General features: G+C 52.1%; 1 protein-coding gene across 1 annotated transcript; it reads left to right on the forward strand.

Moving 5' to 3' along the window:
• Positions 1–12,135: 12,135 nt before the first annotated feature.
• LOC101522927 (NACHT, LRR and PYD domains-containing protein 2-like) lies at positions 12,136–39,939 on the forward strand. The gene is given in 3 exon segments (XM_058656442.1): positions 12,136–12,263; positions 38,527–39,779; positions 39,782–39,939. Coding segments are annotated over 3 exon segments (1,539 nt in total).
• The last annotated feature ends 31,220 nt before the right edge of the window (positions 39,940–71,159 follow it).

The raw sequence follows: 71,159 nt of genomic DNA on the forward strand, positions 1-71,159 counted from the left end.
TCATTCATTCACTCACTCATTCACTCATTAAATCACTCATCCTCTCATTAACTCACTTATCCACTCAGCAAGTGCCTACTGAACACCCTTGGCTCAGACCCTGTGTGGCCCTGAGGACACGACATCCTCAGGAGGCCCCTGCTCCCCAGGGGCTCTTGTTGAAGACTGCAGACCCCCAACAGAACGTCCTGGCACCAGGTGCCGGGGCTGTGAGGAGGAAAGCCCAGGAGGGATGCCTGGTCCTGGGAGAGGGAGGAGGAAGCAGCACCTTGCTGAGATCTGCAGGACAGTAGGTTGCCAGCAGGTGGGGGAGGGGAGGATGGCCACACTGAGGCCTGGCAGCAGGGATACAGGGCAGGGCCACCAAACAGAAGGCTGGGGAAGCCAGTGCACGAGCATGGGGGTGGGAGGGAGAGGAAGGGGACAGAGAGAAGAGGAGGAGGAGAGAGAAGTGGGAAGAGAAAGAAGGGGAAAAAAGGAGAGGAAAGGAGAAGGCAGAGAGGGAGGGAGAAGCAGAGTCTGGGGAATACTCCCCATGGGGGATGCTCCCCATAGCCCAGCTGAGGCCTCCACTTTCCATGCCATGGGGAGGGTGGCAGCTGCCTTGCCTTGCAGGGCTGTTGTGAAGGCCTTGGCATGGCTGCCGCAGGGTTGGGCTCCCCAAGTGTTAGGTCTGGTGACTGAGATGACCTTGAACTTGGCCCCCTTGAAGGGCTTCTGCAGAAGGGTGGACATGGGATCAGGGTTTCTGGACCCCCTGTAAGGAACCTGCACAGGCCCACGTGGACGAGGCTGATGGTTTAGGGTTGGGGTGGCCACATGATTCCCATGGGAACAAAAGTGCTGTGGGAATGAGAGGGGTGGGGATCGTGGGTTGGGTGTTGGCAGATTGGGAGGGTTAGGGGCCACCGGAGAGACAGGCAAACATGGCCGGACCTCTCACACCATGTCCCTGCCTCCACGCGGGCCAAGCCTGGCTGCAGGTGCGGAACCACAGTAGGGGTCTCTTGGGTCAGGCCCCTAAGCAGACACAGGGTCCTGGCCAGGGCTTGGGGCCATTTCCAGGGCTTTGCACTGCCTGGTGGATTCCCTCCCAGGCTGTCCCCAACAGAAGTGACCTGTTGCTCTGATCCTTTGGGAACAGTCCTTCCTGCGCTTTGATCTCCCCATGAGAGGCTCCCTGTGCAGGCCCCAGCCCAGGGAGTGTGTGCGGTGGGCGAGGGGCAGGGGACCAGCAGAGGCCCATCGGCTTGCAGGGAGCTGCTCCAAGAGGGTTAATCTGTGGGCGCCTGAACTTTGGGCTTGCAGGTTGAGAGGGTGGGAGGAGTCCCAGAAGGTGGTTTTCTGGTACCAGCCATAGCTGAGTACTTGCTGAGTTTATAGGGCCTGCCTGGGAAGGAGACATGGGAGTGAGCAGACCTGGGTGCCCACTTCCTGTGTGAAATATCACGTTTGACACTGTGACTTTGGCTCCTATGCCTCCGCATCCTCATGTGTAAGATCCCGGAAGCAGCCTCCTGTCCTCAAGATGGGATCAGGACCCAGCGTGTCAGTGACGACTCTGGATACGGGTCATTTATCTGAAAGGCAGAGAGATGGCGAGAGCAAGCAATCCTCTGTGCTCACATGGCCACAACAGCCGCAGTTGGGAACTTCAGCTCATTCTCCCATATTGGTGGCAAGAGCCCAAGCACTTGAACCATCTTCTGTTGCCTTCCAGAGCTGGACGGGAAGTGGAAGAGCGGGACTCGAACTAGCGCTCTGATATGAACTGCTAGGGTTGCAGTAATTGTTTCACCGGCTTCACCACAATGCTGGGCCCTGGGAATGACTCCTTCATTTTTTAAAAATTGCTTCTAGAGATTTATTTTATTTGTTTGAAAGTCAGAGTTAGAGAGAGAGGGAGAGCTATGTCACCTTTGGCTCACCCCTCCAAATGGTGAAGCGACCATGATGCAGCCAAACCAAAGCCAAGAACCGGAAGCTCCTTTCAGGCCTCCCACACGGATGCAGGGCCCCAAGCACTTGGGCCATCCTCTGCTGCCCTCCCAGGCACCTCAGCAGGGAGCTGAATTAGAAGTGCCCCTAGGGAATGCCAGCATCACAGACAGCAGCTTCACCCACTGCACCCCAATCCTGGCATTGCACCCCAGTCCTGGCCCACTGGGCATAATTCTTAACCCATCAGTGTTCGCTAACCTTATCTGTGAAGCACAGTTAGTTACATGCATAAGCCCCTGATCCACTGTGACTTCTGTGTTTTAAGTTACCCACGGGCCACCTGCATGCAACTATCCAGTTCCAGGGACGTATGGTGGCTGAGGTGTAGCTGTGCACTGTCTTAAGCCATGTGAAGAAGGCTCTGCTCGGGATGTGACACAGCCCTCTGTCCAGTGTGTTCACTCTGTGGACAGTACCCGCCTGTGAGTCAGTGCTGGCTCAGTTACTAGGCAGTATGACACAGCTTGCATTCAAGTTACTCTTCTTTTCATTGAGCAAGATCCATTTTGTAAACAGCCATGCTATTTCTGCCCTGAGTGGGGCAGGTCCCAGCAGGGGTCTGTGCTCAAGAGAGTTAAGTCTGTGCTGAAGGCAGAGGGGAGGTGGTGATGGTAGTGGTGGTGTTGGTGATGATGGTGATGGTAGTGGTGCTGGTGGTATGTTGGTGTTGGTAGTGGTGTTGGTGGTATTGGTGATGGTGGTGTTGGTGACGGTGGTGGTGATGGCATGTTGATGATACTGGTGGTTGTAATCATGGTGAAAGTATCAACACAAATTATGGTATTTGTGTCAGTGATGCTAATGGTGCTAATAGTTAAATGCTGGTTGTGGTGGTGGTGGTGTTGGTACTCATACTGATGGTGCTGATGGCTGTGGTGGTGGTGGTAGTGGTGGTGTTGATGTTGATAATGGTGGTGGTGATGGTGGTGATGTTGGTACTCATATTGCTGGTGCTGGTAGCTGTGGTGGTAACAGTGGTGGTGGTAACAGTGGTGTTGATGGTAGTGATGTTGGTACTTGTTCATATTGCTGGTTGCGGTGGTGGTGGCGTTGACAGGAGGTAGATTCAGGTGATAAAGGCACTGAGAAGGTCAGTCTGACCCCTTACTCTCTGGCTGGGTAGCTTCCTTTCGGTTTGATTTGAGACCAAAGATCAGTTTTGGTTTTTCCTGCATCAGTCAGATGTAAACTTGGTTCTTTGTCAGATCTGGGCAATTAAAGATCCATGCAGATCTGGCTGGGGTCGGGGCAGCCCGTGGGATGGAGGGGTATGGGACCGAGTATAGAGGCCAAAACCTCCTTTGAAGCCCCTTACCACCACCCACTCTGGAAAAGAGGGCGGTCCTGGCCTGGGCTTGGACTGCAAGTGCTGAGCTCTGGTCCCACTCCCTGTGAGGCTGCAGCGTCTGCCATGGCCCCTCCACCTGCCTAGGGAGGCCTTGGGCCACTTCTCTCAGTAACATGAAGACAGCTCTGGGGGTGAGAGTAAATTCGACAGTGATTCCAGGCTGCGTGCATGGCTTCCAAACCCCAGCCCCATGTCCCTCCCGTCCTGGATGCTGGGAGTCAGGCTAGGGAGCTGGTGTGTGGCTGGGATCTGGGGAGAGTCCCTCTCCTTGGACGCAAAGTGTAGACTTCCTTCTGGTCCCTCATGTGGAAGGAAGAGGGAACAAGAGATGTCTGAGCCCCTCTGCAGGGTGCTCTCTGCTTGCATCCTCATTCCCTACCAAGGGTTCCACCTCCCGATACCATCAGGTGGAGCCAGGGCTTCAACCTGGCTGTATGTGGGTATTGGGGTGGGGACACAGACATTCAGCCCACAGCCTGAGAGCCATGGCCGTGAACCCTGCAGTCCCTGGAAGTTGAGGACAGAGGTGATAGAGTGAGGTGGTGTGTGCTTGGCTGGGCTTGGACTTAAGAACCTTCTAGAAACCATCTTGTCCCCAAGCCTTGGTACCCCCAGACTCTTTGGATTCTCCGGTCTTGGGGGAAGGTTCCTCTTGCTGGAAGGGAGGCGCTGTGAACCTCTGTGAGGAAGAGGCTTGTGGCAGGCAGGCAGAGCTCTGACCCAGGGCACCTGGGTCCACTATGGCTCCTTGTGCCTGGTTCCTGGCTCCTCCTTTCTGGGTCTCAGTCTCCTCATCTCTAAAATGGGCCAGGGCATCCTATACCCAGGCTGCTTCCACTCCACGTTCAGCCTAACCGGGCCCATGCCCCTTATCGTCCTCTGGATCTCTCTGTCCTCCACAACCCCTGGGCAGGGGTGCACCTGTGATGTTGAGGTTTCTGGGACCCACCCCCCTGCTGGGACTATCATGAGGCATCCCCAAATCATTCCGTGGACATAGGTGATCCTGGTATGGAGAGGTGGAACCTGGTGAGGACTTGGACAAGGGCACTGGTGCAGCCTGAGGATCTTGTCCCCTGGTTCTGGCTTGGGAACAGCTCTTCCCGGAGATCCTGAGGGCCACCTCTCTCCTCCCTGAAGCTCTGGCTTTAGCTCAGGTTGGGGGCGTGGGGGTGTGGGGCTTCGGAAAAGGCAAAGTCCAGCCAGAGGACCAAAGGGGGCGCTCTCTGAAGGGCAGTCCCCGTTCCTGGCAAAGGGGCTGCCTGGCAAACCACTGGGCTCCAGGCAGGCTGTGCCTGGATCTGGAGTGTAGAACCAGGTCAAGGGGGCGGTGGAGAGTCCGAACTCAACTGAGGACAGTGTCGGGCGTACAGGTGCCCACATCTGGGCCCTGGGTCTGTATGCAGGGGCATGTGTGAGCACACACAGTGTGCAAGTGGGGTTGGGCAGCCACACCAGTGAGTGCCTGAGCAGCATGTTTAGCTGTGTGGGGGCAGATGTGTGTCTACAGTGGCCCATGCATGTGCACGTGCTGGTGCCCAATCAAGAACCAAGGGGTGGAGAATGAAGATGGTGGAATAGGGTAAGGACACGTTTTTGCAGATGGAAAAACATTTAAACAGGATGAAGCAGAGAGGACATATTTCAGGAAATAGGAAGGGACAGAACAACAGCAGAGGGGTACCTGGAGACTGACCGACACAGCAAACCAGGGGACACAGATGTGTGGTGTTGCAGAGACTGATACTCCAGCATGGCGATCTAAACTCCAACAGCATCCGGAAAGCTACCAGCAACCAGGTGGGAATGGACTTTCACTGGGAGCTCAGGTAGTGAACCCAGACAAAGAACTGTCCGTTCTGCTGGTCCGTTTGATTTGAGCAGAGACAGAGCAGCAGATCTCAGACGGGCAGTGCGAGAACAGAGTGGATTTCACAGCCCAGTCAGCTGAATTGGGCTGAATTGGGCTTCATTTTGCCTAAGGAGGAAAAGGCAAGGGAAAGGACTGAGCATATGCTGAGCTGGGAGTGAGCTCATTTCTGTCTCAGTGAACTGCAGCGACGTGACATTCTACGGATTCCACCCAGGACAGGTCTGGGTAGCCCTCGGATCTGGCGGCCAGCAGATCAAGAACTGTAGTGGTTGTATATCAGGCGCCATTTTTGGCACTGTGGCAATAGCTTTGGGACTGCAGGGGACAATAGTGAACTGCGTATGTGCTGAGCTCAGGAGAACTTGCTGAGGTCCGTGATAGCACAGGTCGCACAGGAAATTAATACTGGCTGTGGCAGTGTACCGGTCAAAATAGGTTCGTGTGGCACCCAGACCTAAAGTCCAACAGGTTCCGACAAGTTCAGCACCACCAACAACCTAATTATATAGGACACCTGGTGTCTCTCTAATCCTGGGACCAATGGAAGTGGGAGGAAGGTTGCAGTGACAACAGTGCAGCCTCAGCACGGTATCACAGGAGGTGGAGAGTGGTGAGCCAAGAGCTGGGGCTGTGGAGACCACGGTGGAAATCTGACATAAGAACCCAGACCTGGAACTCCCTGGAGGTTGTGGCACAAGTGGCTGCAAGGAAAAAGTTGTGTATAAACCACAATAAGTAAAATCACATTGTAGACCTGTGGGTGACAAAGCTTAGAAACCTGCCCCAAGGAATTCAAGACTCTGCTAACCAGAAGTACAATGATCAAGAGCAGAAGAAGAGACAAAGGCACAATGAATATTACCGAAGACTCCCCTGCAAAGGAGCAAAATCCTATGCCAACCTCAGAGTTAACTGAGGAAGACATCAAGAAAATGGGGCACACAGAATCCATAAGACTCATTTTAAATATTCTGATCTGGGGCCCGGCGGCATGGCCTAGCGGCTGAAGTCCTTGCCTTGAGGGTCCCGGGATCCCATGTGGGCACCAGTTCTGGTCCCGGCGGCTCCACTTCCCATCCAGCTCCCTGCTTGTGGCCTGGGAGGGCAGGAGAGGACGGCCCGGGGCTTTGGGATCCTGCATCCGCGTGGGAGACCCAGAGGAGGTTCCTGGTCCCAGCATCAGATTGGCACGTACCGGCCCGTTGCGGCTCACTTGGGGAGTGAAACATCGGATGGAGGATCTTCCTCTCTGTCTCTCCTCCTCTGTGTATATCTGGCTTTCCAATAATAATAAAATCTTTAAAAAAAAAAAAAAAGATTCTGATCAACACTGAGAAGCTCATGCAAGAATTCAAAGAATTCAAAGAATTTAAGGAAGCAATAAAGCAAATCAAGACTGGTATATCAGAAATTAAGAACACAGTAGAGCAAATTAAGAGTACAATGGAGAGTCTCCAAAATAGAATGAAGAGAGCAGAAGAAAGAATCTCAGAATTGGAAGGTATTTCCTGTCACCAGGGGGAAGCAAACAAAAAGCTGGAAGCAGAGCTGGATCAGGCCAAGAAAAGTATTCAAGAATTGAAAGGCACTATTAACAGGCCAAATCTAAGAGTTATGGGAGTCCCAGAAGGTGCAGAAAGAGAAACTGAGTTTGCAAATGTATTTAATGAGATAATAAAGGAAAATTTCCCTAATCTGGAGAAAGAATTGGGAAACAAGTTCCAAGAGGGGCACAGAACTCCCAACAGGCTTGATCAAAAGTGATCTTCACCACGACATATGATCATCAAGCTCTCTTCAATTAAACATAAGGAAAAGATCCTTAAATGTGCACGTGAAAAAAATCAATTGACATATAAAGGAATGCCAATTAAGCTCACAGGAGACCTGTCACAGGAAACTCTACAGGCAAGAAGAGAATGGAGTGACATATTCCAGATTCTAAAAGAAAAAAATTGTCGGCCTAGGATAACATATCCAGCAAAGCTTTCTTTTGTCTTTGAAAATGAAATAAAATTCTTCCACAGTAAAGAAAAGCTAAAAGAATTTGCCTCTACCAAACCTGTCCTACAAATGATACTTCAAGAAGTTCTCTTGACAGAAAAGAGGACTAGTACCTACCAAAACCAAAGGCAAATGTGAAGAACATCCCAGTAAAATGACAACAGAAGACTAAACCAATGAACAACCCATTCCTAAAATGAGAGGACCAAAGTAACACCCATGTATATTAAACTCTGAATGTAAATGGCTTAAGCTCAATCAAACGTCATAGATTAGTAGACCGGATTAAAAAACAAAACCCATCTGCTTATTGTCTGAAGGAGATACACTTCAACAAAGATCAGCAGAAACTATATCACATGGGTTTTGTTGTTTTCTGTTGTTTTCATCTCTTCAGAACACTTCCTTCTGATTAAATCATTCAGTGACTCGTAGATCATGCAGTGGCATCATTTTCTTCAAGAAGGTTCTTGATTTTCATTTCTTCAGCTACACATTAGTCAATAGCATGTTATTCAACTTCTTGATGTTGTTAACTTTTTTCTTCCAGATGTTGATTTTGTTTTGTGACTCTTCATTTAAGGGGATGTATAGTAGCCGTGTAATGGAGACTGTCATATCTAGTAACATGTCATTTACTTCAGGCATTGTAAATTTCTATTTTTCTTTCTATTGTTGATTTTGTATCATGACCTTTCATTTATAGGGTGTTTAGTAGCTGTGTAATGGAAACTGCCATATCTAGTAACATGTCATTTAGCTTCATGGCATTGTAAATCTCTTCTTTCTATTGTTGATTTTGAATCATGACTTTTCATTTAAGGAGATGTACAGTAGCTTTCAGATGTGAGCATGCAGTGTGGTATGCATTTCTATTTCCAGACAAAGATGGACTTACAATGAAACTGTTTACTATATCTTGGCAATAGGATTCTGGACTCTCTGCCAGTGTCTATGCCCACAATGACAGACATATGACTGAGTATGAAGAACTATATGTTAGTAATGATATAGAGGAACTGGGAGGGAGGGAACTGGGGAGGGGATAAGGGAATATGAAACTGTATTATAAAATAATAACAATAATAATTAAATGTATTAAAAAAAAAGAACCAAGGGGTGGGGTGGTGGTGGAACAGATCAGAATTCCTCTGTTCCTTGCTCAGTGAATGGGGACCGAGGCAGGTGGGTCTAGCTCCCCGAGACCCCCAGCCCAGCCCTGGCAGGGGCTCAGCAAGATGGTGAACTGGAGGGTAGGTTAAACAGGTGAACATTCTATGCTCTTACTGTCCAGTCAGCACTACCAACATGCCCCCAACATGATCATTTTTAATTTTACTTTTTTTCATATTTATTTATTTTTATTGGAAAGGAAGATTTACTGGGAGAAAGAGAGACAGAGATAAAGATTTTCTGTCCACTGGTTCGCTTTCTAAGTGGCCACAATGGCCGAAGTTGAGCCAATCCAAAACCAGGAGCTTGGAGCATCTTCCAGATCTCCCATGTGGGTGCAGGGTACTAAGGATTTGGGTGTTCCCGACTGCTTTCTCAGGCCACAAGTAGGGAGCTGGATGGGAAGTGGAACAGCTGGGGCACAAATCGGTGCCCATATGGGATCCAGGTGCCCACAGGCAAGGACTTAGCCATTAAGCTACCATGCTGGGCCCCATTTTAAAGATGAGCCAACGGGAGGCAGAGGATAGGCCAGATGCAGGGAAGCGGGCTGAGCTTGATTCTGAATGTAGTTTCGTCCCAAAGCACAGTCACTACGTGGCCTCTGCCCCTAATAAGCCTGGTGCATGTCAGGCAGAGTCTGGGATAGGGGTCAAGGACTGGCGCAGGCAAGGCCACTGCAGCTGTGGCACGGAGGCAGCTCAGGCTGGGGTTGCAGGAGTATCCTCATTTACCGGCAGTATCCCCAGCTATAGACAAGGGCAGCTGCCCAGGACAGGCTGCTGTGATGCCTGGCTCAGCAGCAACAGCCCATGGTGGCTGAATACCCTGGTGAAGCCTAAACTGCAGTGCATGCAGGTGAGGGCGGGGCTCCTGGGGTGCCCGGAAGGTGAGTGACAACAGTGCTGGCAGTGTTGCACAGGGCGGCCAGGGATGCCCCCTAAGGAGTGGCTACGCAGCTGAGTCTCGGGGATAAGGAGGGTAAGACAGGGGTCCTGGGAGAGACTGTCGGGGCAAGGGGGAGGCCAGCAGGGGCTGCTGGAGCTTCGGGAAGTCATGAGAAGGCTTGGCTGGGAGAGATCCTTGGCTTGACCTGATCTGGTGCAAAGGGGAGGGTATCCTGGGAACAGGCCTGGCATGCAGTGGGTTTTCCATGAAAAGCCATGCTGGGCAGCTGGGCAGGCACAGGGGGCCTGGGCAGCAAGGCCTATATGTGAATCTGGGCATAGCCTCCTGGCATCCTCTTCCTTCTCAGTTGTGCCCAAGGCCTGGCTCCTCCCAAGCTTCCCTTCCTGTACCTGGGGTGTCTGTGGGAGGTGGGAGGGAAGTCGCTAGGTGAAGACCCGACCTTCCTCTATCACATTACAGATCTGAGAAAGCTGTCAGCCTCAGTTTCCTCATCTGTCAAGTGGGTATTCTCAAGACCTACTCCCTAGGGTGCAGTAGCAGGAGGTGACGGATATACCTGTGTGGAATGTCCCTCTATGTTCACAGCCTCATGGTGATGGCCTCAGGGTCATTGCTGAGGGTGACTCAGGGTTATGTTTGGGATGGAGGTGAAGCTGGAGATGGTGACCTTGGCGTCTTCCCAGCTTCAGGAGTAGGTGAGGGTGGTGAAGTGATGGTGGTGACATTAACGACCTTGGGGGTGACACAGCCTGGTCATTAAGCAATAAGTAGGTGTCTTGAGCTAGAACATTTGGGGCAGGGAAAACACACAGACTGTTTGATTTTTAGGAATGATGAATAAAGATGGCTACTTCGCACACAGTGCCTGCACAAACACGGACTAGGTTAAGATGGCACGTGCCCAGGTATCAGGTGATGTTTACTCCAGAGAGAGTACAGGGGTTGAGGGGGTGGTCAGGGAAGGGGCTGCGAGGCTGTGGTCCTGGAACTGGGCATTCCAGGGGCAGGCAGGGGTGGGCACAGACATGCTCTTGCAGGCGCAGGAAAGAGGGAGCTGGCAGGACCCTCCCTTTGGAGAGCAGGTGCCTGGCAGAAGACAGCAGGCTCAAGTGGCAGCCAAAAGGAGACTCACGTCTGGGGCATCACCCTGGGATGCTGGTGTCCAGACCTGCAGGCTGCCACTCTCCATCCAGCTGCGGCTAACGCACCTGGGAAAGCAGCAGAAGTTGGCCCAAATGCTGAGCCCCTGCTCCCGTATTGGGAGACCCAGATAGAATTCCTGGCTCCTGGCTTTGGCTGGCCCAGCCCAGGCCCAACTGCCACAGCTATGGGAGGAACGGATCAGCAGATGCAAGCTGTTTCTGTGTTCCCCATTCTGTAACTCTGCCTTTCAAATAATTCGTTTTTCTTTTTTTTTAAATATTTATTTATTTATTTATTTTGACAATCTTGACATAATTAGGGCAAAAAGGTTCAAGCACTACAGGAATTAGTTCCATATTGTTTCCTTAATAATTCGTTTTTCTAAAGAGGCACCTGCAGATTGCGGACCCTCGCTGCACCTGCTGCCGGCACCCCGGAAGCCCAGCCGTCTGCATACGGAGGAGCCCAGGCAGGTACAGGCATCACTGCCCTGCATTGCTACCGTCTTCTGCTCTGATGTCAGCATTCAGCTGTGGGTCCCGGCCACAGGGCAGCGGTTTGCCCAGGGACCACACAGCCATGGAATCAGGGTGTGACCACCATCTTGCCCAATGCCCTCCCCACACTTTGGGACTTGGGGGCAGGTGCAGGCAAAGGTGGGAAAAAGGGGGAAGAGGAATCCAGCAGACAGTATTAGTGCAATTAAGCCTGGAGCATTGGGGGCCAGCAAGACTGTGTGACCTTGGGGCTTCCGGTACCTTCTCTGTGTCACTGCTTCCTGGTTTGCAAAATGGGGATTATCAGACCCAGTGTGATAGCCTAGTGGTTAAATCCTCACCTTACATACGCTGGATCCCATATGGGTGCTGGTTTGTGTCCCAGCTGCTTCACTTCCCATCCACCTCCCTGCTTGTGGCCTGGGAGAGCAGTAGAGCTAGCCCAAGTCCTTGGAACCCTGCACCCACATGGGAGACAGGGAAGAAACTCCTGGCTCCTGGCTTTGGGTTGGCTCAGCTTTCTCTCTGTTTTTCTCTCTGTAAATCTGTGTTTCCCATAAAAATAAATTCTGATCGGGACAGGACCTCCCTGCTTCTGAGGACTCTCTCTTGAGGCCTGGCCTGCCCTCCTGCCTCCCTCGCTCCTCTGCCTCCTGGGAGCAGCAATCACTCCCACTTGGCAAGGGAGAACACTGAGGCAGGAGATGAAGCTTGTCTGGGTGGGATGTATGCGAGGGAGGCTGGCAAGGGGAGTGGGAAGCCGTCAACCTGACATCAGGCCCTCAAGAATGTGATGACTTCCTCCTGCGCCCCTGGGAGCCTGGAACCCTGGATGTGGGGAGACAGCTGTGCTGCCCCCCACCCCCAACTCCCCACACTGTTCCTGCAGGACCAATTAACCCTGCCAGGGCCAAAGCCAGGAGGTGAGAAGACAGGCAGAGACAGCTCTGGGTGGGCAGGGGTGGGTGCTGAAGGGGTTGGAAGCAGCCCTGAGGTTGAGCCCCTAGCCCCTGCGTGGCCGACCCCAGGTGTGGCCAGCTGGGAGGCACTCAGGAACTGAGCCTGAGGAAGAAGGAGGCGGAGAGATGAACTTTTAACAGTTTAAGTTAGGAGGGCCACCTTACAGAATGGGACGTTGAGGCCCAGAGAGGACCAGCAACCAGTTGGAGGTCACACAGGAGCCAACGATGTGCTTAGGAACACCTCCAGACTCGGGCCCTTCCCTGCTACCTGAGGTGGACCCCACGCTCCTGCTGGAAGAGGAATGCAAGCACCCAGTGCACACCAACTGGCCGTCCACCTTAGCCTCCCACAAGTGAGTCACATGCCCAGCCAGCGGCTGCGACCAGCGACCCTGAAGACGCCATCACGGCAGTGCTGACAACAGCCTCTGGCCCGGTGACTTTGTCAATCACCCCTGGGTTGTTGGATTTTACGGTCACCATGCCCTTCACATCCATGTGGGAAGGGCTTTATCCTGTTCCTTCCCATTTCATAGACAGGCACACTGGGCCTCAGGACACCCCGATGCGGGGCAGAACCACTCCATGTGTAACAGCTGGAGCAGGGCCTCCCAAACCATGGCTGTGCGCAGTCACCCCTGGTTCCTTCCTTTCCCACATTGTCCCATCCACCAACAGCAAGTTCCCAATGTCTCCCAGTCTGAGTGTTGTGTTGGATCCAGCCACCGGCTCTTCCACCTGCACACATACAGCTTCCATTCTTGATGCCCTCAGTGCTGCTGCCTTGCGGAAGCCAGGATCCGATTCTCAGCATGGGAGTCACCTTACAGCCCTTCATGCCTCTCAACACGCGTAAAAGAACCCCCACACTTCCGATCACCCATGCTGGTCCCCTACCATTCCACCTTCTCAAGCCCATCGCTCAGACATGGGGTCCTTCTTCACTCTGCCAGCTGGCTCCCACCCCAGGGCCTTTGCACTTGGGCTATGTCCAGTGTCTGCCAATGGCTGCTGTCCCCGTCAGTTCAAGTTGGCCGAGCCTTTGTCCTCCACATGGCCGATGCTGGTCTCCAGCCTTCTTGGCAGGTAATGGCATCTCTCCAGGTTCTGTTGTGTTTGAGTTCATGTTGTCTCCCCCCTAAATGTGACAGCTTTGAGAACGGGGTTGTCACCTGTCATGCTCAGTGCTATAACCGTCGTTCCCAGGAATGAGGCCATCATGTGGCAAATGAGTAGTGAGTGAGTGAGGAATGCCATCATGTGACCAGGATCATGGGGGAACTCCAGGGTAACACATTTCCTCCTCTGCCTGACTGGGACCTCCCCCTCCCCCAACCGGGAGCTAAGGGCCCCGAGGACCCCAGACCTGGAATACAGCCCCTCCTACTTTTCCACTTAGTGTTCAGAGCACAGATTCCTCATGATGGTGCCAGGTGAACCACCAGACCTGGGGCAAAGGGGTGCACAAGAGGCTGGCATCGGGCCACATCCTGCACTGCAGCACCAGATGGAGTTATGGCTGCTCCACTTCTGACCCATCTCCCTGGGAGAGCAGCAGAGGATGGTCTGGGTGCTTGGGTCCCTGCCACCCATGTGTGAGACCAGGACAGACTTTCAGGTTCCCAGCTTCAACCTGATCCAGCTCTGGCTGCTTTGAGATAGTCTATCAGCAGATGGAAAATTTAGCTTTCTCTCTGTCTTTCCCTCTCATCTCTGTCACTCTGCCTTTCAAACAAATAAATGCTTTAAGAAAAGTCGAGCAAAATAAAATCTCTCTTTCAGGCAGTTTAAAATATAGGGCAGAAAAAGATGGAAGCAGCAGGTGCCAGCACAGGCAGGGTGACACTTTCTGGGTATGGCAGGTGTCCTGCCTGTGTTAGGACCTCAAAGCCCCATTGGTCAGCAGGTGGCGGTGCAGTCAGGGATGAACTGTCCCAGCTCCCCATTTCACAGGTAGAAAAAGTGGAGTGTGCAGGGACACAGCTGCTACGGGTCTGTCTGACTCCAAAATCAAAGTCTGAGAGGCAGAGGGAAGTTATCTGCTACCGGTACAATCTGGACTGTGGCCGTGGCCTGACAGGGCCCCTTGTGGGTCTGGGTGCTCCCATGAAGGGGTGGGGCTTCCCTCCACCTTGACCTTGAGGACACAGTGTCATTTAAAAAAAAAAGATTTATTCATTTTATTACAGCCAGATATACACAGAGGAGGAGAGACAGAGAGGAAGATCTTCCGTCCGATGATTCACTCCCCAAGTGAGCCGCAATGGGCCGATGCGTGCCGATCCGAAGCCGGGAACCTGGAACCTCTTCCGGGTCTCCCACGTGAGTGCAGTGTCCCAACGCATTGGGCCGTCCTCAACTGCTTTCCCAGGCCACAAGCAGGGAGCTGGATGGGAAGTGAGCTGCAGGGATTAGAACTTGCGCCCATATGGGATCCCGGGGCTTTCAAGGTGAGGACTTTAGCCGCTAGGCCACGCTGCCGGGACCGAGGACACAGGGTCTTAATAGATGGGGCTCCTGGATCCATGGGGACCCAGATTTTAAATGCTCTGTGGGACCCTGGTGGGAGGGAACAAGGGCACCTGTTTATTTTAAGGGAAGCAGAGATCCTGACCTTAACAAGAAAGCTCCCACAATTACAACTGTAAGACCAGTCCTCTCACCTCCCCTACACATGCTCCAAATAAAATACCTGCAGCCTGCCAGTTTGGAACCCCTTGGGCATCTTTTTTTTTTTTAAGATTTGTTTATTTTTATTACAAAGTTAGATATACAGAGAGGAGGATCTTCCATCTAATAATTCACCCCCCAAGTGACCACAACAGCCAGTGCTGTGCCGATCCAAAGCCGGGGACCTCTTCCAGGTGTCCCATACGGGTGCAGGGTCCCAAAGCTTTGGGCTGTCCTTGACTGCCTTCCCAGGCCACAAGCAGGGAGCTGGATGGGAAGCAGGGCCGCTGGGATTAGAACCGGTGACCATATGGGATCCCGGCGCGTTTAAAGCGAGGACTTTTAGCCACTAGGCCACTACACCGGAGTGGACATCTGCTACCCCATTGGTCACATGATGGCATTCCTCACTCACTCACTACTCATTTGCCCCATTGGACATCTGCTAAACAGGATGCGGTTGGGGAGGATGGGTCGGTGCTGGGCAGTGTGCACTGTTAGCTGAGATCGGTCAAGGTCAGGGTCACGGTGCAGGGATCTGAACCAGGGCTGTTGTGTGATTCTGTGCAAGTCCTTCAGCCTCTCCAAGTCTCTGGGACAAGCGGACGAGCTTTGTCAACAGCCCTGGCTTTCCAGGCTCTGGGCAGCAGGAGGGCTCTGGGGTAGAGAGAGCCCCCACCCATGTGCTTGTCTCAGATCCTGGGAATCCTGGGAACGGCGAGGGCCTAATCTGCTGTTGACATTGCGCAGGCTCAGGCTCTGGAGGCCACAGCCAGGGCTTGGGTTTCCTCTGGCTCTTGTGATGCTCAGGCCACACAGCAGGCGGGCGCTGGGTTGTAGCACTTGCTTCTTGTCACTCCTGGGTGGATTAAGGACCCCAGGGGCCAGGGGATGGGGTGGTGAGAAGAGGGGAGATGAGGGCAGGACCTAGGGCCAGCTGCCGGGTGGGCCTCTTCTTCCCTGGCTACTCAGGCTGGGGAGCAGGGTTCACCCGGGCAGCAGGCAGCTGCTCACTGAGGCCACATGGCAGGCGGTGGGGAGGGGGTGCAGGGAAGTAGACAGAGACAGTGCCACCCCCAGTGAACAGAAGGAGCCTGAGCTCGGGGGAGGGGGCAGCGAGGGGCCTGGCCCAAGGTCATGTGCTCATTGGGGTTGGAGACATTTGAGTCCAGGCAGCTAGCTCTCAGGCTCACCCTTCATGCACCTGCTACCATATGACCCAACGTGCAAGGATGTTGGGGACCCCAAAAATGTGGTTTCTCTGGTCATGTGGGCATGTGGTGGGGGCACTCAGTGTGGCCTGGGAGGGGTTTCCAGGGAGGCTGGGTGTGGTGTCCTGCTGAGCTTGGGTGAGGCGCAGGGGGTGCCATGGTCTCAATGGTGCTGGGAGCAGCGCCCCCAGCGTGACTCCTGACAAGCTGGACCTCAGACCCTGGTTATCCTGATGGCCCAAACAGGTTCTCAAGGCTGTCTCACTTTTGCAGGGGCTGTCTCCCAGGCTGCGGTGCCAGGTACTCCGAGCTGCCCGGCGGCCGAGAGGGGACCCTGGAGAAGCCTTGGCAGCTGACCTCTTTTTAAGGTGCACCTGGAGCAAGGCCTGGGGCCAGCTGGGACCCCTACCCACGTCTTCTCCCTGCTGTTTCTCCTTCCATCTACTTCCTTCCTCTCTCTTCAAGCCTGCTGTATGCTTGGAGCTGAGTGGGCGAGAGTCCTCCAAGACAGGCCCTGAGATACTTGCGATTGATTGCCTGGGAGGGCCAAGGTGAGGGCTTCAGTCGTTCAGAGCCAACACTGCCACCAAGGTCAGGGCCAGGAGAAGAAGGGACACATACCGAGACTCAGTTTCCCCAATGGCACACCAGTGACCCAGATATCATGTAGAAAGCATCTAACGCAAGAGCCAGCATTGTGGCATGCTAGGCAAAGCCACTTCCAGCCACGTGGGCATCCCACATGGGGGCAGGTTCATGTCCTGGCTGCTCCACTTCCCATCCAGCTCTTTTCTCGTGGCCTGAGAAAAACAACAGAAGATAATCCACTTGCTTGGACCCCTGCAACCCCTGTGGGAGACCAGGACGAGGCTTCAGCCTGGCCAGGAACTAGAGGTTGAAGTTTTCTGGGGGAATGTACCAGCAATGGATGCTTTCTCTCCTCTCTGAAACTCTAATATATAAATCTTAAAAGAAGAAAAAAATCACCTAATACAGCCTAACATACTAGCTTGATTCATTCATTCATTCTTTCTCTCGTTCATTGATTCATTCATTCTCTGACAGAGGGTCAGAATCCAAAGTCAAAGCAGCTGACGTTAATTACTTAATTACTCAGGGCCAGGTGCCACACCAAGAGCCCCGTAGTCACTGCTGCCTTGGCTGTACTCCACAACTCAAGAGGGAGGCCCCGTCATCCCACCCACTTCACAGGTGAGACCTGAAGGTTGGACAGGACGTCCATGGCCAGAATCCAGATCAGCCCAAGTACTGGACTTAACCCTCCTGGCTCTCTGGCCTTCAGTCCTGCAGGCTGTGGGTGGGAATGGACCCTTGAGTTAGTCTCTCCTGGGCCAGCTGGACGGCAAGCTCTGTGAGACCAGAACCCGTGTCTGTCTCCATGTCCACCTCTACAGCTCCTTCACTGGGCACACGTCAGGTCGTTAGGGGAGGGATGTCCTTAGGGACAGGTGGCTGAGTGGCTGTTGGACCAGGTCTCCTGAGACATCAGGAGGGGACATGCCCACGGCATCCTGTGCCTTGTGGCTTGGTTTTGGTGACCCATGTGGCTTGTCCACTGCACAGCCTCTCCCACAGCCCCTCCAGGCTTTTTGGAGATAGCCCACAGAGGGTTCCAGAAGGCCCTGAATAGAATATCAGTGGCTGAGCCCTTGAAAATCTGATCTCCCCCAGCCCATCTCCCCAAGGTCTCCCCCAGCCCATCAATCAGCAGCGAGACACGATCGTATTTTATAGCCAGGCTGGGCTGGGGGTGGCATGAAACCCAAACCCCACACTGTCTGGGGTCCTGCGGGCAGAGGGGATCAAGGCAGACCCCAGAGGGACCTAACCCTTTGTGATCCTGTCCCCACCAGAGCCTGTCCCCCCCCCAGCCCTGCTCCAACAGGTCTCTCAGCAATGACGATGGGTGAGGATCCACAGGGAAGTGAGTGGCTCCCCTGAGGGTCCTGCTTGTCCTTGGGAACCTTCAAGGAGGCCAGAGGATCAGAGACTGATTCTTGTCCAACCTGTGCCAGATCAGCTTCTTTGTGGCTGTGTGACCTCAGGCAGGTGGCTTTCCCTCTCTGGATCACGCCTCATTCAAATCTGGAAATCTTGTGTCTCTGACCATGGTTGTCCTACTATGTTGTTTGAGTCTTGGCTGGGGGTGCCAGTGACTGGTAAATGCATATGAAGAGATGCCAGTGTTTTTCAGGCAGTGCTGACTCCATTCCGGAACCTGGAGCCCGGATGGGAACCTCCACTGCTCAAGGTCACAGCCCAGGGTAGACGCTTGGCACAGCAGGGAAGCTGCTGCTCTGAAAGCCTGCATCCCCTGCTGGGGTGCCTGGTTCAAGTCCTGGTTCCTCCACTTCTCATCCAGCTTCCTGCTGATTAGTTTCTGAGAGGTGCAGGGATATCTAGGCTTCTGCCACTCACATGGGCGACCAAGATGGCGTTCCCTACTCCTGGCTTTGGCACAACCCAGGCTTTAAAGATGTCTGGGAAGTGAATCAGCAGGTGCAATATCTCTTTCACTTAAACAAATTGATAAATAAAAAATCAAAGTGAGGATGGCATAGGAAATGGCGAGGAATTAACCAGGAGAGTGAGTTTCCCGCTGCTACCCTGGGGCTGCCCAGCTCCCACTCGCCTCTGGCTCTGCCACTAGAGATGGCTTTGTGGGCCACCCTGGCCTAGGTAAGCCACCTGTTGATCCATGCCCTGCCAACAGAGCCTGGGCAACTCCCAGCGGCCTTGGACTCCCAGTTCTGTACCAGGCAGGGGCATCCTGGGGGAGGGGCAACGTGGTCCTCAGACAACCCAGACTGCAGGTAGAAGTTGGGGTGTGGGGGCAGGACATGTTAACTGCCTCCAGAGGGGTCACACCCTACTTTGGAGTGAGCCAGCCTTCAGGTACAACTTGTCCTTAGAGCCCAAACTAATTGTCCCTGGAATGGGAAGGAAAACAATAGTTGGCCAGATGGTCTGGCAGCTTTGACATTAAATGGGAACTCCGTGGCAAGGCCTAAGTTTTCATTGTTGTGGGAGTGGGAGAACGGGGTAGGGTCAAAGCACCCGTTCCTGGGGGACACCTGTGCAGGCCCAAGGTTGTGAGGCTGGGGACAACCTCGAGGGAGGGGTAAAGAGGAGGAGCAGTGTGCTGGGGGAATGCTTTCTTGGAGCTGTGCCCCTACCCTCGTCCCAGAGTGGCAGAGGTCACTTTGGGGTTGAGGATGGCAACCCCAGGAGCAGCTTCCTCAGATGGCTAGGACCGCTAGGGACATGCCAACAGCTAGAGGTGTCAGGTTGATGGATGACTGTTAGCATATTGATTGTCTAAAGGCCAGACTTGAGGGGCAGAAGGTGGTGGTGCAGGCAGCCCTTGGGGAGCCTCAGGCTGCCGTGGAAGGGGCTCTGTGCCGCTTCTCCTCCTGTCTGTGCGCTGGGCTGGGCCTCACTCAGACTCCAAAACCCGCCAGGAGGAGAGGCCAAGCTTCCCACTGGGTGATAGCCCTGGGCCTCAGTTTTCCCATCTGTAAGGAGAAGGCTTTAGTTCAAACCCCCTCCCGGTGACAGAAAGCGCCAGCTCAGGTGCCCCTAGAAACCTCCCCGAGTAGCCATCCCTTGTCCCTGCCAGTCTGCCCATGGCTTTCTGCGCACCACTCTCCCCCAACACACACACACACACACACACACACACACACACACACACTCCTCCTCTCCTCAGGGACTTTGCCTGCAGGGAGGTCCCACGCTGACCCAACAGCTGAGCTGCCCACCTAGTCGGCGTCTTTCCTCCTCCATTCTCCCCAACCCCCTGCTGTGGGTGAAGCCTGCCCCTGCTCTCCACTGCCCAGGCTTGAGAAGACACAGCCAGAGGGACCTGCGCCAAAGGTTTGCTGCCCATTGCTCCAGCTGGACCATTGAGGCTCAGAGAGCCACAGCAAGCCAGTGACCTCGCAGGCCCTGCTCAGGGACCTGGGGTCAAGGGCTCCTGCTAACTTCCTTCCTTACACACACACACACACACACACACACACGCACACGCGTGCACATACAGAGCAATGGCTCTCCCGCAAGTTGGGGTGGAATGCCTCCATGGTCCCTTCGGGCAGGGATATGAAGCCTGGGGTATGAGCCGAGTCCCGGTGCTGGCCAGGGAGGACCCATCCATCTCCACCAGCTGGCGGCTGATGTGGGAAAAGCACGCTGGCAGGACCAGCACCTGTTGCTCTCGCTCTCCCTAAGCTCACACTGAAGGCTTGCGGAGGCAGGGTGTGTGTGTGTGTGTGTGTGTGTGTGTGTGTGTTGTCAGAGAGAGAGAGAGAGACCGAGACCTGGGGGTAGGGCAGCCTTGGTCACAGTTCTGCGTTGAGGACTCTGACACTGCCCAGGGTGGCGAGGCTGCCCTGAGCACTTTCCTGCTACAAGGCTACATGGTATCCCCGCTTCCTGAACAGGCGACGGGCCCTGAAGTTGGGGAGCAAGGAGAGAGGGGCCATCCTGGCTCTGCAGGGTGCTAGATCCCTAAAAGCAAGGCAGAGTCAGTGGGCAGTCCTTGTGCGGAGAGCAGTACAGGCGGTGAGGGGAAGGGCAAGTGGGACTGAGGGAACAGCATGTGTGCAAGCTGAAACCCCGAGGGGATGGGATGCAAGGTGAGGGCTGGCTGGCTGCAGGACAGGGACATGGGCAGCAAACAGCCTGTGTGCTCTGGGACAGGGTGGGGGCTTGGGAGGGTGGTAGATGGCTGGGTAGGGACCCCTGAGCGCAGCCACTGGTGCAGTGGGTGCAGAGAGGGCCTGAAGAGTTGGAACCTCACAGGCTCATGGTCAGCCCTGGCAGGCCTAGCAGCATCCTTTGTGAAGGCCCCATTACAGGCCTCAGTTTCCCCTGCTTTGCAGCAAGGGAGTTGGACAGGCCAGGGGTAGTAACCTCAACGCCTGGCTCTGGCTTGTATCTGTGATGGGAGCCTCTCCAAGCTTCTGCTTCCCACGTTGCGCGATGCCAGTGTGATGCTTGGCTCACCATCTGAAAGGGGCCCAGCCCAGTGGTCAGTGACTGACTTACTGCCCTAACTAGGGGGTGCTCACTGGGAGCTTGGGAAGGCTTGCCAGGTCTCAGTGCCCTCCCTGGGGCGAGGGGCACTCAGGTTTCAGGGTCCCCAGGGACCTGCTGAGCTGGGAGGAGTTTTCCCAGGCTGGGGCCGCGGCAGCTGGAAGCCATCCGGCCCAGGCCCAGGCCAGGAGGAGGCAACAAGGGGGGCTGCCCAGGCCTGTGGCTGGGAATGAGCCCTTGGGGTAGGGACAGAATTCTCCCATCCAGCCTGGAAAGATGAAGTCCTCCTGCCAGGCAGCTGCTTGTTGGGAGGCCAAGTACCAGCCAGCCTGGCCCTGGGCTCCCCCTGTACTGGGACGATTTGCAGGGGGAGCCTCAACAGGCCTGGGAAGCTGGCATTAGCCACCCGCTATACCCAGACTCGGCTCAGACCTACCCTGGGTGGACCTTCTGCTGGATGCTGAGGCCTCTCCCAGGTCCCCAGGGAGCTGCATCCCACAAGACAGGAAGGTAGGGGGACCCTGTGGCATGCTGAGGGCCACACCTTAGTCCTTAACAGACTCCAAGTTCATCTCAGGCCAACACTGTCCATCACAAACCAGGTTTTCAGCTGTATCAGAGACTTTGCTGGAGAAGACATAGACTAATTCTTGGCTTCAGTGACCCGTTGGCCGCTGCCTGGCATGGACCTCGGTTCTTTGAGGGCCACTTTTCGAGTGTGGCTGACAGGTTGTGAGTCCTCAGTGGGCATTGTCTGATCTTGTTACGATCTTTGCTACTAGTGTCATGTTAGCGACCACTTTCAAAATGAGAAACTGTTTTTTTTAGAGACAAGTTTTGTTTATTTATTTGAAAGACAGAGTGACAGAGGGAGCGAGAGAGAAAGAGTGAAAGATCCTTCATCTGTTGGCTTACCCCCTAATGGCCAGGGATGGGCCAGTCCAAAGCCAGAAGCAAGAAACTCTGGGTCTTCTGTGTGGATGGTAGAGGCTTAAGTACCTGGGTCAGCATGTGTTGCCTTCCCAGGAATGGGAAGTAGCGGCTTAACCCACTACCCTACACCACCAGTTCTACTCATCTCTTTTCCATGTCAACCCTGGTAGCAACAAGAGCTGCCCGTGCTGCCAGGCCCTCTGTGCTCAGTGTTCCCCCTGTGACATGCAGGTGCTGCCTCAGGGGCCTGCCTGCTTCTCTAGACCATAGGCATAGAGTGACCCCATTTTCCAGGCAAGAAGGGAAAGGCCTGGCATTTGTAGAACTCAGTGAGGGCCTTGCAGCTGCTGAGCGCCAGAGAGTGGGGACTTCAGGTCAAACCCCCAGAGCAGGCAGGCAGTGGAAACAATGCCCAGCATTGGACAAACATGGTGGCTGCCTTGCAAGCCTCGGTGGCCTCCTGTGTCAGGTGGTGGCTGTAACTGTAGGGGCCACACGAAGGGGCGTTGGGAGGAGCCTGTGAGGAAGTGCTAGCAGGGCTCTGAGTCCAAAGTGAACGCCAGGTGAAAGTCGCCATGGGCGTGACCATTACTGCTTTGGTGGTGGTGGGTAGCGGGAGCTGGCAGTGTTGTCATCAAGGATGTGCTGGCCATTGGTGGAGACATGGGTGGCAGTGCTGAGGTTTTCAGTGGTGGTGGGAGAGCTGACCAATGGCATTAATGTTGGTGGGAGTGCTGGCACACATGGCACTCCTGGTGCTGCTGGTAATGCTAGTTTGGGGGTGTGGTGCTGTTCCCTGGATCCAGCACACATCTGTCCACACTTGCTGAGGCCCAGGACCCTCCAGCTGTTGCAGCTATGTCTCCCTAAGGAAGCAGAGCCTTCCCAACCTGCCCACGTGCTTGGATATCTTGTTTACTTTGCCTTTCCTTGTTTTCCTTTTAGAAAATTCCAACCTGGACTAAAAAAGCATATGGCCACAGTCCGGTTGGATCAAGGTGTGTGGCTGGGGGATGGGGTCTGGCCTGGGGAAGGGCAGGAGGGGTGGGTGGGTAAATGAAGCAGTGGAATAGAACATGCAGAAATGCCATCCCTTTGTCAGGATGCCTGCCGTCTGGCACCATGACACATGTAGAGAGAGTGGCATTCAGCGCCCTGGAGGAAGGAAAGATGCGGCCCAGCAAGTCCAAGGAAAGCTTCCTAAAGAGATGACAAAATGCCCGGCGCAGTGGCCTAGCAGCTAAAGTCCTCACCTTGAACGCGCCGGGTGCTGGTTCTAATCCCAGTGACCCCACTTCCCATCCAGCTCCCTGCTTGTGGCCTGGGAAAGCAGTAGAGGATGGCCCAAAGCCTTGGGACCCTGCACCCATGTGGGAGACCTAGAGAAAATTCCTGGCTTCTGGCTTCGGATCGGCGCAGCACCGGCCGTTGCAGTCACTTGGGGAGTGAACCATCAGACGGAAGAGCTTCCTCTCTGTCTCTCCTCTTCTCTGTATATCTGACTTTCCAATAAAAATAAATAAATCTTAAAAAAAAAAGAGGTGACAAATGGGGATGGGTCAGTGTTATGGCATTGCAAAGAAAGTCACTGCCTGTGATGCTGGCATCTCATGTGGGCGCTGGTTTGAGTCTCAGCTGTTCTACTTCTGATTTAGCTCCCTGCCAATGGCCTGAGGAAAGTAGTTGAAGATTGTTTAATTAAGTGTTTGGACCCTGGCACGCATGTGCAAAACCTAGAGAAGTTCCCGGCTCTTCACACAGCCTGGCCCAGTGCTGGCTCTTATGTCCATTTGGGGAGTGAATCAGCAAATGGAAGATCTCTTCTCTCTCTCTCTCTCTCTCTCTCTCTCTCTCTCTCTCTCTCTCTCTTTCTCTCCCTTTTGCTCTACAACTATTTCAAAACAAACGTTTTGAAATAGGAAGACCTGAGCAGTGATTTGGGCCCCAGGGCAGCGTCCCAGGAGGATGGAGGATGGAGGTAGGAAGGGCCCCAGGGCTGAAGGAGCAGCCTTCTTCCAGGACCCGTCTCCACACCCTCCTCCTTCCTGGCGGGGATGTGCTTAGCAGGGGATGTGCTGGGACTCTGCCACAGCCTTCTGTGTGGGCCAGAGACTGCCTGGGCACATCCTAGAATCCTCCCAGAGATCATCCCACCTGGCACTCATTGGGGGCCTGGGGGTCCCACTGAGGCCTCTCGGGGAAGGAGAAAGAGACAGAGAGGTTCCTGCTCCAGGCACAGCCACCGCCCCCCACCCCCCCCCCCCCGTGCTAGTGCCTTCTCTGCCCAGGAAGAACGCTTCCAAAGACAGTCCTTGGCTCTCTCCTGGTTGCCCTGATTGCAATCAAGATCAGCCTCCTTCCTGTCGCTTCCAGGGGGGTGATGTGGCCAGCCCCTGCCAGCCCCTGCCAGCCCCCTGAGCCTTGGGCTGCCACCACAGGCTCCCTCCCTGCCCCTGAGTCGGACACATCAGGCACATTCTTGCACATCTGTATCTAGGAGATCTTGCCTCAGAATTCAAGATCATGGTACCTGCACCCTGCCTGGTCCTCACTGGGCCTGAGAAGGCCTGTCCCCCTGTTGCTGTGTCCCTAGAGGTCCAACATATGGCAGATGCTCCACGATCCATCTCACTCAACTCTTGGGGTCTGAACTGAGGAGCCAAGCCCCCGAGAGGGCTGCGGCCACCCAAGGGCCCACAGAGGGTCTGTGCCTGAGGTCACTCATGTGTCCCTTTGCCCAGAAACTTCTCCCATCTTCTCCAAGTAGATTACTCTCACTCCTGCATCCAGGCCTCACTCCCTGCCCTAATCCTTGCCCTTCCTCTGAACATTACCGGGGACATCTGCGAGTTGGGGTGGGCATGGGAAGCTGGCAGCGGCCCCACTTCTCCCTGAGGTTGGAGGCGGGGAGAGCAGAGAGTTCCCCCTCCCCCAGCTCTGGTCACTTGGCCTGAGTCCCTGTCCTCTTAGCCCCAGCCTGGGAAAGGCCCCCTGGCCCCAGCGTGGCATTCCTGGCCTGGCTTTGCCAAAAGGCCTTAGCTGGGATCAGGAGGGACAAGAGGTGTTGGCACGGGAACTTTGGGGAGGCAGCAGAGGAGGGTGGGCACAGGAGCTGCTTTCTGCACCCCTAATGACCCCTCTCTTCATCTCAGTCACAACAGAGGCTATGGAGAGAAGAGGGTCCAGCTGGAAGGTGGCCCCCAGCCAGGGAGGGGTGAATCATGCATGGCACAGCAGGGACCAGGCCAGACCACTTCTGGGAAACACCCTTGAAAACCGATTCCTCCTGTGCAGAGCCCATGGGCGAGGTCCCTTGGGGTCTTCCTGAACTTATGGACTCTGCCTGTTGGGACTGCTGTTCCCAGGGAGGCTGGGCTCCCCAGGTCCCCCCAGGTTCCAAGGCAGTGCCGCCCCTCTGGACGCGCAGGGCCTCAGCCAGCTAGACAGACGCGGCCACAGCTGTGACCTTGTTTACCTCACTGCTTCTCTGCCCTGGATTCTGGGCGGGAGTTGAAGACGCCCACCCTGCACACTTGAATTCCACTTCGTGCTCTCACGCAGTAGGTGTGCCGCAAATAGGGAAACGTGGCTCACTGCCGGTTTGCAGACAAGGAAACCGAGGCTGCTGCGTTAGCATCTCGTCCAAAGGCTCCTGGCTGGCATGGTGTGGGCACGGAGCATTGAAGGCAGACTCCACTGTCTGCCGTGGCGAGGCGGGGGGCACACAGGGCAGACTGCCCTGAGGGAGGGGCCCCTGGAGCCAGCAACCGGGAGAGACAGTCACGGAGCTTGACAAAGTACAGGCTGGCAGGGCCAGCGGCTCCAGAATAAACAGGCAAAGCACCGAGGAACACTGTCTAGTGTTTTGCTTGGTTTTCCTTCTGATGATTGCAGTCAGGCCTGCTCCGCACAGGAACTTCAGGCAGGGGGACCAGAAGCAAGTAAACAGCCCCCTCCTGACGGCAGAACCCCCCCCCCCCCCCAGCCCTGCCCTTCCCTGCTGCTCACATTCTCTGCACCCCCAGCTTCCTGCTTTACAAGATAGGGAGCGTGCTAACCTCCATGGGCATCCCGGAGAGGGTGGCGCCGTGGGGCAGGCGCCTTCTGTGGAGCCTGTGGTCACAGCCAAAGACTTCATTGCGGTGGGATTTTAGGAAGACTTCTTTTTCTTTTTTGGAAATAAAAAGATGTGCAGCAAGTTGTAAGGGCGAGATAGGCAGGTTCCCTATGCCTCTGTGCAGGCGAAGATTGCCTCTCCACAGCTCCAAGTTCAACAGCAAAGACAGCCCATTGACCTTGGACCCATGTGTGGTGCCTTTGTTCCCCTGTGAGACTTCCACGTGCCATTGCCACAGCCAACTCACGGAACAGGCACAGACCCCAGCTCGTGCCTGCTTTTCTTCCTATCCCTGGGGACCACGGAGCTCTTCTCGATCTTGGTGATTTCTTGGTTATGAAGCACATAACATCTTTTTTTTTTTTTTAAAGAAGTGCCTTTAAATGAAAAATATTGTCTCTGAAGAATTTACTTGAAAGTCAGAGCTACAGAGCGAGGGAGAGAGAGAGAGAGCGAGATCTTCCAACCACTGGCTCACCTCCCAAACGGGTACAACAGTCAGAGATGGATGGATCCAAAGCCAGGAGCCAGGAACTTCTCCTTAGTCTCCCAGGAGACTTTCCCAGGGCATCAGCAGGAACTGGATCAGAAGTAGAGCAGCTAGGATTCCAAGTGGGCCCATATAGGATGCTGGTGCCTCAAGCAGAGGCTTAGCTCGCTATGTCACCACGCCGACCCCTAGTGAAAATACTTTTTTAAAATGTTTATTGATTTAATTGTTTCTTTGAGAGAGTTTGAGGCAGAGAGAGCCAAAGAGAGATCCCATCTGCTGTTTCATCCCCAAATGGTTGTAACAGCCAGGGCTGGACCAGGCCAAAGTCGGAATCCAGGAACTCCTTGTGGGTCTCCCATGTGGGTGGTGAGGACGTGACGACTTGAACCCCGAGTACGCATCAACAGGAATTACAGAGGGAGTTATTCCTCCAGTAACTACTCCTGTAAGACTCCTGGAGCCAGACAGGGAACTCAGACGAGGCACTCTGAATGGCATGGGGGCAGCAGCCTCAGCAGCAGCTTAACTGCTGTGCCAAACGCCCACCCTGGCATGTGACCTCTGTGTGCCCTTTGGCTTGCCCACACTGTGGCTCCTGGGGGCCACCCCATCTGGGCAGTTAGAAAGCTAGCAGCTCTGAGCACTCATGTCTGGGGCTTTGTGTCGCGGTCAGAGTGGGCTTTAAATTTTTTTTGGTGTCAAAAATTTGAGGGAAAAGAGATGAGGCAGCAGAAAAGGAGGCTAAGGAACAGGGCACAGAGTTATTCTTGTTATAAAGATCACTGTTGAGGCCAATGCGGTGGCAAAGCTGGCTAATCCTCTACTTGTGGGGCTGGCATCCCATATGGACACTGATTCAAGTTTCACCTGCTTCACTTCCAGCCTAACTTCCTGCTTGCAGCCTGGGAAAGCAGTGGAGGACAGCCCAAAGTCTTGTGCCCCTTCATCCTCGTGGGAGACCCAGAAGAAGCTCCTGGCACCTGGCTTCAGATCAGCCCAGCTCTGGCCATTGTGGCTATTTGGGGAGTGAGCCAGCAGATGGAAGACCTCTCTTTCTCTCTGTCTATCTGTAATTCTGACTTTCAAGCAAAAGTAAAAATCTCAAAGAAAGAATGATTATTATTTTAACAATAAAGAAAGATCACTCCAGCCAGAGGAGGAGGGAAAAGACACAGAGGAACAGCTGTGACCCCAACAGGCCAGGCCACGGGCCACCACAGGCAGCTGGAATCTTGCGGCCCTCAACCGTGAGAGCCCAACAAGGCAACTGACAGAGTGGAGATGGCAGATCTAGAGTGTAGATGAAGAAGGGAGTTGTGGAACCAGCTTCTGCCCCTGCTCCCCACACAGGGGCCCCTTTCCCAGAAGTGCCTGCCTTCTGTTATCACACACACACACACACACACACACACACACACTGAGTGGTGTTCTGGGACCTTTCCAGAACACTCCAACAGTCACCTACCTGCCCCAGACTGGCCCAAGCGTCTCCAGAGCTTCCCCCGCCTCAGGCCCCTCAGAGGCCACCTTGTTGGCCATCAGCCAGACTTGCCCACTAAAATCAGATGCGATTAAATGCAAGCTGATGGCCAAAAGGCCTCTCTGGTAATTGGGATCTAATCAGAGGTGGCTGCAGCCACAGCTGCGCCATGAGACGAACACAGCCCACTGCGTGGGTCCCCCCATATCCCTCCTGCTACTGCCACAGAAGAAGGGGCCCAAGCTCCAGGCTGAGGGGTCTCCATGGACCCTCATTGGTTCATTTTCCAAGGATTTATTGAGGTGACCTCAACAGATGTTGACAATACAGCGGTGATGGAGAGGGATGGGAACCCCGGCATCCCAGCCCTGCCTTTGTAGGCCTGACAACTTGGGTGCAGGGCCAAGACCATCTCAGTGCCTGGCGGCCCACTTGGTGGCCAAGGCAGCGATGGATGCAGAAACGGGCTGCCTGCCAGGAGGTGGCGCTGTGCTTGAGCTGAGTGATTGAGGAAGGGTGAATGGGACCAAGCCAAGCAAAGCCCTGGGAGGACATTCCTGCCTCCACAGGAGCAGTACTCTAGAGTCAGAAGTCACTGAGTGGTCTGGGGTAGGATCCTTTTCCTCTTGGGTCCGTATCTGGAGGGGGATGAACGCACGTGTGCTTCCGGGCTTTAGCCTTTGTGTAGGTATACACCAGGCAGGCCACGCAGGTGCACAGGATGAGACACCTTTGGGCAGCTCTGCCAGAGGTGTGAGAAACCCAGCCAGAAGCCTGCTGGGCTGAGCTGCAGATCAGCAGCAGGCCCAGGTTTCACACAGCCTGGCCAATTGAATTTGCTCTTAACGCCTTTGCTGCCCAGGGTCCCTGCCACGCTGGCCTGCCCCAGCTCAGCATTACTCACATCCAGTGAAGAACCAACTTCAGTGGCAATTTAGGAAAGGGTGTGATTTAATTTCTCCAACGAGACTGGACAGTCATCCTGCAGGTGGTGACCCTGAGGAGGTAGACCAGATGGCTCCAGGAAGACCCAAGCCTCAGATGGGAATTGGGGGATTAAGATCAGGCAGGTGCAAAACCACAGTGAGACTCCGTGCTCCCTTACTGTCCTCCCCTGGAGAACACCCAAAAGGATGAGGAGCCTCAGACCCCGTTTCAGGCGCTGGCTGTCTGATGCAAGAGGCATAGCTTTTGCCCTTGGAGAATGTCTTGTCTGATTTTAGAATCCAAACCTGAAAACACCAAGGACTTTGTGAATGAAATGAGATGCTCTAGGGAACGCTGTGGATGCACAAAACTTGTGGCAGACACAGGCACGGACACCTGCTAGTCTGGGCTGAAGAGGCTTGTGTGGTCCTGGTAGCTGCTGGCAGTGGAACATGGCAGGTGCAGAGAGCAGGTTCTCGAGCCAGGAGGCATGGCTGGGCACTGAGCTGGAGCACCCACTGCCCTGCAACCCTGAGCAGGGTATTGGATCTCTTACATTTTGGTTTCTTTTGTCCGTGATGTGAGCAGACAGGCTCGGGAAAAAGCTGTCACTAGGCAGATGGGGAAACCGAGGTCTAGAAGTTGGACTATCTCCAGGCAGGCTGTGTGCCTGGTTCCCAGGAGCAGCCTCAGTTCTGGGCTTACCATCAGATGACAGTCATGCCACTAAAGAGGAAAAGAGTTAGTCTGGAGTTTCAGATATTTAATGTCCCCTGGGATGGAGCTGAGACTCTGACCTGGATCTTCTGTGCTCCTATCAGGCAACCGTCTCCCTCCCTACCTCTGCCCACCCCAGATGCAGATGTCAGGAGGGACCCCAGGCCTGTGGGTGGCTCTCCTACAGGCTCTTATATCCCTCAGCAGGGCAGGTGTGTGTGAAGGGTGCGGTGCAGGAGCCTTTGGGTCAGGATGTCCAGGTCTTCCATCCAAGACCTTAAGAACCCTCACACCTAGCCGGGAAAAATGGCAGACATGACATTCTGTGACTTCATCAGTGCCGCCTCTGCCTGGGCAGTACAAGCCAAGGCAGCAGGGGGGAGCCTGTCCCCAGCCTGGGTTAAATCACACCAGTCGGTACCCATCAGCCCAGGCGCATCAGAGGACAGGGCAAGTGGAGGCAACGTGGCTGACAGTGTGCAGGGTGTGCGGTCAGGTAGAGGCTGCGGGCACAACAGTGGGGGGAGCCCCTGGCCCAGGACCGCCCCCCTGAGTGGTGGGGCAGTTCTCCCCCACCTGCTGTCCTGAGCCTGGGGATGTGAGCGGTTCCGAGCAAACCCTGGCGGAGTGGATTCATGTGGTCCCTGCAGACCCCCAAGCAGTCATTGTTTTCTGTGTGTAGAAGGGAACTTCTAGGTGAGGGTATTGTCTGCCTAGTGGGGGTTTTCCGGGCTCGTTGCCCATGGCCTTGCTCTCTGCGTCTCCTCTTTTCTCTCTCTGTAACTCTGCCTTTCAGAAAAGTTGGTACTTTTTTTTTAAAGGGGAGGTGGTGGGGAATAAAAGGCTCTGCTCCTTTGGGGAGGAGGCAAGAATGTCAGCTCAGAGTCCTGTCTCTGCCCCTCAGCCACCCCACCTGTCAGTCTGACCCTCATGAACCAGAAGCCTTTTAGAGAATGCAAGGCTGGTCCTTTCTTATTTATCTGTGTTGTTCACGTCTAGCACGGTGTGAGTCCCAGCGAGGGGAATGGAGGAGATGTGCTGAGCGAGTGAATAATGGGTGAGTGAATAAATGAGTAGGTGGGCTGACGTGGTGGCACCGCGGGCTAATCCTCTGTCTGTGGTGCTGGCATCCCATATGGATACAAGCAGAAACCCGCTAGCAGGAGCCGTGGACTGGAGTCACCAGGGCATACCGAGGGGCCGTCGGGCTGAGTGCTGACGGCAGCAACTAAGGGCTCACTTCAACGCTGATTTTTAACCTTTCTTCAATTTATTTATTTAAAAGACAGAACAACACACACACACACACACACACACAGAGAGAGAGAGAGAGAGAGAGAGAGAGAGAGAGAGAGAGAGAGAGAGAGAGACTCTTTTGTCCAGTGGTTCACTTCCCAAATGTCTACAACAGCCAGGGCGGAGCTATGCTGGAGCAGCACTTTGGGTCCAAGGGTCCAAGCTCTTGGCCCACCTGTGCTTTCTCGGGCATGCAGGCAGAGAGCTGGATCAGCAGCAGAGCAGCCGGGACTCTGGTGTTTAACCTACTGTGCCACAACACCCGTTCCTTTTAAACTTTTGATGGAAGCATCCCATAAATGCAGAGGAGGGCACACTTGCAAGCATACAGTTGAGAAACTTCATCAAGGACGTGTGAGGGAACTCCACACACTTTAGGGAAACGAAAGTTAAAAATGTAAGTTTCTTTGGGCTCAAACATTTTGTGAAATCAATGCACAAATTTTCATCACATGCATTTTCCATAAACTTTCTAAAAATTCCTCATATACATGGATTCCAAGATTATCAATCAGGCCAAAAGTGATAGCCTAGTGGCTAAAGACCTCGCCTTGAATGCACCGGGATCCCATATGGGCGCCGGTTCTAATCCCGGCAGCCCCCACTTCCCATCCAGCTCCCTGCTTGTGGCCTGGGAAAGCAGTGGAGAATGGCCCAAAGCCTTGGGACCCTGCACCCGCGTGGGAGACACAGAGGAGGCTCTAGGCTCCTGACTTCAGATCAGCGCAGCTCTGGCTGTTGCTGTCACTTGGGGAGTGAATCAACGGATGGAAGATCTTCCTCTCTGTCTCTCCTCCTCTCTATTTATCTGCATTTCCAATAAATTTTAAATAATTCTTTAAAAAATTATCTTTCATTTTCATGCCCCTCCTTTTTTTTTTTTTTTTTTTACTTTTTCTTTTTTAAATTTGGAAAGGTAGATTTACAGAGAGAAAGAGAGAGAGAAAGATCTATTGGTTCACTCCCCAAATGGCTGCAATGGCCAGAGCTGAACTGATCTGAAGCCAGAAGCCAGAAGCTAGGAGCTTCTTCCAGGTCTCCTAGGTGTGACCAGGATCCCAAGGCTTTGGGCCGTCCTCTATTACTTTTCCAGGCCACAAGCAGGAAGATGGATGGGAAGTGGAGTAGCCAGGATATGAACCAGCACCCCGTGGGATTCAGGCTCGTGCAAGGAGAGGATTTAGTCACGGGCCTCCATGGTGGACCCTTCATGACTTTTCCTTTTTCTTTCTTTTCTTTTCCTTTTTTTTTTTTTTAATCATTTGAGTGATAGAGAGGATGGAGCAAGGGTAGAGGGAAGGAGAGAGTGAGAGAGAGAGAGAGAGGGAGAGAGAGAGGGAGAGAAGCTTCTGGCCCACCCCACAAATACCTACAGCAGCCACCTCTATGTAGGCAGCAGCAGCGAGCCAACAGCTCAGTCTAGTTGTCCCCTGCAGGTGGCAGAGGTCCCAGTAACTGCTGCCTCCCAGGCGTGCCTTGGGGGAGGGTGTGGCGCTGGAACTGGGAGCAGAGCCGAGCTGCAGATCCAGGTCATCTGCTGTGGATGCGAGCATCCCAGCTGCACATCCAGGTCATCTGCTGTGGATGGGACATCCCAGCTGCACATCCAGGTCATCTGCTGTGGATGGGACATCCCAGCTGCACATCCAGGTCATCTGCTGTGGATGGGAGCATCCCAGCTGCACATCCAGGTCATCTGCTGTGGATGGGAGCATCCCAGCTGGCGGCTTAACCTCTGCACCTGTCCCGCTTCTCCCACAGAAGCCTTGAACGCCTCCTACACCTGTGCTGCCACAGCCAGATCTCGAAAGAGCATCATCTGCTCCAAGAAGTCTCTGGTGTTCTCTGCAGTCCCCACTCCCTCTGTCCCCACAGGTGACTGCTTTCACAGAACAGGAGCCCTTGGGCGGCTGACTGCTTCTGCCTGCCCCTCCACCTGCCCCTCTCTAGCGTGTGGCTGGGCTGCACTCCCTCGGTGCTTCGCATGTCCCCTCCTGGTACTTGAACTCTCGTGCACTGGTTTCCCTAGGCTGGATGGGCATTTGGAGAGGTTTCTACTTGGCACTCCAAGATGGCCAGGCCATGATGGAGTAGTGAGTGGCAGTGCTCAACACGCAGGTTCACTGGGCATGGGGTCGTTGGACTGTGGGCAAGGCGAATAGATTCCCATCACTGTCAATCGGCTTGCTCCCAGTGCTTGGCCTTTGCTCTGGGAGTTTTAGTTTGCATTTCCCTAGCAATGCGAGCGTGGGAGCACCTTTTCCTGTCTGTAGCTGTTTGGATATTTTTAAAAGGCACACACTGAGAGCCTTCATCCCCAAATGGCTGCTGTAACCAGGGCAGAACTAGGGCCAAACTGGGATCCTGGAACTCTATCCGAGTCCCCACACAGGTGGAAGGGGTTCAGGTACCTCGACCATCATCTGCTGTCTTCATAAACACCTTTGCAAGGAGCTGGATCAAAAGCCAAGCAGCCAGGATACCAACAGGCACTGTGATAGGGCACGCCAGCGCCGCAACAGCTTAGTCCACTGCACCACAACGCTGGCCCGTAGATATTTTCTTTGATTCACTGTCTGGTCAAGTTCATTTTTTTCTTCTTTAAAAAAAACGAAGAGAAAGAAGAGATGGAGAGAACTTCTATCTGCTGATTCATTCCCCAAATGGCCTCAGTGGATAAAGCTGGGCCAGTTGGAAGCCAGCAACCAAGAGCTTCTTCCAGGTCTCCCACATGCATTCAGGGGCCCAAACCTTTGCGCATGCTTCACCACTTTCCCAGGTGCATTGCAGGGAGCTGGATTGGAAATGCATCAGTCAGAACTTGAGCAGGTGCCCACATGACAACTGCTTTCCCGGCTATACCACAACACCCACCCCTGTTTGAGTCTACTGACCATTTTTTTGCGGTTTGTCTTGTCAACTTTGCAAATATTTTCTCTCTGCAGGGCACATTGTCACCTTCATTAAAGTGTCACCTGATGAAGAGCAGTTCTAATATTTTGTAAGTGATCATTTTTCTTTTCTTCTTTTTTAATCTGAAAGGCAGATTTACAGAGAGAAGGAGAGACAGAGACAGGATCTGCCATCTACTGGTTCAACTCTCCAAATGGCTGCAATGGCCAGAGCTGAGCTGATTTGAAGCCAGGAGTTTCTTCCAGGCCTCCCACGTGGGTTCAGGGTCCGAAGAATTTGGGTCTTCCTCCGCTGATTTCCCAGGCCATAAGCAGAGAGCTGGATTGAAAGTAGAGCATCTGGAGGGCTTGGCACGGTAGCCTAGCAGCTTAAGCCCTCACCTTGCACATGCCAGGATCCCATATGAGGGCCAGTTCTAATCCCGGCAACCCCTCTTCCCATCCAGCTCCCTGCTTGTGGCCCGGGAAAGCAGTTGAGGATGGTCCAAAGCCTTGGAACCCTGCACCTGCGTGGGAGACTTGGAAGAAACCCCAGGTTTCTGGCTTCGGATCTCTGACCAGGAGTTCTGTCCGTTGCAGCTGCTTGGGGAGTGGATCAACGGACAGAAAATCTTCCTCTCTGTCTCTCCTCCTCTCTGTATGTTTGACTTTAAAAAAAGAAAAGTAGAGCAGCCAGGACACAAACCAGAGCTCATATGGGATGCTGGTCCCACAGGAAGAGGATTAGCCCGATACGACACAGGGCCAGTGCCTAGTTGTCACATTTTGAAGAGCAGATATTCATTTGTTGATCTGAAAGGCAGCGAAAGAGGGAGCGAGTGAGATCTTCCTTCAGCTAGTTCACAGCCCAAATAGCACAATACATAGGGCCAAGCCAGCTGGAAGCCAGGGGCCTCTTCCGGATTGCCCACATGAATGCAGAGGCCCAGGCACTGGGGCTGTTCTCCGTTGCTTTCCAGGGTGCAGCAGCAGAGTTGGAGGTGGAACAGCCAGTACTAAGCCGTCACCTGTTTGATGGCAGTGCAGGCAGTGGCTTTAGCTTCCAGGCAATGTCATGCCCAGATCTTTACTTTTTAAAGAAGATTTATTTATTTATTTGGAAGGTAGAGCAAGAGAAGGTCAGAGGAGAAAGAGAGAGAGAATTAACAGAGAAATTGATCTTCCATTCTCCATTTCACTCCGCCAAAAGGCTCCAACAACCAGATCTGGATCAGGTTGAAGCCAGCAGCCAGAAATTCCATGTGGATGTCCCATGTGGGTACAGGAGCCCAAGCTCTTGCATCACTACCATTGGCTTCCCAGGTGCATCCGCAGGGAGCTGGACGGGAAGCTGAGCAGCTGCGACTTGAACTAGTGCTGATAGTGGGTGCTAGCGTTATAGGTGGCGGTTTCACCTGATGTATTATCACAGCAGCCCTGGCAGCTCTTACTGTTAATAGAATCTAATTTAGAATGGTCTTCCTGCTGGGAGAGCACTTCTGGGGCAGCCGAGGAGAGCCCTGCCTGCTCTAGGTACACAGATGCCTCACGTGCAGGTACTCTGTGTTATCCCTCCTGCTTGCGTATCCGTGCACCTGCCTGAGATGATTTCTGTGGATGGGGGTCACAGGGTTAGCATCCACTTTCTCTGGGTGGCTTTCCAACTGCACTACTGACCTGTCTCAGAAAGTCCGGGGTCTGCCTTCCTTTATTCAACAGAGCATTGCCTTTGTCTGTCTGTCTCACACCTTCTCCCTCTGATGCCCTGGACACACGGCTTACTGTTTTCTCAGGTGGGCTTAGTCACTGCCCCTCTCACTATGGCCAAGGAGCTCTGGGTGAGCAAGCACCTGCTCGCTGGAGTGTACCCCTCTGGACAGAACATGCCCACCCACTTCCTCACTCACTCACTCACCACCCCACCCCTACAGACCCCAGGGACCACTTTCCTTGTAGGGTTTGGAGCCATCTGGCACCATCTATCCCCATCCACCCAGATCTTCCTTGTTCCTTACCAAGGCTACTTGCAAACCCAGGAGAGATTCCAGAGCTCATGTGACAGTCATAGTTATCCAGGCCTCTCCCGTCATCCCATCACCACATACAGCATCTTCGTGCCCTGGCAGCCCTGCCTTCCTTCTGAGATGCCCACTGCTCTAATTTCCACTGCCTGTCAATTAGCTCTGCCTATTCTCTGCCCTGATGGGAAAAGGGTCTCATGCTCCCACTGTGTGCTCGACACACATCTCTCGCTCACTGCCCATCTCCTAAGAAGAGCTCTGCCACAGGGGGAGCTCTGGGCTGGCTTCATTTGTTGCTGAATTCCCAGCAAGGAAGGTTCTGGTGCTTCCCTCGCACTGGTCCATCTGCTCAGAGGGAGGCTGGAGGTGGTGCACCCTCAGAGTCGGACACACTCTGGCCCCGCCTCTTGCCTGCTCCTTACACGTGCCCAGGTTGTCTCAGCCTCCTCATCTGTCAGGAAGGGCTGAAGGGGTCCGGTCTCGTAAAGTTGTAAGGGTCAAAGGGAATAGTGGAAACTGCAGGTAGAGCTGGTCCGTACTTGTGCCAACAGGCATAGGTAATTCATTGAACAACTGTTGGTTTATTCACCCGGAGAGGTTGTTGAGGTCATTCACTGACTCCTGTGCTCCTGTGGGGACACGTGTGCACATTGGAGTGGGTCCCATCTTTAGAGCGGCTGGTGCTGTGGTGAGTATGCTATTCAGGGTATAGTCTAAGCCGCTAGAAGCAATAGACGATGATGGCTGAAATGACTGAGAAGGTTTTGTTTTATCTGAGCAGCACACTCAAGGGCCCATGAAGGGTGACTGTGCCATACTGACCTTGGCATCCTGATCTTGTGCTGGATCCCATATGGCAGCTGTCGCTCCTGTCACCTCATCTACAAGCCAGGAGCAGAAACAGGCAGGAAGAAATGTCTGGGTTTTTTTTTTGTTTTTTTTTGTTTTTTTTGCAAGGTATGTGCAGTGGCAAATTTTCTACATCCTATATTGAACAGAATATGGTCTTCAGGCTGTGTGTAACTACCAGGGCATCTAAGGATCCAAACACCCAGGCAGTTTCTTAGAATTGGAAATTGGCAGTTTGGGATACAGACCCTATCTTACCCAGGGGACCCACTGCAAGGCAGCTTGACCCATCTCAAAGTTTGGACCACTTGTGGTGGACTTCGTGGCGATGTGGGTTAAGCCACAGCCTAAGATTCTGGCATCCCATAGGAACGACCAGCTTTGTAGCCCAATTGTTCCACTTTCATTCTGGCTCTCTGCTAATGTGCCTGGGAAAGCAGCCACAGATGGCTGGAGTGTTGGGGAGATCTGGATGGAGTTGTGTGCTCCTGCCTTTGTCCTGGCCCGGCCCTGGCCATTGCAGCCATTCTGGGAGAGCGAAGGGATGCCAGAGCACTGTCTCACCCTCTCTCCTGATGACTGCCTTCAAATATGTAAGTAAATAAATCATTTTTTTAAACAGGAAGTTCAGACTACTAGAATTAGCAAATCACAAGACGGGACACTGAGTTATTCTGAATTGGAGCTAACAAGACTTGGATTGTTCTTTGTGCACTCCTCATTGTCTATTTGAAATGCTACAGTTTATCCGTTCTTTCTACTTAAAGTTGTTCCTTGGGTGGGACCCAACCCAGACCTCCCTGTTGACCCAATGTGTCCCAGCTCTGGCTCCCTGGCCATGTAGATCAGACCCCCTAACCCACCCTTAGCTCAGAATGGGTCCTTAACATTGGGGGGAGGTGGAAGATACCTTCCCACCTCAAAGCGCATGCAACCTTCTCTGCGCCCGGTGAATGGACACAGGCCTGCCCCAGGAGCCTTCTGGGTTCTAAGCTGGGAGCTCCCATGAGGCCAAGGCTCATGCTGGCATCTCTCTGGCTCCAGTCCCACCCCAACTCTGCTCCTCTTTCCTTGCCTGTGACCTTGGCCAAATCCCTGTGCCCCTGCAGGTCTGTAGTTTCCTCTTTGCATAGCACAGGTGGAACCCAAGGCGGCAGCGTGGCACCTCGGTGCAGATCACTCTAGACACGAGGCCCATGATGCACCTGGCTCCAATGCACCTTGCAAGGGAACAGCTGGGCTGGTGCTTCTCATGGAGTGGTTGGCATTTTCCCTGTGTCTGGAAGGAAACAAAAGGGACTGTCATGTGGGGGGAGAGAGACTCAGCACAGGGCAGGGTGGGCGCAGAGGGAGAGCAAAGGTCATGTCCCTGGCACCTGGAGTGGATGCCCGGGATGGGTACCTGGGAGGGCCGCCCAGTCCAGCCCCTGCTGAGTACCAGCACCCTAGGCATTTCCGGAACCGGTGCCTCCCAGCCCACCGCAGCCACGGCCACAACCACAGCCATGGCCACGCTGTGGAATTTCCAATTTTCAGCTAATGTGCAGGTCGTGACAGAAGTTCAGAAGCCCTGGTCAGACATAATGGCAGAAAAATTGTAAATGTCGCCCTGGTGAATGGCAATGTGAGCTGGCGGGAGGGGCCTGCTCAGCAGCGGCGCTGGTCCCGGGAATGCATTTTTCTCTCTGAGTGTGTCACATTCGATTTCCAGAGGTGCTCAGGTTCCAGGTACATGTCATCCTTTTATTTCTTTTCCTCACAGCTCATGAATACATAACGAAGCCCTATGCTGGCGCATCTGGCCTGGGCCCGGCAGCCTAATCTGTCCCTGCTCCAATATCTAGGAGGCCCAGCTGGGGCCTGCCTTAAAGGAGCCGTGCTCTTTCCTGCCCTGGGTTACTCTGGGGCAATCCTGGTATCCAGATTGTGAAGTGAGACATGGAGGCATGGCAGGAATGGGTCCCCACATCCCACCCTGGAACCCGCCGAGGTCCTGTGCTGTCTGCACGAGTCTCAGGACATGACGTTGGTGACAGAGGCTGTGGCTGCCTTCCAGGAGCTCAGCCCGCACCTGAAGGACCACTCCGACCTGGCGCAGCTTGCCTTCTGCCTCCGACACTGCCGCGGCCTGCACGTGCTTTCCCTGCAGGTGGACAAGGGGGTCTTCCTGGAGGAGGCAGCCACGAAGGAATCCAAAGATGAGACCAGGTCCCAGCGTGAGGGTGACGTGCTGCTTCACTGGACAGAGCTCTGTTCCGTGTTGAGCTCGAATCGGGATCTGAGCTCCCTGTACGTCAGCCAGAGCATCCTCAGCGCCTCCTCTGTGAGGATCCTGTGCGAGCAAGCCTCGGCTGCCTCGTGCCAGCTGGAGAAGCTGGTCCTCAGGAACACCTCCCCGGCGGACGCCTACGGGGCCCTCTGCCTCGCTGTCAGCGGCCACCAGACCCTCACGCACCTGATCCTGCAGGGCGGCGACGGGCCGGACATGATCCCCGCACTGTGCAAGGTGCTGAAGCACCCCAGCTGCTGGCTGCAGTACCTGCGGTTGGTGTCCTGCTCAGTCCCCGCTCAGCAGTGGGGTGAGCTGGCCCTGGCCCTGGCCACCAACCTGTCCCTGACATGCCTGAACCTCATGAACAACAAGCTCCTGGACGAGGATGCCAAGTTGTTCTGCAAGGCCTTGAGACACCCACAGTGCCCCCTGCGGAAGCTGGCGCTGGAGAACTGCCACCTGACGAATACACCCTGCAAGGAGCTGCGCTCCGCCCTGGTCATCAACCAGTGCCTCACACACCTGTGCCTGGCAGAGAACAAACTTGGGGACAGCGGGGTGATAATCCTGTGTCAGGCGCTGTCATACCCCGAATGCAACCTGCAAATGCTGGTGCTGTGGTGCTGCAGCCTGACCAGCAAGGGCTGCGTGCAAGTCTCCGCACTGCTGCACCTCAAGTCGAGCCTCACACACCTGGACCTCGGGCTGAACCAGCTGGGCATTGCCGGCATGCGGGCGCTGTGCCAGGCGCTCAAGCAGCCACAGTGTAACCTCAAGTGCCTGTGGCTGTGGGGCTGCGCTATCCCCCCGTTCAGCTGTGCCAACCTCGCCTCCGCCCTCGTCCTCAACCGCAGCCTGACCACTCTGGACCTGGGCCAGAATGCCTTGGGGTTCAGCGGCCTCAAGATCCTGTGCGATGCCATGCGGGTGCCCAGCTTCCCCTGCAGAGCCTCAGGCTGAAGCTTGACGAGACTGACATGCACGTCCAGAAACTGCTGTGGGAGACTCGCAAGGGAAACCCGCGGCTGACCATCGAGAATAACAGCCGCGACCCCAGGCGCCCACGGCCCTGGGCCTGCGACTTCATGCCCTGAGCCCCGGACCCTGAGCCCCACCTCACGTGCAGAGAAATAAAGAGGAAAGCATTGGTGGAAAAAAAGAGCCCAGCAGTGGGTTCAGTGAGCCAGGGGCAGCCTGCAACCATAGAGTTGTATGACGATACTACGAACCCATCTCATTGAGCTTGGCTGACTTGGGGGCTTTATCCTGGCAAGACAGGCCAACAGGTCATAACTTAGGGAGTTCCCCAAAAAGCACATTGGACAAGTAACTTTTAAATTTTCTTTTAATTTGAAAGACAGAGTGATTGAAATCTTCCACCTGTTGGTTCAACTCTCAAATGCTGTCATGGCTGGGGCTGGGCCAGGCTGAAGCCAGGAACTGGGAGCTTTCTCCAGATGTGCCACGTGGGTAAAGGGACCCAAGCACTTGGGCCATGTCCTGCTGCTTTCCCAGGTGCCTGAGCAGGGAGCTGGATCAAAAACAGAGCAGCAGGGACTTGAAGCGAGAATTCCATTTCCGCAGTCACCATGCACCTGTTGTGCTCACTTACCTCACTGAGCAAAAGCTTAGTGGATGACCAAAAGGCTAGGTCAAAACAATCAAAAAACCAAAATAACAAACAAACAAACAAAAAGCCCTGTTTCCTGGATCTCCACAGTCTGCTCCAGAATGTGGCTGCCTCCCCCAGGGGGCTGGGCTGACAGACTGTGCCAACTCCAGGCAGTAAGCACGGAACTCATGTCTCAGCCATCAAAGCTGGGTACAGCCTTGCACGTAGAGACCCATCTGGCCTTGGCAATGACTTCCTGGCTGAAGCTGGTGCATGGAGACAGGGCTATCTGTGTCTTCCAATGTTACACTTGACCAAATGGCCCCTGCCTTCCAGAACCTCACAGTGCCAAGAGCCAGAGGCCAGTGTGCCACCAATGCCTGGTGATGGCTCCCAGGCTGGGTCCCTGCCGGTCCTGTGGGAGCCCCCGATGGACTCCCTGACTCCTGGATCAGTCCCAGTATTAACTCCCAGGCTGCTATGAGCATTTAATGATGACCCAGTGAGCAGGCGCTCCTTCCTGCATCCCACTCAGTCTATCTGCCTGTCTGGCAACAAAACCAAATCAAACTGAACCAGACATCAAAACCGAGAGCACAGTGCCAGCCTATGACACAGTGCATTAAACTGCTGGCTGTGGCATCAGCATCCCCTAAGAATGTGGCTGCTCCACTTCCAATACAGCTCCCTGCTGATGTGCCTGGGAAAGCAGCAAGAGGTAGCCCAAGTGCTTGGAGTCTTGCACCCACACAGGAGACCTGGAAGAAGCCCCAGGTCCCTGGTTTTGGCTTGGCCCAGTCCTGGCTGCTGTGGCCATCTGGGGAGTGAATCAGCAGATAGAAAATTCCTCTTTTTTCTCTATCTCTCCTCCCCTATCTCTTGTCACTCTGTCAAAGAAATAAATCTGAAAAACAAACAAGCCGACCAACAATGTGTCCCTTTAAGAGCGCTTTCTCCACACTGCTAAGCTCTTATGAAAAATCCTTAAATATTGCAGGGTTCCCTGAAATTCCACTCTTGAAACCTGAGCTGACTCCTGGAAAAGCACCCCAGGCTGGAGGAAATCAGATGCATTGGCCTGGAGTCAGGCAGAGCCGAGTTCAAATCTTGATGCTGTCACTTCTTACAGCTATGAGATTGGGGCCAGCGCTCCCTCCTCCGTGAACTGGGATGGCATGGTAGCGTCTCCAAGGCTGCTGAAAGCTAGTGAGCCAAGACAGACACCTCTGGGTACAGGAGGAGGCTCCCTTGTTTTCGGGGGTTTTTCAGAATGCAGGAGGCAGGAGGGGGAAGGACCCGGATCACAGCCTCCTTACTCGGTTCCCCTCTGTTCTCAACACTTCCACCATCCTCCTTATCACCATCCCTGCCACCACCAATGTCATGTCAGCCCTCACCCTGGACCCCGGTAAGGTCTCACCTGGGGTCCACATGCAAGTTAAGAACACCTGCTGTCCCAACAGGATAAAGGGTGGTCAGAGGGCCCCAACAGCAGGCACTAGCCTCGGAGCACACAGTCATGGCCACTGCAAGGAGCTGTCAGGACTCAGCATCCGCTGTGGCGGGACACGGTCACTGAGTCCAGTTTTCAGGCTCTGGCCAGACCATGATGTCCTGAACACCTGCTCAGTGCCCATCCCAGGGCAAAGCCACAAATATTTACAGCTGCGCGTGATGCTCTCCAAAACCTTAAAGGGAGACACTCTATTCCTAGTGTACAGACCAGGAACCCAGGGCTCAGAGAAGGTGAAACGTTTTGGCAAGGTCAAGCAGCAGGTGCAAAGAAGAGCTTGGATCAGTTTGATTCCAAAGCCCAGGATCATAGTCCATAAGCAGCGGTGCCATCATCTCTGTACCCATGTCTGTGTCTTGTCCTGACATTCCACCGCAGCCCAGGAGGGGACGTGTGCTCCTGCCACCATCTATGCCCACTTGCTCCAGGGTTATCTGGCACAGACTTGATGCAGAGCTTATCCCACAGAGCCCAGCGTCTTGAGGGCGGGCTTGGCTGAGATAGATGGGGAAAGGTAAGAAGCTGAGTGCCAGGGCTTTGGTGTCCAGCTCTACCCGTTCAGGTACCAACACCCTCGGTACTGAACCAACCAGGGCTGTTGTCACCTGCCCCGTGAATTTGTTAGGAAGCAGCACAGACTGGTGAAGCTCCCTGTTGGAGGAGCAAAAAGACCTCAACACGTAGCTCCATGCCCTTGCCTCCAGTGGACTGTGTGCCTCGTCCCCTTTTGCGCCCAATGGGATGTTGACACAGAGGCTTCTCATGTTGTGATGTCTCAGCACATGGATGCTCTTGGTCAGCATCAGGTTGCATTGCCACGAGAAAGCTCTTTGTCTTTCTTAGTGTCGCCTCACTCCTGTACCGGAGCCCATTCATTGAGGAGGTGGCCAGCACAGCCCTCCCTTGGCTGCCTTCTGCCATTCACTCTGTTTTCTTCAGCTGCTTTCATGAGCACTGGACTGATGACCTTCATGATGACGTAGCTCTACCCATGCCAAGGCCTGATAGGTTTTCTTCCTTTTAAACAACATTTGGGGCCAGGTGTGGCTCAACAGGCTAATTCTTCACCTCCAAGTGTAGCATCCCATACGGGTACCAGTTCATGTCCCAGCAGCTCCATTTCCCATCCAGCTCCCTGCTCGTGGCCTGGGAAAGCAGCAGAGAATGACCCAAAGCCTTGGGACCCTGCACCTGCATGGGAGACCGGGAAGAAGCTCCTGGCTCTGGGTTGGTTCAGCACTGGCTGTTATGACCATTTGGGGTGTGAACCAGTGGATGGAAGATCTTTCTCTCCTTCTCTCTGTAAATCTTCCTTTCCAATAAAAGTAAACCTTAAAAAAAAAACTTGTACTTATTTTAAAGACAAAGTGACAGAGAGGAAGAGAGAGAGAGAGAGAGAGAGAGAGAGAATCTTCCATCTGTTGGTTGACTCCTCAAATAGCTCCAATGGTCAGAGGTGGGCTGATCCAAACCCATGAGTTTCCTTCAGGTCTCCCACGTGGGCTCGGGGGCCCTGCCCAAGCACTTGGGCCACCCTCAACTGCTATCCCAGGCACATGAGCAAGGAGCTGGATGAGAAGCAGAGCAGTCGGGACCTCAGTCAGCAGTGCTCATGTGGAACACTGGTGCCACAGGTTTACGCACAGCGCCTCATGCCGCGACTTAACGTGCTGTGCCACGATGCCTGTCCTTAAATAGGAGCTTTCAATGACAACCAGGGCCCTGAGACCCCATCCAAGCACTCACTGCCAGTCAGAGCTCTTCACCAACAGTCCCCTCTCCAGTCAGAATTCTTGCCCCCAGTCCCTTCCCCGCTGCCCTGCAGCCACCCTTCCAGCACTAGGGCCGTCTTGCCTCCTTGGTTTTGCTCATGCTGGGCTCCTTTCTCCTCAAATGCTGTCTCTACTTCCTATCTCTTTTCAGATTCAGTTTCAGGTCCTCTCTGAGGAAGCTGCTTCTTCACTTGCCCTCTCTGAGCCTCAGTCTTCTCATCTGGCAAATGGGCACTTGCCACACCTCTCTGCAGTGTTTTCAGGAAAAGCATACAGGGAGAGCTTTGAAGAATGCACTCTTCTGCGGGGGTTCCCCCTAGTCTGCGGATCTTTGGTTCCCCAGAAAGGGAGCAGCCTGAGCCCCAGGAAGCCCTTTGTCCATCCCAGGGCCTCAGGGGAGGACCCTCGACCTGCCTGACCCCTCCTGGCCTCGCTGTTACCTTCTCCTGGGCAACTGTGACCAGCCTGGAATTTCAAGCTGAATTTGATTTGACTTCTTCTCCCGAGCCGGCCCCTAAACCAAACCACATTCCCAGGGAGTTCCTGGTGCCAGCATTCCGCTGAAACATGGTGAAGGACACGGATAGGACATTGCCGTGGGTCACCATGTCAGCTCCCGAACGAATTCCATAATCCTACCTCCTGCCAGCCCCAAGCTCAGGAAGGGTCCAGAGGTCTTCTCCGATCCCACCTCCCTGCCAGGCCCAGATCTACAGCTTCTCGTCTGCTTGTGCAAGGGTCCTGCATGGGTCCTGAAATTCGTTTAGGTCCATTGCTTGGTTGGCTTAGAGTTGCCACCCCCAGACTCCCAGCTAGGCCTTGTAACTGAATCCAGATGTTCCTTCCCCTGTCCCCAGGGTCCCTGGGCTAATCCATGACCATCAGGGGCCACCGGGGGCAGGCACAGCGGCAGGGTCTGCTGGGACAGACCCTGGATGCTCTGTGTCCAGGACCAGCAGAGGCACAAGGGCCATGCCCCAAGCTTGCATGCTCTGTCCATAGCATCCACCCCTCTCACGGAGGCGTTCTCATCTACAGATCCCCAGGCATGCCTGCTGTGTGACGTGGAGTGAATTGAACACATCTCTGAACCTCCTCTTCTTTACCCACTGACACCAAAATGCCAGTATGGATATTGCAGATGGCAGCTTTGCTGCTGTGCCACAACACTGGTCGTTCTAATTCTTTTTAAAAATTCACTCCTAAGCTTCACTCCACCAATATCTGTGAAACCCCCACCAAGATCCAGACCTAGGATTTGGACATAAATTAAGTACTAGACTTTGTTCTCACTCACTAATGAGGGATCCAATGGGAGGCGGGAGAGCAAGGAGGAGGAGAGAGGAGAGGGCAGGCAGGATGAACGGAAAGGATGGATAAGGAGAGATCTTTTGTCTGGGCGAAGGGGCAGAAGCCTGTGGGACAGAGGGCACAGCATGGGCAGGGCCTTGTGTGGCTGGGGAAAGGGGTACATTGCAGGTGGGTAGGAGGAGCAGGGAAGGCAGGGGGCATGATGAGAAGGGCTCAGAGGGATATAGTTTCTTTTCTTTTTATTTATTTATTTAAAAGGCAGCATGATAAGGGAAAGAGATAGAGATCTCTCTGCTGCTCACTCCCTGAATGCATGCAACAGCTAGAGGCGTCTCACAGGAAGTGGCAGGGACACAAGTACTTGACCCATCATTTGCTGCCTCCCAGCTGCACTTCAGGTCCAAAGTGATGGCAGAACTCAAGCCAGGGCACTGCGACATGGGATGGGATGTTCCAAGAGGCAGCTCACCCAGCTATGCCACAACACTGGCCTGGCAGAGAGCCCCGCTTTCCATTACGTAGCTGCCACTTGTTGGCAGGGATCGCTCTAGGCTTTGCTCATAGGAGCATTTTGCAGTCCTTGCTGCAAGCCCTTGGGAATGGGTATCATCACCTGTGTTTAAAGGAGGAAAAACTGAGTTCCCAGAAGAATCCCAGCTGGAGAGTGGAGGAGCCAGAAACCAAACTCTGGCTACCTTTAAATCCCTTGTGTTCCCCAGCTTGAGTGAGAGCAGTGCCCACTGGAAGGCCACAGGGTGTCTGGCCACTTGCAAAGCCGTGGGCAGCTGAGCCATCACCAAGGCGGTCCTAAGGCCCCAAGGGTACAGGTGTAGCTGGGAATGCACTGGGACATGGGCAGGGCATCCACCTGCAGGTGCCTCGCGGGATGTGGCCAAAGTGATTGACTCCCAACTCTTTCTGGTGCCACTTGGGGGTGGGAGGAAGCTCCCCTGTGGTCTGGGGGGGGGGAGGAACAGAAGTGAGCTTGCTAGAGGATGGCCTCTGAGGGAACAGTGGGCAAGTAGGGCCTTGGGGTGAGTGAGGAATTTTTTTTTAAAGATTTATTTACTTTCATTACAAAGTCAGATATACAGAGAGGAGAGACAGAGAAGAAGGTCTTCCGTCCGGTGATTCACTCCCCAAGTGAGTGCAACGGCCGGTGCTGCGCCGATCCGAAGCCGGGAACCAGGAACCTCTTCTGGGTCTCCCACGCGGGTGCAGGGTCCCAAAGCCTTGGGCCATCCTCAACTGCTTTCCCAGGCCACAAGCAGGGAGCTGGATGGGAAGCAGGGCTGCCGGGATAAGAACCGGCGCCCATATGGGATCCTGGGGCATTGAAGGCAAGGACTTTAGCCACTAGGCCACTGTGCCGGACCCGAGTGAGGAATTTTATAGCAGTGCTCTGGGGGAGGGCCTGGGAAGCGTGGACCTCAGGATCCCAGCATCACAGTGGCAGGTTCAGGGCCTGAGAGCTCTGCGTTTCTTATAGGTTCCCAAGTGATGCTGCTAGGGCGAGGGCTGCTGTGGGCATCACAGAAGTAAGCAGGTTCGTATCTATGACCTCAACAGCTCTCTGACCTATGGCAAGGACATGGTGGCCACCATGATCCAGTTTGCAGGGAGGAATTCAAGGAACAGAGAGACTTGCTGAGACTCCCCTATCATAGTGTCCACCTCCCAGAGCCTAGAATCACCCCCACTCTGCCCTGGCCAGGGAGATTCCATTGCAGGGCCTTTGCACTGGCTGCTCCTTTCACCCCAGCTGTCCCCTACCCCACAAACTTGCAGGTGGCTGTCTCCATTGTGCCACCACTGAGGCTGCCGGGCTGACACTGAGGGAAACCCTGCTCTCCTCTCTCTACCCTCTGCCCTTCCACTGTCCATCTGCCCCTGCTAGAATGGGAACTCTCTGAGGTCAGGAGCCGTCACTGTGTCATCCCCTGCAACACCCCAGCATCCTGCAACAGCCCTGGGCTCCTGCAACAGCTGTTGCATGAACAGAACAGATGCCTTAACCATGTGTTTTTTTGTTGTTGTTGTTGCTGTTAAATGTTCATGAAGTCTTTTGCCTCTATTCTTTTTAGCTTCCTTGTTCGAATTTCAGCCATCAAATACATCCCTGCCCTTGAACCCTCACAGGCATGCGCATCCTTAGAGGCTGTCTGCTGTATAAAGAGGCTTTGCTGGCACCAACAGAGAAGCAGTCTGGGTCTGGTTGAGCAGAGCCTGTTGCATCGAGTGCCTGGCTGCTAGCGACTCTTTGGCCAGATTCCCAAGAGCCACACGTCCCAAGCTCTTGAATCTTTAGAATTTGTGAACTTTGTACGTTCAATATCCTATGATTCAACAGCAAGAAGACAAAGGCATCACTCTGTCCATGAGTGGGGCCTGCCAGTGCACAGAGTCCATGGAATAGAGCAGGCATGCGGTTTTGAGCTCTGCTACTTTTTTTTTTTATCCTAACTGGATTTTCTTTTAAAAAAAGAAGTCTTAATTTTACCGGAAAGGCAGTTTTACAGAGAGGAGAAACAGAAAGATCCTCCATATGCTGGTTTACTGTCCCAGATGACTGCAGTGCCTGGAGCTGAGCTGATCCAAAGCCAGGAACTTCTTCCAGGTCTCCCATACAGGTGCAGGGTGCCAAGGCTTTGGGCCATCCTCTGCTGCTTCCCCAGGCCACGAGCAGGGAGCTGGATGGGAAGTGGAGCTGCCCGGACACAAACTGGCACTGTGTACTATCCCAGTACCTGCGAGGGGAGGATTAGCAAATTGAGCCATCACACCAGGTCCTATCCTAACTGGTTTTCTTTCTCTGGTTGATTATGTATGAGCTGACGGCAGCAGATAAAGGAGATGTGTTTTCTTGCTCTCAGGGCTCTGGTTGATAATTCCTAGGCCCCTGCCTAGAGTGGAGCTGAAGGCCAGAGAGACCACGGTTTGAATTCCCTCCCTGCCACTGGCGCTGGGGTGAGCCACTAAGCTGACATGAGTACACAGAGGCCTGTCCACCCCTGTCTGGTGAGTTTTAATGAGGTGAGATGAGGTCCCTGGCGACTCTGCGCCATGTACATAGTGGGTGCTCGGTACCCACCGGCTGCTGTGGCAACATCCTTCACTCTGAGACTAAACTTCACTGCCCAACGCTGAGATGAGGCATGGGGTCCCTGGAGGTGGGGACATGGGCCCCGCTGAAACTGGAATTTTCCATTTCTTTGTTTCAAAGATTTATTTATGCTTTATTGGAAAGTCAGATGTACAGAGGAGAGGAGAGACAGGAAGATCTTCTATCTGCTGACTCACTCCCCAAGTGGCCATGACGGCCAGAGCTGAGCCGATCCAAAGTCAGGAGCCAGGAGCTTCTTCTGGGTCTCCCATGCAGGTGCAAGGTCCCAAGGCTTTGGGCCATCCTCCACTGCTTTCCCAGGCCACAAGCAGGGAGCTGGATGGGAACTGGAGCAGCGGAGACACAAACCAGTGCCCACATGTGATCCCGGCATGTGCAAGGCAAGGACTTTTAGCCACTAGGCTACCGCGCCGGGCCTGAATTTTCCATATGTAAAGAGTCGTGCCAATTGCTCAGCACCAGCAGCTTTGGCCTATTGTGGCAGCAAGGACTTGTAGGAGAGATCCACCCTGCCCCATCCCCACCTTGTCACCCAGTAGTCTCCGGGTCCTCCACAGGCGTCATGGGAAGGGCTGGGTTGAGAACACCCTTCCCTGCTCCTCAGGCCCCGAGGCAGTTAAGATCTGGGCATTCTCCTCATCTTCCTTCCCAGGGTGACCTGCCATCTACCGTGTTTGGCCTTCGGAGCCTCTGGTCATCACAGTAATTGAGCATCCATCAGGAGTGTCAGCAAGTCCTCCTAGTTCCACTCTGTGGGCAGCTCCTTCTGTAAGTCCACACAGAGCTGGCTGCTCCCTCTCCCGCTCACTGGGACGTCTGCACAGTCTTACCCCAGAGCTGGTCCCCCAGGCTTGGTTCTCTGACTCCTCCTCAAATCCCCTGCCAGCCCCATTTTCAGAGGTTTCAGGAATGTCATTTTGCTGGCTGCGGAGTAGCCCACTGGGCAGAGGAGAAATACCACATTTCCCTTGACGTGCACCCTGCTGGCAACTCAAACTATCCCTTTGAGTTGCCTGATTATTCCCTCTCCTGATCCTGACCTCTGATGTCCATGGAAAGTGGGCTTCATCCCAACCTTGAGGATTGTTGGAATTCTTTGACAGGGGAAGATGCTGGTGGACCTTGACCCCCAGCCCCACGTGGCCCCATCACCTCGCACGGGCTTTCTGGTCATGTGAGGATTAACAGATCCTGCCTCTGCAGGTCACAGTTCAGCCCTGACAGACTTGAACTTCTGAGTTCTCCAAAACATCTTTAGGATTCCCCAAGTCCAGGAGCATTGGAGCCGGGGCATCCAACTTCACAAGATATCCATGATGGCCTGGGGGCAGCAAGCGTGGACGGAGAGCCGCGGTGTGGGCTGTAGGCCCCAGGCCGCCATCGACACCCACCATACCTGGCCCTGTCACTTTGTAGCATGTGATCTCCTGAGCCATATCGACCACTTGGAGAGTTGGTTATTTTATTTTTTAAAGATTTATTTATTTTTTATTACAAAGTCAGATATACAGAGAGGAGGAGAGACAGAGAGGAAGATCTTCCGTCCGGTGATTCACTCCCCAAGTGAGCGTAATGGCCGGTGCTATGCCGATCAGAAGCCGGGAACCAGGAACCTCTTTTGGGTCTCCCACGCGGGTGCAGGGTCCCAAAGCTTTGGGCCGTCCTCGACTGCTTTCCCAGGCCACAAGCAGGGAGCTGGATGGGAAGTGGAGCTGCCGGGATAAGAACCAGCGCCCATATGGGATCCTGGGGCGTTCAAGGCGAGGACTTTTAGCCGCTAGGCCACACCGCCTGTTTTTAACAGTGGCTCACACTTCCCCTGGCGGCGTGCCGGAGTCATCTTCCTCAGGCCATGGTTCCATCGGTGCTTGATGGTTCAACCGAGTAATGTGCCAGTGTCTTGCCAGTTGATCACCTGTGGAATGTGGCAAATCACATTCTCCAAGCTTCAGTATTCTTACCTGTAAATCAGGAACATCCCTAGTGGCCTGAAAACTGGGTGTGAGGGACAGATGATAACAATGCATGGGAACACACAGGAAGCACCCGGCTTGTATTAGCTATAAAGAATAATTACCAAGGGCCCGGCGTGGTAACCTAGTGGCTAAAAGTCCTTGCCTTGCACATACCGGGATCCCATATGGGCACTGGTTTGTGTCTCCGCTGCTCCAGTTCCCATCCAGCTCCCTGCTTGTGGCCTGGGAAAGCAGTCGAGGACGGCCCAAAGCCTTGGGACCTTGCACCTGCATGGGAGACCCAGAAGAAGCTCCTGGCTCCTGACTTTGGATCGGCTCAGCTCTGGCCGTCATGGTCACTTGGGGAGTGAGTCAGCAGATGGAAGATCTTCCTGCCTCTCCTCTCCTCTGTACATCTGACTTTCCAATAAAAACATGAATATTTTTTTAAAATAAGAATAATTACCCCGGGCAATCATTGCACCGCTGGGAGAATCTCACACAGCGTTGGAGGTAGCCATTTTGCCCCATCTTCCAGATGATTAAATGTATTTAACTGCAATCAAATTCTGCAACAACAGAGGAAGGAGAGAGGCTGGGCATGGCCCAGGTGGCCCAGGAGTCCCCAGCGGTTCCTGGGACTTGCTTGACTCTCCCTCAGGATGAGAAGATGACCAAGGTCTGAGTACTTCTTGGCTGTGACCCACGACTTAGAGTCAGGCATTAGAAACAGGTGACTTGAAGAGTGAAGCCTGCTGTGTGGACTGGACAGGTGGACGGCTGGACAGAAGTGATGCCCAAGAGTTAGGATCATGGCAGAGTTAAGGGTGCCCATGCCAGTGAGTCGGAGTATTGAAGCAGGAGCCAGGTGTCATGGTGCAGTGGGTTAAGCCACTGCCTGAGACCCTGGGATCCCCTCTTGGGCAGCTGGAGTCCTGGCTGTTCTCTGGGACAACAGTGGAGGATGAAGCCAGTGCTTGGGATTCTGTGACCCAAAGGGGAGACCCAGATGAAGTTCCCAGCTTCTGGCTTCAGTCTGACCCAGGTCCAGCTCTTACAGCCACTTCTGGATGGAACCCACAGATGGAAGATGTCTCTTCTCTCTTTGCCTTTTTCATAATGAATACATTTTTTTGAATGTTGGAATGGCTCTGTGTGTGGGTGTTATAAAATCAGATGGAGCATTCTACTAGAAGAACTTTGGCTCAGAAGAACTGGAAAAGGGAATCCGGCCTTTCATTGAATCTGTCACATAGGAAGCCACCACCAACACAAGGTCTAACTCTGCGGGGGCAGGTGTCAGTGGTTGTGGCTTTGCAGGGGAAGACTCAGACCTAAACTGCCACACTCCCATGTTGTCCTCACAGCCTCCACCTAACAGCTGAGAAAAACTGAGGCACAGCAACCAATTAATTTGGCCAAGGTCAGGTAGCTAGATTTTGAAATGCTGGCTATTTGATCCTAAGCCCACTTTCCACTAAGCTGTCACATTCTGCTCCCTGGACCAGCATGTGACAGGGAGCATGGAGCGTGGGGTGGGATGCAGTTAGAGGATGAAGCTGGAGCCCTGTATCCCAAGTCAGTACCCCAGGAAGCACCTGAGTAACCAGCAGCTGGAAGACATCCAGTGGGTCTGGATACCTGGTTACCTCTTGTGCCAAGGCTGACAGAGGCCCTGGGGTGCAGGGTCCTCCTTGCAGTGCAGTTACACGATGGGGGCAAGCTAAAGCCTCGGAGACACTTGGAAAGCAAGTGTGGCTGAGCAAAAGCCAAGCAAGCTCTGCATCCTGCCTGCATCATGGATGCTTCTGCTTGAGCTGTCTGTTCAGCTCAAAGAGAAAGCAGAAGGGACATCCATGCCAAAGGGGAGGACCAGACCAGGATGGGCCCGAGGAAGAGCCACCCAACTGGCTCAGACAGGGACAGAGGCCACACAGCCATCAGGGGCCAAGATCAGAGGACGGCAGTCCAGGAGCTGGGGGTGCTGAAACCTGCTGGCCCATCAGGGATCACAGCAGGAGGCCTTGGACCAAGAGTGAGATCCAAGGGAGAAGGCCCAGATCTGAGCACACTGAACTCCCAAGCTCAGCCCAAAGGATGGCTTGGGGTCTTCCAGAACCAGGAAGAGATGGGTTAGGGTAGAAGTGACATCCATCAATGTCATCAGCTTGCGCAGCGGTTCAGAGACCTCCACTCAGGGGCCCAAGACTTCCCACCTGCCTTCCTCCATCACTGCTTTTGAATTCCAAAGTTCCTTGGGGTACAGGTAAAGGCTCAGGCAAGGACTGTTCATGATTTCAACTCCAGTCACAAAGAGGCGAGAACAGAAAATAATTAAAAAATAAGAAAGGAGGGTGGTGGTTGGGGATAGTGGGTGTGTGTGTGTGGGAGGCAATGCTTGGGCTGCAGAGAGAGAGCCGAGGGCTGGAGGAGAGATTTCCAGAGGGGAGCGGTTGGCGTGGAGATAGCCAACAGATGCGATTGCGCAGATCAGCGTGGCAACTTAGATAAATCCAGGCTTTGCCGCCAGTCACCTGCATCCCCTCTCCTCTGTCTGCCTTTTTCAATTTTTATCTCTGCACCAGGGGAGGGGTAGGGGTGAGGAGGCGGAAGGCAGGGAGGCTGGGGAGGGGGCCAGCTTCATCTTCAGGGACTTTGGCTTTTCTGTTTAATGTGTTTTTCCCAGAAGGTGGGAAATGCCAACACACACTCAGAGACCTAGAAGGCGGCCTATGTTTTTTAAAAAGCGGTGGACAAAAATCAAAATATTTGAAAATGTATTTCATGGTAATTATGTCATATTTCATGGGCTGGTGCCACTACTGAAAGAGAGGCTGAAAGCCTTAATTTGTATAGAAATTGTGATCATTTGTTCATTTCAAGGTGAAAATTGCACTTTTTAATTTAAATTGTATCCTGCATGATAGTCTATTATCTAGTAAAATTGTCTGCATGTCTGAATGCCTTATATGCAGCTGCAATGCTTGTTACAAATCCACTTATATTCATAAAGCAGGTGGACATCTCAGGAAATGGAAGCCGACGTGTGTGAGTGTGCGTGTGCATGCGTGTGGATGCATGTGGATGCATGTGGATGCGGTGGCGCTTCTGGCCTCTCTCTTGCTCCTGTCTGCTCAGCACCCCCACCTCACTCCACCTCTGACTTCTGGATCAGCATTCCCAGAGATGCTTAATGAATGATAATTAAAATAAATGAGGAAGCTGCACGAAATGAGAGAGCCAGCTCCAGACCCAGCTAAGGGCAGGCAGGATGCTCCATACACACACCCATCCCATTGGGTGTGTGTGTGTGTGTGTGTGTGCAGGGGGAGGCTGCAACCTTCGCCGCTCTCTGGGCCTCAGTTTACCCCATCTGTAGTCAGACGCTTGAGTTCCTGCGAGCAAAGGGTCTGTGCTCACACAGCCCAAGAGCAGATAGGAGCCTGGCCCTGGGTTGTCCACTCTCAAGCTGTGTGATGCTGTATAAATGCCTCAGGCTCTCAGGACTCCATTTTATCATCTTTAAAATGGGTAACAACAACAACAACAACAGCAAATCTACGTCATGGGCTTGTCTCAAAGGCTCAATGGCTAAATTCTTGCCTTGCAAGAGATGGGACTCCATATGGGCACCAGTTCATGTTCTTGTTGCTTCACTTCCCATTACGCTCCCTGCTTGTGGCCTAAGAAAGCAGTAGAGGATGACCCGAAGCCTTGGGACCCTGCACGCATGTGGGAGTCTAGGAAGTGGCTCCTGGCTCCTGGCTTTGGATAGTCTCAGTTCCAGTCATTGCGGTCACTTGGGGCGTGAACCAGTAGATGCAAGATCTTTCTCTTTATCTCTCCTTCTCTCTGTAAATCTGCCTTTCCAATAAAAGTAAATAAATCTTTAAAACAAATGGATTGCAACAAGGTGGAGGAATCCACCATGGTGGGAAGGTTTGGGGAGGGGTGGGGAGAACCCAAGTATCTATGTAACTGTGTCACATAATACAATGTAATTAATGAAGTTAAATAATAAATAATTTAAAAAAAATTATAGGGACATAATCATCCTGGAACATACTAAAGATTGATATGAGCAGATAATATTGGTGTTCTGTTTATAGAGTGCAAAAGCTGTTCCATATTTCAGTTCCAGGTGTTTATATCTTTGATATACCAAAAAGATGTAAAAGGAAAGACTGATGCTTAGGTATTCCACAGTTTATTTCATGCCTACTGTGGTCCAGGTGGGGCATGCTAGAAGAATGAAGCAGGTAGCAGTATGTGCCTCTCTCACAGGGAATTAAGACTTCAAAAGTAACCTTAAAAGAAAGTGATACATGAGATTTAGAGCTATGAAAAATTATTTTGTGGGCACAACAGGGAAATCGTTAGGAAGATTGAATCATTTGATTGAGTTTATTTTTTATTTGGGGCAGGAGTGCTATCTTGTGTCCTCTTGATCATTCCTGAAATGCCTGTAAAGGCTGAAGCTGGGCTGGGCAAAGCCCACAGCCAGGAACTCCATCTGGTCTCCTCATTTGGCACCAGGAGCCCAAGTTCTTGAGCCATCACCAGTTACCTCCCATGGTGTGTATTTGCTGGAAGCTCGATTGGAAGCAGAGCTGAAGTTTTGAATCAGGCACACTGAGATGGGATATAGGTATTCAAGCAGCTTTTTATGAACCATTGTGGTAAGTGCCTAATCTTGACCAAGGTTCTGTAATAAGGAGAGTTGTGCATGTGAGGATTTTTGAGAAATTCCTAGAGGTAAGAATAATTTGTTATTCATTACTTGTTCACTGTGTGATTCATTACGGTATTGTCTGTCAGCTTTTAGCAGTTCCCTGACATAGAACTTAACACTCATAGTATCCTTGTTTTGCTGGCCTGGCCCAAGTATGATGGTTTAGTTTGACTTGACTTTGAGTGTAGGATGCCTTTTGAAAGTAGTAGTGAAGGGTAGGCAAATATTTGGCTGAATATTTGATTAAAGAAGCTTGTGTGTGTATGTCTTTATGTTAAACTGTGCATTTGTATATGATTAACTCCCATTTCCATATCGTTTACAATCTATGGAAGGAAATCATAGTTTGTGTTAGTACAGGGATTACCTCTTCTGTGTCTTTTGATAACAGGAGGAAACACTCTTCTAGGTTTTAAAAGATGAAAATTGTATTTTATCAACTTTGCAAGAATATGTGAAAGATGTTGGTGTCAATAAAAAATTATTGGTTCTGAAATTCTACATTAAAAAAAAAAAATGGATTCAGTCCCTCATGCATCAGTCCCCAGCGTCTCTGACGACCCAGGCAGTGTGGAGGGGAGGCCTCCCTGGTGGGCTTTCTTCAGTCCAGGCTCCCTTTGGGTAAGGAAATCTGCTCAGACCGTCCTCTGACTGGTGACTTCATCTCTGGGCCTCAACTTGCCCATCCAAAAATGGAATCATTTTCCTCTGCTTCGTAAGATCCAAACAGATGAAGCCCGTCAGGTTCAAAGAGCTGCGGGGTGGTTATTTTTAAAATTCCTGCCCATTTTATTGTCTTACTTCTTATTTTAGACTAGTTCAAATAACACAGAAACTCATAAAGATGAATTCAAGCAGCACACAGAGATTTAACAATGTTGAGCATTATGGCCTACACACGTCATGTAGACGGAAGATCTCTTTCTGTCCTGTAATTCTGCCTTTAAAATAAAATACATACACACATACATACATAATAACTCTGGAAAAGCAGAGAGAGAGAGAGATCTTCCATTCATCCCCTCAAAGGCCCCCCAGCAGCTGGCTGGAGTTAAGCTGGCTTGGGTGCAGGGGCCCAAGAACTGGGGCCAGCCTCCGCTGCTTTTCCTAGCTGCTCGCTTCTGAGCCAGCGGCCCACTAATGCACCTGGCTCTTGTGTCTACTTGGAGAGTGAACCAGCAGGTGGAAGATCTCTCTCTCTTTATTGTTCAACTCATTTTTTCAAATAAATAAAATAAATCTTAAAAAGAAAAAGTGGAGCAGCCAGAACTCTGATGTGGCATGTGGTTTTCCCAAACCATGACTTAATTCACTGTGCCACAACACCCACCTTGGCAGCTGTTATTTAATGGTTTACCCTCCCTGGGAATCAAGTTGGAGATACCTGTTCCCCAGATCACGTGGCTGAAAAGCAACCTGGAAGGGCTGAGTACCCAACAAAAACATGTGTACGTACAAATGCAATGTTTACCTGAAGTATATATCCCAGGGTAGGCAAGACTTATGGCAAGTGGTGTGAGACCTCAGTTTTCCCACTAGCTGTGTGTCAGAGTCAACCAGAAACCTACACTGGTGATAATAACCATGGTGCCTGGCCAGCTCCAAACCTGCAGGTTTAGATCAGGGTGGGGGGAGCTGGGCACTGGCATATTTTTCCCTCCCCCACTGTGCTTGCACACTCCTGCCTCTCACTAATTGTTACAGCTTTAAATTTTATTTTTGAAAAGCCCCATCATGATCTGCACATCTCGGTGGGGTTCCGTGCAGAGTTTCAGCACACAGATGCAGTGTAAAGGGATCAGATCAGGCAGTCGGCATTTCCACTCCCTTGTCCTTTGTGTCTGGACTCTTGTGCTGCTTTCCCTGCCTCTCTCTCGGGGAGTGGATGGTGTGTTTCCACGCATGGCAGCCACCCGCTGTGCTGGGGCACACCAGGGCCTGTGACTTCTCTCTGCTCACCACTGGGTTCCTAATGGCCAGCCTGCCCCCTCCTCCTCCCCTGCATCCTTCTCCAACTCTAGAACTCTCTAGTCTATGTTCTGAGGAACATTTTTAATTTCCACCTACTAGAAGGGATAGTGGTATCTAGTTGACTTAACATAAAGACTATTTGGAGGCAATGTCAGAATTTCACTCTCTTGGTGGCTGGGCAACTTCCCATTGTGTGTATGGATCGAATTTCCTGCATTCAGAGGACACAAAGGTTGATTTTTAAAAATGTATTTATTTGATTTTTATTTGAAAGTAGAGTTACAGAGAAGAGACAGAGAAAGAGATCTTCCATCCATTGGTCCTCTCCCTGAATAATCCCAGGGGTCGGAACGGAGCCAATCTGAAACCAGTGCCAGGGGCTTCTTCTGGGCTTCCCACTTGAGCGCAGGGCTGCAAGAACTTGAGTCATCCTCTGCTGTTTTCCCAGGCTACAATGGGGAGCTGTATTAGAAGTAGAACAGCTGGGGCCCAGCGCGGCAGCCTAGCAGCTACGGGCCAAGGGTCCTCGCCTTGCACACGCCGGGATCCCATGTGGGCGCCAGTTCTAATCCCGACAGCCCCGCTTCCCATCCAGCTCCCTGCTTGTGGCCTGGGAAAGCAGTGGAGTATGGCCCAAAGCCTTGGGACTCTGAACCCACATGGGAGATCCGGAAGAGGCTCTGGGCTCCAGGCTTCAGTTTGGCGCAGCACCGGCCATTGCAGCTGCCTGGGGAGTGAATCAAAGGATGGAAGATCTTCCTCGCTGTCTCTCCTCCTTTTTGTATATCTAACTTTCCAATTAAAAAAAAAAAGAATAAGAAGAGGTAGAACAGCCGGAACCAGTGCCCATATGCACGGGATGCTGGTGTGGCAGGTGAAGTCTGCCAGGCCACTGTGCCAGCTCCCATTTTCAGGTTTTTGAAGAATCTCCATTTGGTTCTCCCCAACAGCTATGTTAATTTGCATTCACACCAACAGTATTTTAGGGTTCTCTTTATCCACCTCTTCACCAGCATTTGTTATTTTTCTTTTTCATAATAGTTAGTCTAATTGGGATGAGATGGGACTTCTTGTGGTTTTAGTCTGCACTTCCATGATAGCTAGTGATAACTTTTTCATATATTTTTTGGACATTGCATTTGTTATTTTGATGACGTCTATTCAAATCCTTTACCCATTTCTTAACTGGGTTATGTGGGTCATTGTTGTTGCTGCTGAGCGGTTTTAGTTGCTTTTCATCCTTCGTCAGAGGAACAGTGAGCAAGTGCTTCCTCCCATTCCACTCGCTGCCTCCCTACATGTGACCGACTGTTGCCTTGCTGTTCGGTATCAGCCTATTTATCTAGTTTTGCTTTTGCTGCCTGTGCTTTCCGAGTCTGAACAAAAAAAGTCATTGCCGGGCCCGGCGGCGTGGCCTAGCGGCTAAAGTCCTCGCCTTGAATGCACCCCGGGATCCCATATGGGCGCCGGTTCAAATTCCGGCAGCTCCACTTCCCATCCAGCTCCCTGCTTATGGCCTGGGAAAGCAGTTGAGGACGGCCCAGTGCATTGGGACACTGCACCCGCGTGGGAGACCCGGAGGAGGTTCCTGGTTCCCGGCTTCGGATCAGCGCACATCAGCCCGTTGCGGCTCACTTGGGGAGTGAATCATCGGACGGAACATCTTCCTCTCTGTCTCTCCTCCTCTGTATATATCTGACTTTGTAATAAAATGAATAAATCTTAAAAAAAAAAGTCATTGCCTACACCAAGGTCTTGACGTGTCTCCTCTGTATTTCATATAGAAGTTTCATAGTTTCGTGTTCTTCACTTGGGTCTTTGAACCAGAGTTGACTCTTGTGTGGGATGAAAGTGGGGAGTTGTGTTCCCACATTCTACATATAGGAATCTGATTTCCCAGCACCATTTACCGAGGAGATGATGCTTTCTCCACTGTGTGCTTTTGTGCCTTTGGTGAGGGACAGTTAGCCATAGATGCATAGATCCAACTCTGAAACATTAGTGAATGTGTGTTTTTATGCTGGTACCACACTGTTTGGGTTATAACAGCTCTGTCATATGTCTTGAAGTCAGGTATTGTAATGCTTTCAGCTTAGTTCTTTTTATTCAAGATCTTTTTTGGCTATTTCAGGATGTTTTATTTATTTAATTCTCAGACTGAGCCTTAATTTTTTAATGAATTATTTATTTTCATTGGAAAAACAGATTTATAGAGAGAAAAGACAGAAAGATCTTCCATCCATTGGTTCATTCTCCAAATAGCCACAATGGCCAGAGCTGAGCCAACCCAAAGTCAGGAGCCAGGAGCTTCTTTTCAGTCTCCCACATGGGTTCAGGGTCCCAAGGGTTTGGGCCATCTTCTGCTACTTTCCTAGGCCAGAAGCAGGGAGCTAAATGGGAAGTGGAGCAGCTGATACATGTACTAGTGCCTACATGGGATGTTAGAGCTTGGAGATGGAGGATTAGCCAGTTCAGCCATTGCACCAGCCTCTACATCAGAACTTTTATACTTCCGTATGAATCTCGGGATTATTTGGCTTCATTTTCTGGAGTGCATCATTGTCAGTTTGGTGGACATGGCACTGCACCCGTAGAGCACTCTGGAAGCTATGGAGATTTTCCAGTGTTGCTTGTTTTTCCAACCCATGCATGTGGGAGGACTTTCCACTTTTGATGACTTCTTCAGTTTCTCTCATTCATGTTCTACAATTTTCATTGTATAAGTCCTCCGTATCCTTGGTTAGATTTATTCTGAGAGAGTTTATTTTGTTTGTGCAGCTGATGTGAAAAGGGCTGTTCTCATACTTTCTTCCTCCCTGAGTTAGGTACAGGTGAATAGAATGCTGCTGACTTTTGTGCGTTCCTTGTGTAGCTCACAATATTCCTGAATTAGTTCAAACAGTTTTTGGTGGTGTCTTTAGGTTTTTCTATGCATAGAACCACATCTTCTGCAAACAAGCATTATCTGACTTCCTCCTGTCGTATTTGTGTGCCTTGCCTCTTTCTCTTGACTCACCTCTCTGGCTTAGACTCCTGGTGCTGTATTGAATGAAGAGCAGGGAAAATGGGCATCCTTGTCTGATTCCAGGTCTTCCATGAGACGTGTTCAGCCATTCCCCGTTCGGTGGGATGTCCATTGTGGGCTTGTCAATTAGAGCCTTTATGTTAAGGTATATTCCTTCCATTCCTGATGCTAGGATTTTAAACCATGAATGGGTGTTGAATTTTCTCAGATAATTTTTCTGCGTCTATGGAGACCATCAAGATTTTTCTAGTTTGTTCTGTTGATGAGACGTATGATATGCACTGATTGTGTGTGCTAAACCATCCTTGCCACCTGGTATAAATGTCACTTAATTATGTTGAGTGAGCTCTTGGTCATATTTTGGGATGTGATTTGCTAGGATGTTGTTGAGGACAACAACTTCTGTGTTCATCAGGGATACTGCTCATTGATTTTTTTCCATTGTTCTTGGGTCTCTGCCTGGTTTTGGAATCAAGGTGATACTGGCCCCCATCGAATGAGTCTATGGTGAGGGTGTTACACTACCCCAAACCCCATCAACTCCCCAGTGATGTAGATGAGTAAACAAAGTCTCCAAGGGCTTCCAGAATTTCCACCAGGGGCCCACCAAAGGTGGATGGAGCTGAGAGTGGATCTTGAGCCTATTAGGGCTGGAGCTGGGAGCCTGACCTTGGATACCTTTCCTGGGAGCACCTATGCAGGACAGGAGAGTCAGGGCTCCAATGACTACCTGAGGGCAGCAGGATGGAGTTTGCAGGTGTGGAATGTTCTTGACAACTTTCCAAGCAGGTTCAAGTGTGGTGACAATGACCATGACCACAGGCCTCCCGGCTCCTGCATGCTCTGCTGGGGGCACTCACGGAGGATTGACTCTGTGCTGGCTATGCTGCCCCTGCATCCTTCCCTCTTGGAGTTGGAGATGTCTTCCCACACTCCTTCAACCCCTGCTCTTGTTCTCAGCCTCTCTCGCTGGATTCTTTCTAATCCAAAGGTTGGAAAGCTCTGGCCTTGGCCCTCTGCCTTCTGTGTCATCCCTATTTCCCTTTCTCCTTCCTTCCCTCCCTCCTCCTCTCCCTGCCTTCCTCCCTCAGTCTCTTTTTTTTAAATTATTTATTATTTAACTTCACTAATTACATTGTATTATGTGACACAGTTACATAGATACTTGGGTCTCTGATCCCCACACTGAGCTGCAGTGCCAGACAGGCTTCCAGGCTTGCAGGTGGACACCATCCTCTCCCCTAGACCACAGGGCTGCCAAGCAGTGCCACCTTTCCCAGGATTCTGCCAGGGAGCTCTCAGCTCTAACACAGCTCAACAGACCTGCTGCTTTCCCCTACTCCCTGCCTTTGACGGATTCCTCCCACAGTTTCCCCCCATTTCTATAACTGGCCCCCAAACAACTCAAGTGTGCAGCCTCCATGTCCAAGGTTAAAAGCTCTCCCTGCTTTCCTAACTCCCCCTCCATCCCATTTCCTGAGTAGGACCTGTGAAGGAATCTTCCTGCAATAGTCCTCTCCACCTCCTGACCACTACATGGTCACAGTGCCCCGGTGTGTCTGCCTCTCCTCTCCCTGCCCACCACCTGTTCTCCATACATAGCAGTTGACCAGTCTTCTCCTAACATTAATCAAGTGTCACTGAAGACCTATGGGGCTTTGGTTCTGCCAGGGTTTTGAGAGCCCTTCATCATTTGCCCCCTGCCCAATCTCCTTTTCTGATCTCCTATCACAAAGGCACAACTGATTGACAAAATGAGTGATTGAATGAACAAGTGGGTAGGGGAGAGCCTGAACTCAGAATGAAGGGTTTTCTGAGACCTTAGATGACCTCCCTTGCCCTAGCTGGGCCTTTGCTGTCAGTGTTTGTTAGCTACATCCTCACAGTGCCCTGTAGAGCCAGGATGGCCACACACATGGTACAGAATAAGGCAAGGACTTGGACAGATGGAGTTCCATGTCAAGGTCACCTAGTGGTAACTGAGGGAGCTAGGATTTGCACAGCTGACCACCTGGTTCCAAGGGCCATGAACTCAGTCTTAAGCTTCTACTCTGAAATGCCTCTGGTCCAGAACCTCCTTCCCCCGACTCCCACATGCTGATCCTGGTTAAGATGAGCAGCACGCTGGTCTAGAACTATGCACTTGCTCTCTCATCCCCGTGGAACCAACCCAATGCCAGCAGTACAGGCTTGAGAGGAGACTTTATAAAAACAGAAAGTGTAAAAAAAATACAAAGTGTACCCCAGTGAGAATGGGCACCTGGCATATCCAGCTGGAAAGAGCCAGATCTACTGCTACTCACTTTGGTCCAGATAGAAAATATTCCATTCATTTCTTGGATCTGAACCCAGCCTTGAGTAACTGGGCAAAGAGCTAACCCCCTCCCTGAATCCCTCCAATCCAAAGCAGGTCAACTGTGGCACTCCCATCTTGTGCCAAAGCATCATGAGTTGTAGGGAACTGTCCTGTGCGTCCCTGGCTTTTGCCCACTGGATGTGGCACTGGCCTCTGGCTCAGGTGTGACAAGCATGTCCAGACATTGCTCAACACCTCTGGGTGGCCTCAGCTGAGAACTGAGGCTGTGCTTTGGGGCCCAGCCTGATCTAGGACTGTGTGTCTCATGGCAGAAACCCGCATCTTGTTTGGTGCTTGTCCACACAGCAGGCTTCTCACCAACCATACGTCAGGGACCTGACTTCTAACATGGACTGACCCACTGCACCCATCAGGCACAACAGCTTCTTGGAATGGGTGCTATTGTTGGTCCGTTTGAGGTGACTGAGGCACAAAAGGACCAGGCGAAGTATCCATAGCCAGGTTCTGTATGCGTCATACACCCACATTCAGGTTCTCTTTCAACCCTAACAATGTGGTGAGTCACAGAACTATGATGCTTAGATTCTATAGCAGGCAACCCTGTTGGCAAGGTTTCCATGCACTCACCCAGCAAATGGCAGAGCCCAAGCTGCTGGCAAAGCTTTGCATTTTTCCAGCACTCCTGGCTGCTTGACTCCTGGCTTGACAGGTGTTGAAAGTACCTTTGCTTCTGCAATTCAACCCAAGCTTCTTGGACACTCACTTGGGGCCAGGCTCTATGGTTCAGGACTTGGGATCTCCATCTCCCTTAACCTTTCAAGACATGTGCCAGAATACCCAGAGATGAGACAATGTGAGATCTGGAGTTTGCCCTAACTAACCCTGAGTGTGGAAGGGAGCCAGCTGGGAAGTGGTACTGGAAGTGAACTGGTAACTCTTGAAGCCCAGGAAAAATTGTCATCAGGTGGTGCTGTCACAGCCTGTGGACATGGAATCCCTTGACCTAGCACAGAATGGGGCTCCCTGGAGGGTTGGTTTTGCATCTCTCTGTACCTGTAAAGTGGGGATAATGATGTCTAGCCTGACAGACTCTTGTGAGAGTGAGGTGAGATCACCCATGTACAGCCCCTGCACACCACGAGGCGCTGGCCTCTTGAGGTTCACAGCCCTTCCCCCTCACCCCTGCAAGGATCTCACTGTGAGCTGGGAACAGGGAATACTCAGCCTCACCCCAGCATCATCCAGGGATCTCCTCCAACTCAGATTTCCAGGGTAGTCCTGGGCCTTGAGGTCACTCCGGGGGACTGATCTTTAGTCTCCTAGGGAACAGGATGAAGACAAAACTCTTAATCCCCATGAATCCATGTGGGCCCTGCGTCCCCAGGTCACAGCTGAACCAAGCTCTCCCCTGCAGTTGCTGGTGACAGGGCTGCCAGGGAGGTCTTAGTCAAAGCTGCTGATGAGAGGAACTATTCCACCAGCCTCCCTCCCGTCACTGCTTAGAGCCCTGGCCCCTGGCTTCCTCCAGGCTCTCCGGGGACCCTTCTCAGCTGTCCAGGATGATTGGATGACTTCTGTGTTTCCGAATTTCCAAGAGTCAGCACAGAGTGTTGCCAGGCCTCTGGGAATTTCCACCCCATCCAGAACCTGGATGGAGTTGGCAGGTGATCTACTCGGTGCCCGTTCACTGACTGTGGACTGACAGCAATAATCGACTTTTGCTCAGAGGGTGGCTGCTTTGGGCCATGGCCTCCATCCAGCAAACACTCCACGTGCTTTCCTTCACTTCCCAAACTCCTTGCAGGAATGCGTGGGATGTGTGGGACCGATTCCAGCCAAGAGGCTATAAGCGGAAGTGGCCATGCAACTTCTGGCCTGGGTAATTGAGAGCCAGTGTTCCTCGGCCTCCCTTCTCTTCCCCAGCTGCTATGACCTGGGAGGCCCTGTGTTCCAAAGCTTGCGACTATCACGGAGAAAACAACCCTTGGTTGTGCAGGTGCTGCAGACTGGAGTGAGCCTGGCTGATCCGACAGGGCAAAACTCCACCTTGACCTCTGCAAACTCAATGTCAGCCACAAAGTCAGTCCACCACGGCCACCAGAGGAAACTCCAGAACAAGGCTTAGACAGCACTACCCTGTGTGGTATCACACACACACACACACACACACACACACACACACACTGTCCCTGAGTCCACAGGCAAAGGCCAACTGGACATTCTCCTGGGTTCTGCTGCCATGTCTTTTCCCTCTGCTGAATTCAGTCTGTCTTCTCACTAAAATTGAAATGTCAATGAGGTGGTCACAGAAGGTGGTTAAGACCTCGCATTTACTTTTAACATATTGGTTACTCATTACTATGTCAATTAATTCCATAATGATGTAAAATTTTGCTGATGATATGTTAGAGCTTTTAATTGATCAGAATGGATACTCTGCTGGCTCTGTCTTCAGACTAGAGAGGGTATACCTAAGAAGCCGTTGAACTTGACTGGACAATAAGATGCTGGACTCCATGTTTGGTATATGCTTGCAATGGGGGAATCTCAACTGAACTTGAACTGTGGTTATGCAACAAGGTGGAGTAATCCACCATGGTGGGAGGGTTTGGGGAGGGGTGGGGAGAATCCAAGTACCTATGAAACTGTGTTACTTAATGCAATGTAATTAATGAATTAAAAATAATAAATAAATAAAAAAAATAAAATCCTAAAAAAACCCATTTCATTTGAAATTCATATTCTTCCTGAAATACATTGTTTTTGACATAAATGTTGTACATTCTATCTTAGTGGCTCGATTACAATATTTGTGTTGTTTGGCTTTCTTTTATTTGCTTTGTATATTTAATCATATACCTTTACTTTCCAGTAGGCCTATTTTTTGTATTGTATGATAAATTAATTTTAAGCTTAAAAGATAAAATAAAAAGAAAAAAGAACAGATTTCCACCATTTGCAACCAAGTGGCCATAACTGGAGACCGTTATGCTCAGTGAAATGAGCCAGTCCCAAAAGAACAAATATATGCTCACTTTAATACAAGACAACTGCCATCCAAACTACTAAATAAAAAGATAGAAAGGTAACAAGGTACACACACGCAATCTCACAAATGAAGGATGTAATGGAGACCAGACTACCAAGAATCAAAAACTGACTGAGTGCCTCTCTACTCCCAAAAGTAGGCTCCCAAGAACACTTCTAAATACACCTAGACAGCAAGATACTAGACTCTCTACCACTGCATATGCCTACAGTGCCATGACCTACATAAAGAGCAGAATGCTGCAGTCAAGACTCCAGCTGAAGGACTATATTCTGTAAAACACAGGGGACGACACAGAAGGGAGATGGGAAGGGGAAAGGAGGAAGCCCTAGACCTGCAAAATACATAAAACATAAAATTACATAAAAGTATAATTTTTAAAATTACAGTTTTTAAAAAAAGTTTATCACATTTATCACAGCACTATTCACAATAGGCAAGATGTGAATTAAACTTAAGTACCCACCAGTAGATGAATGGATAAAGATAAGATGATAGACCCAGCATGGTAGCCTAGCAGCTAAAGTCCTTGACTTGCACATGCCAGGATCCCATATGGATGCCAATTCATGCCCCAGCGGCCCCACTTCCCATCCAGCTCTCTGCTTGTGGCCTGGGAAAGTAGTGGAGAAAGGTCCAAGGCCTTGGAACCCTGTACCTGCATGGGAGATCCAGAGGAGGCTCGAGGCTCCTGGCTCCTGGCTTTAGATTGGCTCAGCTCCGGCTACTGCAGCCACTTGGGGAGTGAATCAGCAGACAGAGGATCTTCCTCTCTGTCTCTCCTCCTTTCTGTATATCTGACTTTCATACACAAAAATAAATAAATAAATCTTTTTAAAAAAGATAACATCTTATGTATATACAATGGAATGATATTCAACAACAAATTTTAGCAAACTCCTGACATATCTTGTAACTAAAAGACTAGATGAACCTGGAGGACATGATATTAAGTGAAGTAAACTGGGGACAGAATGGAGAACATCACATTATCTCATTTATATGTCGAATCTACACAAGCTAGTCTAACAGAAAAGTACCCAGCTGTGGCTGGCCTGTGGCGTTGTGTGTATGTATATGTATGTGTCTGTGTGTGTGTGTGAGTAGGGCCGAGAGTGTGAGTAAATCTTTGTAAAGAAATTTAAAAAGATGATAAACTAGGTGGATCAGATCTGGTGTACAACTTCACACACTGTGCATTTAAATTAGCTAGAAACAAAAAGTTTGAGTACCACAAAATGACAAATGCTTGAGACAGTGCACAATCTAAGTATCAAGAACTGGTCAGTGCACAACATGCACGTATGCCAAAGCATTGGGCTGCACTCCAGAAATATGTACAGTTATTGTGTCCATTATAAAGTCAGTAAATTAGGGCCTGCAAGTTAACCTAGCGACTAAAGTCCTGGCGTTGCATGTGCCAGGATTCATCTGGGTGCGGATTCTAACCCTGGCAGTCCTGCTTCCCATCCAGCTATTGGCCTGTGGCCTGGGAAAGCATTCAAGGATGGCCCAAATCCTTGGTACCTTGCACCCACATGGGAGACCTGGAAGAGGCTCTGGTCTCCCAGCTTCGGATCTGTGCAGCTCTAGCTGTTGAGGCCATTTGGGAGTGAACCATCAGATGGAAGATCTTCCTCTCTGTCTCTTCTCTCTGTATATCTGACTTTCCAATAAAAATAAAAATAAATCTTAAAAAATAATATAATAAAAAAGTTGAAATTTTGAAAAATAGCAGAAAGAAATCATTAAATTTTAAAGATTTATAGTTGGTAGGCAATGTCTTAGCACACATTTATACTTTCTGTAGGTATTAAAACCATTTCAAGAGACACATGTTTATGAGATCACATAGCCATAGCAGACTCAGATGTTTTATGCAGATCACTTGGCTAAGGAAAATTATAATTTGTTATGTAAGTCAGCCAGTTGTGTCCTTTTAGATCACATTGGGAAATGGTGGTTGATTTTTGCTGCAATTTGTTTTTCACTTTGTTACCTTGGTAAGAGCGGCTGACTGTGTCCTTTCCTTGACATTCCATGAACACCTACAGGGCTTAGACGCCAGTCAGCCCTTCGTATTCCTGTGCTCAATGAGCTTCGAGAAATAAAATGTTAAGGGAATGTGGAGGAAGTAAAATGGCTGAAAATCATTTCAGAGGTAGTTATTCAGTGCAGTAATTAGGTCACCACTTGGGATTCCTGTATTATCCTGGTTTAAGCCTAACTTCAGCTAAGACACACCCCAGAAGGCAGCAGCCAATGGGTCAAACACTTGGATCCCTGCTACCCATACACCCAAGACTTAGATGGGTTCTGGGTGCCCTGGTTTTGTTCTGATCCAGCCCTGCCTATTGTGGGCTTATAAGATGGGATAGAAAATTTTTCAAAAAAAAAATGCGAATAAATTCCAAAAAAAATTTTAAAATAGGGGCCGACATTGTGACATATCAGCTAGGTGCCACCACTTGAGATGCCAGCAATCCACAGGTGCACCATTTCAATTCCTGATGTCTCAAGTCCCTGATAATGTGCCTGGGAAAGCAGTGAAGCAAGGCCCAAGGACTTGGAACCTTGCACAGGGTGGGGGTCATGGAAAATCCTGGCTTTCAACTGGTCCAGCTCCTGTCATTGCAGCCATTTGGGGAGTGAACCAGTGGATTGCAAACCTTCTTGTGTTTTTCAAATAAATAAATAAATCTCTTTTTTAAAAAACTTAAACTAGTATTTTAAAAAAATACTTCAGGGCCCAGCGGCGTGGCCTAGTGGCTAAAGTCCTCACCTTGAACGCCCGGGGATCCCATATGGGCGCCGGTTCTAATCCCAGCAGCTCCACTTCCCATCCAACTTCCTGCTTGTGGCCTGGAAAAGCAGTTGAGGACGGCCCAATGCATTGGGACCCTGCACCCGCGTGGGAGACCTGGAAGAGGTTCCTGGTTCCCGGCTTTGGATCGGTGCGCACCGGCCCCTTGCGGTTCACTTGGGGAGTGAATCATCGGATGGAAGATCTTCCTCTCTGTCTCTCCTCTGTATATCTGACTTTGTAATAAAAATAAATCTTTAAAAAACATACTTCATAAGCAATGTTATAAAAACTGAATCAGGAAATTATCAACATAGACACATAATAAATTAAAATGCATATTCTAATGAAGATCAGAACATTATAACAGTCCTCAAGCATCTCTTCCAAAAACAACTATACAGTGGGAACTGCCTAGACATTGTCCCGTACGTGATACTCTCAATTATAACCTATGCAATGAATTAAAACCTATGCATTACTGCAGTCCAGAATATATAATCTGCATCCAATCACAAGGGACTCCAATTAAAGCAAGGGATTGTTAATGTTATAACAGACAAAGGCTGGGGCCAGGTGCAGTAGCCTAATGGCTAAAGCCCTTGCTTTGCAAGTCCCAGGATCCCACATGGGCTTCAGTTCTAACCCCAGCAGCCCTGGTTCCCATCTAGCTCCCTGCTTGTGGCCTGAGAAAGCTTTCAAGGATGGCCCAAAGCCTTGGGACCCTGCACCCATGTGGGAGAACTGGAGGAAGTTCCTGCCTCCTGGCTTCAGATTGGCTCAGCTTCAGCCATTGTGGCTGCTTAGGGAGTGAATCAGTGGATGAAGACCTTCCTCTCTGTCTCTCCTCCTCTGTATATCTGGCTTTCCAATAAAAATAAAAAATAAATATTGAAAAAAAAGACAAAGGATGTGAAACTGCTCCAGATTACAGAGTACTAACACAGCTGTAACATCTAGTATCAGCCTAATCAGGAAACAAAAAAATCCTAGGACAAAGGAAATTATTGTGTTAATTGACAACATTGGAAGGAAACAGTAGATTAGGTAAAGATACAGTGAAAGTGTTACACTTACTGAAGTTGATAAAATGAATACTAAGTGATTAGGAAATATATTTGTATTCAGTGATAAGGGACAATAATATGTAAAGTTCACTTCAAATATTCAGAATATGGGTACATGTTTTTAAGCAACCTCCCCCCAAGCACCCACAGAACATACAAAAAGTTAATATTAATGCACGTCAGGATAAAGTGTCTATTCTTTACAGTTTTAATTTTGCAACTTCTTCATACTTATCAAATCATTTCCAACTAAATTCTGCTTTTCTAATACTAATTTTTCCAATTAAAGAGTATTTAAAAGTGTTTAGCACCTATGCCCAGGTGCTAAAACCTGTACAATTCAATGTGATACAATTCTTTCACTTGTTGCTGTAATTTTCATGAAACAACTACACAAAAAACAAGAGCTAAAAACTACACAGCACATACTGGCAAGAGTGAGAACCAGGCCAGGGTGCAGGCCAGGTTGGGCTGGACAGCAACATCCACCAGCTCACTTGAGGGTTGGGAGTGGGCCAGGTTGACCAAGGCAGCCACTCCTCGGCACACATGTGAGTTAGGCCTAGGGGTGGCTTGCCCTGAGCTAAGCTGCAGCACCCATGGGTGTGCACAAGAACCAGATGGGATGCAGGCCAGACCAGGCTAGGACGCAGCAGAGGCTTGCACAAGCAAAAACAAGGGCTGAGCGCAGACCAAGTGGGGGCTAATGGGGATTGTCCTGACTAGGCTGCAGCAGACCCACCCACTATTGTGCGTGATCACCCGCAGATTCCCTAACCGTCCAGGAGGCCAGGGCCAACAGAGCATCCCCCAACCTGGACTGCAGGAGGCTCCAGACCCCCTAACCCTCCAGGAGTCCAGGGGCTGATAGAGCAACCCCCGACCCGGGCTGCAGAAGACCCCCGGACCCCCTAACCCTCCAGGAGGCCGGGGGGCCAATGCAGCATCCCCCGACCTGGGCTGCAGAAGGCCCCCAGACTCCCCAACCCTCCAGGATGCTGGGGGCTGATAGAGCATCCCCCGACCCGGGCGGTAGAAGGTTCCCAGATCCCCTAACCCTCCAGGAGGCCGAGACCCAATGGAGCATCCCCCGACCCGGGCCCCAGAAGGCCCCCAGTTCCCCTAACCCTGCAGGAGGCCGAGTGGCCAGCCCTGAGCGGAGCTTGCACAGGCCCAGGGAAGGAGCACCAATGTGCTACTCTTCCTGGAGTCTAAGGATCAGGATTCGCTTTTTTGTTTTTAAGATTTATTTTATTTGTAATGAACATTCAGACAGAGACTCACAGTTTTGTGCGGCTCAGCTCTGTTCTTCTGGCAGAACTTGAAGACCGCCATTACTCAGCACGCTGGGGTCACGTAGGAGACGTCCTCACGTCGGCGACGGGGTCACGCACACGTTGGGGTCACGCAGGCGTCAGGGTCACTCTCATGGACCAGTCGACGCCAGGACGCCTAGCCGAGCAGTCGCATTGGAGCGGAGGTGAGTTGAGGCTGAGTTATTCCGTGAGAGGGCCCGGGCCGGGGTGGAGGGTCACCGGGCTGGGGTAGTCAGTGTGAGGGCATGGGGTCACCGGGTGGGACAGTCAGTGTGAGGACCCGGCCGGGCTGGAGGACTCGTGGCCGGGATAGTTGGTGCTGAGGTCCCAGGCTGAGGTGGAGGGTCACCGGGCCAGGGTAGTCAGTGTGAAGGCATGGGGTCACGGGGCTGGGGTGGAGGGCTCCCGGCACGGATAGTCAATGTGAGGGCCCGGGCTGGGGTGGAGGGCTCCTAGCCGGGGTGGAGGGCCCTGGATGGGAGGAGGAAGGTCTAAGGCTATAAAAGGTGCCCCAAAACCCTACCCTTCCAGCAGGCGGGGTGACTGCCCAAGTGGCCCCTCACCCAAGAAAATGTTTTTGAAGAGATGAAACAAACAACAGAAACGTTAAAATCCATGAGATATAGTTTTGTTGGTGAAGTGTGTCTCCTGTAGGCAACAAATAGATGGGATTTGTTTTTTTGTATATGCTTTTTTTGTTTCTATGTGTGTTGAGCATCATGTGACAGGTGCAGTACGGCTGAGGCT

This window comes from Ochotona princeps, chromosome 2, assembly GCF_030435755.1.
Source record: "Ochotona princeps isolate mOchPri1 chromosome 2, mOchPri1.hap1, whole genome shotgun sequence".
Classification (NCBI taxonomy): Eukaryota; Metazoa; Chordata; class Mammalia; order Lagomorpha; family Ochotonidae; genus Ochotona; species Ochotona princeps.